At 36.3% G+C, this 72,089-nt stretch overlaps 1 protein-coding gene and 1 long non-coding RNA gene across 2 annotated transcripts; both read left to right on the top strand.

Moving 5' to 3' along the window:
• Positions 1-31,568: 31,568 nt before the first annotated feature.
• Positions 31,569-55,529, top strand: LOC143622471 (putative serine/threonine-protein kinase PBL1). The gene is made up of 3 exons (XM_077093605.1): positions 31,569-32,571; positions 54,332-54,382; positions 54,498-55,529. Exons 1-3 carry the CDS (start codon positions 32,149-32,151, stop codon positions 55,527-55,529), a joined length of 1,506 nt encoding a protein of 501 aa, XP_076949720.1. The 5' UTR covers positions 31,569-32,148.
• A 3,475-nt stretch (positions 55,530-59,004) lies between these two features.
• On the top strand, positions 59,005-61,074 carry LOC143622430 (uncharacterized). Its single transcript, XR_013151704.1, has 5 exons — positions 59,005-59,196; positions 59,402-59,756; positions 59,855-60,064; positions 60,165-60,280; positions 60,373-61,074. It is a non-coding gene; the product is annotated as an uncharacterized LOC143622430 (long non-coding RNA).
• The last annotated feature ends 11,015 nt before the right edge of the window (positions 61,075-72,089 follow it).

The raw sequence follows: 72,089 nt of genomic DNA, 5'->3' as shown, positions 1-72,089 counted from the left end.
GTAACATCTATACATCATCCATATAAATAGAATAAACCCTACACCTAAACCATTATTTAACCAGCCACCACCTCCCTTGGCCGTTTTCCACCACCTCCCTTGGCCGTTTTCCGGCGAACCGCGATTCCGGCGACATCCCGACAGCCATTTTACGGCGAGTACCACTACCTCCGACGCACGCCGCCACCACTTCCCTCCTCCCACTCGGTTCTCCTGTAACCCCCATCACCCAGCCGCAACCCAGAACCCCTCTTCCCCTCTCCTCGCGTTTTCCGGCAGCCACCCTCCTCCCCCTTCCCTCCCTGCTCCGGCAATCCTTTTCCCCGTTTTTCCGGCGACCTCCGGCCGCCGTGGCCTCTCCCCGTTGTCCTCTCTCTCGCCGGACTCCCTCTCTCTCACGGTCTCTCTCTATCTCTCTTCTCTCTCTCTGTTTTGTTTCCGTCTTCGGCTCGGTTCCTTTCTCTGTATAGAGCCACAAATCGTAAACATATAAAAGGTAAATAATTTGGTATTTGGTATTATTAGTTTTCTTATGACGATTTCCAGATTTAAATCGTTAATAACCGGTTATATATTTGGTTATATACTTTGAAACGGGTTGGATGGATAATTGGTATTTGGTTGGTTTGATTTTGGGTAAAAGACGAACAGCCGGGTAATGGATATAATTTCCTTATGGGTTTAAGTTAACAATTGTCATTTTGACTCGGTTCGTACGTTAGTTAGTAAACTAGAGGTCTCGGGTTCGGGTCTCGTCCTAGCCGGTTTTGGTAGTATCTTTTCATAATATAAAATTTATTGTTACTATTAATACTAATATCGCTACGTAAAGATTATTATTAGTATTATAACATATAACTTACTATTATATTTATTTATCATTATTATTATTATTATCATTATTCTTATAAATATTTAAGTTATTATTATTAATAAAGACCATATTATTATTATTATTTATTAAAAATCATATTTCTATCATTTATTTATTAACAATAATATTATTATACTTATTTTGTGAATTCGTTTAGAAATCGAACCAACATCAAGTATGGTATCATTATTTACTATCAATATTATTTATTATTGTTATTATTTTTATCAACAACACTTTAACTAATACCAAGACTTTTATTCTATAACTATTATTATTAGTATTATTAATAATAATTATTGTTATAATTATTATACTATATTAGTACTATTAGAAATAGTTATTGTTATTATTATTATCTTATATATCTATATATATGTATGTTATATATGCATAACATACCTTTTCAAAATTATTATTATCATTACTATCTTATCATTAATAATATTATTATAAACTTTATTACCTATTCATTTTTATAGAACCGAACTCTTAAATTAAGCCCGTCTTGTTTCTATTTTGATATTGGTTTAGTTATTTAAAAGTCCAATAAAATAATAATATTTTATTTTAAATTATCAATTAAGTACGAGTCCTTAATCATTAACAAATTAATCGGTAATCCGATTTATAACCGAACCTCATCGTGCATTATTTCCAGTATAGTTTCTTCATGGTTCCAAGTTCATTAATATATTACATTATTTATTTTTAGCTAAGGTGTTTATCGTTTCAAGTCGGATTCGTTCATTTTGTTTACAAGCTTTCTATATGTCCATCATTAATTAGTTCTCAATTCATCAATCGAGGTGAGTACTTTCATACCCCTTTTTCCATCTTCTGATTTGGGTGACATTTCATACTTACCAAACTAAATGCTTTATTTACTTGAATCTTTAAACCCACAAACGTGATTGTATACTTTACTTAAATAAATGCTCGATTTGGTGTTATATGCTTACATGATTATATGCTTATGTGTTTACCGCTTTTGGAAGGTTGATTCATAAATCCGTGAACTATTTGGTATTCTCTTATAGCACGGTGCCGTTAATGTATTATTATTAACGACTTCACGAAATACCGAGTCCATTTGGTATTCTCTTATGGAGGGTGTTGTTAATGTATTCTTATTAACGATAACTATTTTAGCATGAGGCGGGTATCCTCATGGACACTATGATCCGAGTATACTTGGTTGTTACCATTTAGAAAGGGTCCGAACTATTTATCTTTTGCATATCTAAATTGTTGCTATTATTTATTGTTTTGTATACAAGTTTTGTGGCTTTTTTATTACTATATACTTATATGCTCAAACTTATGAATTGTTCACCAACCTTTGTGTTGACAAACTTTATTTTATGAAATGTTAAAGGTTTGACTTTTGTTGACTCGAGGAATTGACGAAAACGTTACCAAGACTATTAGGATATTAGTAAAACGAACAATATAATTGCTACTTGTATTCAACTTGTTTTGTGTGGATGAGATGTGTTGTTTTTTGATTTGTTGAAATAAAATGAGTTGAATAAATATTGTCACTTTAAATAGTGTCTTGTGTATTTGTCCAATCATGTTGCACCCCGGCATGTTCCGCCGCCTTTGGTCGGGGTGTTACAGATTGGTATCAGAGCCACAAGACTATAGGATAGGTGGTTAGACGTAACGACCTAGTATAGTCTTTTCTTTAAGGTCCATATACGTGTTTACCCTACTTGATTGTTCAATACACTTGTTTATTTATATACTTATTTATTTTATCAAATCATAAATATACACATACGCACACTTTCATAGTATTTCAAGGTATCTTTACCTTAAAACGCAAAAACATTAGTCTTTATTGTGTTTCATGGATCACGAGCTTAACTTAGATCCCGTTGTTTCAAATCTCCTTAAAGATTGTCTCATATAAGATGACCACTTTAAGTAGTCGAATGCGAGCGTTCCGTTCGCCATCTTAACTTTCGGTGTTGAAACAATAGATCCACTGTGGTACGTGGACTAGTGTTTCGACATGACGTTGTATTCCGATTTATTATATTTGTTGCAATCGTTATTTGAGTCAAAAACATGAAAAAGACGCGGTGGTACGTGCACATATTTAGACTCCAGCATAGTAGTTTTGTAAAAAGGTTTTCAGTGTCGAAATATCAAGTCATGGTGGTTCATGCGCGATTTTTTTCCCACTTATAAATCTTAAAATATTATTATTATGTTTCAAAATTTAAACCATTTTACTTTCATTTTATTATAAATTCTTATCACGAGTCTTCATTTATAAATGTTATAATTTTTTCTTATTGTTAATAATTCTTTTATATCCCAATTTTATATGGTAAAGTTTTACACCAATTTTCTTATTTTGATTTCTCAAGGATTTTTATTGCAATTTCGTTCATTAAAATCTTTTAATTATAAAAAGGAAAATAAATAAATAAATATATGTGCATGTATAGATTGATCTATTCATAATGATTTTTAATGTGTCATTTATTTTCATTAAGACTATTTACAAACACAAATCTTATTATATAAATTTCATCATATTAAGAAGGTTATATAATAAATTTCACCTCAAATTTTCAAGTAAATTTTCCTTTGTATAAACTTTAAATTGTCTTTAAAGTTCTTATACAAAAGTTTATAAAAATTTCATTTTTTAACTATTTCGTTTATTTTGAACGATCCTTTCACAATATTAATTATTTAGACTTTTCACGACGTTTTGGTTATATTACATAATACCCATGGTAAAATTCTCATTACCTAAAATCTTTTTTTTACAACGACTTTCATTATGCATTTTTGCTTCATTATAAATTTTCACCAATAAAACTTGCATCTTATGATACAACTCGTTTTAAATTTCTTATGGTAGTTTCGCTTTGATTTTTCAAGAAAATTCGCAAACTTATAGTTTGTAACTTTCTTGAAATCCTCACGCAAAACTTCATAGAAATTTTATTTTAAAGACAAAAAAAAATCGTTTACTTGTGATTTCTTGATTTACAATGCCGGTCATTTTAACTTACCATGATATTCTTCATTACACGATATTAAATAACGAACTTGGTAAAAAAAGGATTTCATCTTGCAACTTTATATTTCCAAGACGACATTCATCATTTAATATTGAAACCTCATAACAAATTTTAACATTCAATTTACGTATTTTAAATTTCCTCATAAGCAATAAATAAATAAATTTATTTTAATCTTTATAAAAAAATTTTGTATGATTCACACGCTCGGATCTCAAAAAAATTCTTTTTATATAAAATATATATTCATATATATATATTAACATGTAATTTTAATTATCAAAATTTTCATGGACATTTCAAACATTATTTATAAATTATGATATTTTCAATTTAATACCTACTATTAGTCAAAATTTCCCTAAACGCAACCACAAGTTTCCAAACACCCGTATCCATCTCAAACAACCGCCTTAAATCGAACCATCCTTACACTTCAAAAGTTTTCCCGCGCACTCAAATATTTCCTCAAATATTAACGAAACCTGACACATCAAAGTTATACCCTCACCTACTCAAACCCTATGTAAGCCCAAGATATACAAAAATCAACCCAACAAAAGGCCCTAACTACCGACACATTCACGCCACGAAAACCTATCAAACTTACCATCCAAATGCTACAAAGACACGACAAACACATTCACAAAATACGTTGAACATATAATAACCAAAGTTTACCCAACTATGACTCAAATCTTTCGACCCATGCTATGTCAATTCACCAAACCATATCGCCACACCATTCCCATCTAACCATAGAGTTCGATATCAAAATAGCAAACCCAAACACTCCTTACCAAATACATGTATAAACCGAGTCTCAACCCAAACTAGTCAAGATCAAATTATCCAACTTATCAACTTAACCCGAGCTCAAATAAGCAAAACCCCACCTATTAGCCCAACCACTAGTGACACAAATCATCTAAGGCCTAACCCACTCAAAAGACCTAAACTCAACAAACCCCATCGATTCAACTCAAGAAAACTCAACTACCCAAGACGACCCAAAACACTCTCACTTACTACTAAATTTCCAAACCATTCACCATACGAAGCCTAAAACCCCTCCCTACACATGCAAGCTTCGTTTTTCCCTAAATTTTTTTATTTATATATATACAACTAGTGTATTTATAACGACCACATGTGTTCAAATAATCATTTATAGATTATAAACTCTTTCAAGATTAACGGTTTACATGTTATGTCCATATTTAATAAATTATCTTTGTGAAATGTAATTTGTCATGACAACAAAATTTGATTATGAGGATTTGATTTCAAAGATTATTAAACGATTATATGATTGATTTCAAGATTTATAAATAGTGTCACCTAAGGTGATAAATCTCATAAAGACTTCATAAATTCGAGGTTCAATTTAGAATGTTGAATGCGGAATTTATTTAGTAATAAATTACAAATTTCACCTTATTGCATAAACTCAATGACCATGGCGTTGCAAATCTTTTGGGACGCGTTTACAAATGCTTTATGTTGTACACAAAGTTTTGCTCAATAACGATTTACGCAAACTATTACTTCCTATTATCGCAAGCATTATTTCATGAATATTTTTCATCACAACCGCTTTATGTATACAATTTCCTTTAACAATTTGGCTTGCACGGCTTTCATTTGATAACGCTTTACATTTTTCTCTAACTACAAATTACCGCGATGCTTGTTATTATATACATTTTCTTGGAAACAATAAAACAATTTTACTTGAGACTTCACTTTCGATGTTATTCTTATATTTTCAAAGAGCATATAAAACACGATTTACATATTTAGTCATTAAATTCGAGTCTCACAATTTTGCGATTTTATTTTCATTTGATGAGATGTTTTGATGACAATATTTTGCACATGAGATTTCATTGTTGTGTTTTGATTTTCGTGACCGAATGCAAACTATTCAATAACAATTTGTGTAATACTTTTAAAACCTTAACTTCGCCAAAATCTCGTTTATTTTTTAAACGATATTTTCATGACTATGTTATATATATTTGAGCATTTATGTAAACAAGATTCTATACGTTATTCTATATCATTTCATCTAATTTATTAACGGCCTATGTGTGGCTGTCTACAAGTTTTGACGCTATTAGACACCGTTATTATAATGACGATTATATAAATGGTTTCACAATAGTGGCCGTATTCACGTTTTATCACATTTCATCGATTATTTTGGTTGTTAATCAATAATATTTTATTTATATTGATACACGTATGCGTCACCCCACAGAAACTCACCTCATTCTGGTGATTTCACACCATCGTAATACTAATTACTTATAACCTCAAGTTTGTACACGTATGAAACTCATTGCACGACATTATTGAAATTTTAACGTAGTTTACCCTTACCTCATGTACTCACCTTTCGGGTTTCTCACTTTCAGTTTTTGGATTCTCGTTTCCTTTATTGGATTTCTCATTTCCTTCTATCAGAGTTCTCATTGTTAAAAATTTAACTGTTTATGCACGTTTCAACTGTTCAAAATTTAAAAAAAAATATATATAAATATGTCTTTTTAAACCACACAATGGGACGAACCATGTGGACCATACGACGATCTAAATAATTATGGGTGCACACTTAATTATCGAAATCCCCGTATGAAAACCATAGTAAGTACACTTGTGTATTATAACTCAGACCCGAGAATGATAGCAAAAAAAATAATGATGGAAACGCAAATCGTGATAAAGGCATGGTGGATACGCCGCTGGTACATCCTATATATAAGTGCATTTATCATATTTCTCATTTGTAGCGTTTTTCGAGTTATCCAAAAATTTGATGTTATTCTTTTGTCAAAAGTTTTTCTTGCAAAGTATTTTACTAAAGACAATATTCGTCAATAATTACTTTTCTTTAAGTTTATTTTAATTTCGGGACAAAATTTTCAAAAAGTTGGGGATACTGTGACATTCGTCAAATTTGAGTGTCGTTTTTGTAAACTTTTATTATGTAAACCAGACTCAACATTAAAAAAAAACCTTATTTAATTATTATATAATATTATAGACATCGATCATCAATAAATCGGCGTTTTGTCATATTATAGTGTCGTTAAGAAAAACATAAGGGATTCAAACTAATTTTCGTAAACTCGTTATAAGCTTTTGAGAACTTTTAAACTCACATTAAACATTGTTTAGAAATTAAGGGGCCAAAAATGTAACATCTATACACCATCCATATAAATAGAATAAACCATAAACCTAAACCATTATTTAACCAGCCACCACCTCCCTTGGCCGTTTTCCGGCGAACCGCGATTCCGGCGACATCCCGACAGCCATTTTCCGGCGAGTACCACCATCTCCGACGCACGCCACCACCACTTCCTCCTCCCTCTCGGTTCTCCGGTAACCCCATCACCCAGCCGCAACCCAGAACCCCTCTTCCCCTCTCCTCGCGTTTTCCGGCAGCCACCCTCCTCCTTCCCTCCCTGCTCCGGGAATCCTTTTCCCCGTTTTTCCGGCGACCTCCGGCAGCCGTGGCCTCTCCTTGCCGTCCTCTCTCTCTCCGGACTCCCTCTCTCTCACGGTCTCTCTATCTCTCTGTTTTGTTTCCGTCTTCGGCTCGGTTCCTTTCTCGGTATAGAGCCACAAATCGTAAACATAGAAAAGGTAAATAATTTGGGATTTGGTATTATTAGTTTTCTTATGTCGATTTCCATATTTAAATCGTTAATAACCGGTTATATATTTGGTTATATACTTTGAAACGGGTTGGATAGATAATTGGTATTTGGTTGGTTTGATTTTGGGTAAAAGACGAACAGCCGGGTAATGGATATAATTTCCTTATGGGTTTAAGTTAACAATTGTTATTTTGGCTCGGTCGGTTTGTACGTTAGTTATTAAACTAGAGGTATCGGGTTCGGGTCTCGTCCTAGCCGGTTTTGGTAGTATCTTTTCATACTATAAAATTTGTTGTTACTATTAATACTAATATCGCTACGTAAAGATTATTATTAGTATTTTAACATATAACTTACTATTATATTTATTTATCATTATTATTATTATTATCATTATTCTTATAAATATTTACGTTATTATTAGTAATAAATACCATATTATTATTATTTATTAAAAATCATATTTCTATCATTTATTTATTAACAATAATATTATTATACTTATTTTGTGAATTCGTTTAGAAATTGAACCAACATCAAGTATGGTATCATTATTTACTATCAATATTATTTATTATTATTATTATTTTTATCAACAACACTTTAACTAATACCAAGACTTTTATTCTATAACTATTATTATTAGTATTATTAATAATAATTATTGTTATAATTATTATACTATATTAGTACTATTAGAAATAGTTATTGTTATTATTATTATCTTATATATCTATATATATATATGTATGTATATATATATGCATCACATACCTTTTTCAAAATTATTATTATCATTACTATCTTATCATTAATAATATTATTATAAACTTTATTACCTATTCATTTTTATAGAACCGAACTCTTAAATTAAGTCCGTCTTGTTTCTATTTTGATATTGGTTTAGTTATTTAAAAGTCCAATAAAATAATAATATTTTATTTTAAATTATCAATTAAGTACGAGTCCTTAATCATTAACAAATTAACCGGTAATCCGATTTATAACCGAACCTCATCGTTCATTGTTTCCAATATAGTTTCTTCATGGTTCCAAGTTCATTAATATATTACATTATTTATTTTTAGCTAAGGTGTTTATCGTTTCAAGTCGGATTCGTTCGTTTTGTTTACAAGCTTTCTATATGTCCATCATTAATTAGTTCTCAATTCATCAATCGAGGTGAGTACTTTCATACCCCTTTTTCCATCTTCCGTTTTGGGGTGACATTTCATACTTATCAAACTAAATGCTTTATTTACTCGAATCTTTAAACCCACAAACGTGATTGTATACTTTACTTAAATAAATGCTCGATTTGGTGTTATATGCTTACATGATTATATGCTTATGTGTTTACCGCTTTTGGAAGGTTGATTCATAAATCCGTGAACTATTTGGTATTCTCTTATAGCACGGTGCCGTTAATGTATTATTATTAACGACTTCACGAAATACCGAGTCCATTTGGTATTATTTTATGGAGGGTGTCGTTAATGTATTCTTATTAACGATAACTATTTTAGCATGAGGCGGGTAGCCTCATGGACACTATGATCCGAGTATACTTGGTTGTTACCATTTAGAAAGGGTCCGAACTATTTATCTTTTGCATATCTAAATTGTTGCTATTATTTATTGTTTTGTATATAAGTTTTGTGGCTTTTTTATTACAATATACTTATATGCTCAAACTTATAATTGCTCACCAACCTTTGTGTTGACAAACTTTATTTTATGAAATGTTACAGGTTTGACTATTGTTGACTCGATGTAAGGCCCCGAACCCGGTAGCCCTACTTTAGCGTCGGATTTACTCATAAACACAGTCCTTCAAATCAGAGTTTATTAAAACTTTTCGCGGAATATAAAACATCAATCATTTGCTACAAAACATTAAATCTTTTCTTTGATACCATAACACGAAACTTTATATTTAAAACATCTTTACTTCTTTCTTCAGATGCCAGCCGTTCAATCCATGCCATGCGTCATCCTCTTGCTAGCTCTGAAATCGGCTCACCTGCGTGCATACTAAAAGTCAGCTACGCTGAGTGAGTTCTAGTTAATCAGGCAACATACAATCTATTCCCATATATTACTTCCCGTATCCGAAGACACATATTACTACCTTAACCTTGTATAAATATCCATAGGAGGATCGTCACGTAATATCTATTAAAAGAACCATTACCATTACCATACTATATATAATTTCCATAGGAGGAACACTCTGTATACTTTCCACAGAAGGAACACTTTACTATCCATAGAAGGAACACTATACTTTCCATAAAAGGAACACTATACTTTCCATAAAAGGAACACTATACTTTCCATAAAAGGAACACTATCTATACGTTATTATTTAATATCCATGTAAGGAGCTAATCACTTCCCTTGACGATACGTGCAATATCCGAAGATCGTTCACGTACCGACAAGCTTTCATTCATAATGTTCATACATCATCCTTACATTACATGCAATATTAATATCTTTATTTATATCCTGACAGTACGTGCAATATCCGAAGATCATTCACGTACCGTCAGACAATCAATCGTATCTATCACATATGTCATACACGGCATACACCTCTTTTCTCGGATATTGGTATGGTTCGGTTCCCTAGTTCCCAAATATTAGTAGGGTTCGATTCCCTCTTCGTTACCATACAACCATACATCATACCTCGAGTTTTAGTAGGGCTCGGTACCCTTTTCGTAACCATACAACCATACATTATCATTTCTTTCTTCTATTATCTCCATCATGTTCATACACATAAACATACCTAACATACTTACCTTATACATAGCGTTACAACCTGACAGTACGTGCAATATCCGAAGATCGTTCACGTACCATCAAGCAATCATTCATACATTTCACATTATCCACATAAGGCATACACTTATCTCTTAGGATAAGTGTATTAACTATCACATTGAGTATGCATAAACACAGTCCTCCCCGAACCCGGTAGCCCTACTTTAGCGTCGGATTTACTCATAAACACAGTCCTTCAAATCAGAGTTTATTAAAACTTTTCGCGGAATATAAAACATCAATCATTTGCTACAAAACATTAAATCTTTTCTTTGATACCATAACACGAAACTTTATATTTAAAACATCTTTACTTCTTTCTTCAGATGCCAGCCGTTCAATCCATGCCATGCGTCATCCTCTTGCTAGTTCTGAAATCGGCCCACCTGCTTGCATACTAAAAGTCAGCTACGCTGCGTGAGTTCTAGTTAATCAGGCAACATACAATCTATTCCCATATATTACTTCCCGTATCCGAAGACACATATTACTACCTTAACCTTGTATAAATATCCATAGGAGGATCGTCACGTAATATCTATTAAAAGAACCATTACCATTACCATACTATATATAATTTCCATAGGAGGAACACTCTGTATACTTTCCATAGAAGGAACACTTTACTATCCATAGAAGGAACACTATACTTTCCATAAAAGGAACACTATACTTTCCATAAAAGGAACACTATACTTTCCATAAAAGGAACACTGTCTATACGTTATTATTTAATATCCATGTAAGGAGCTAATCACTTCCCTTGACGATACGTGCAATATCCGAAGATCATTCACGTACCGACAAGCTTTCATTCATAATGTTCATAAATCATCCTTACATTACATGCAATATTAATATCTTTATTTATATCCTGACAGTACGTGCAATATCCGAAGATCATTCACGTACCGTCAGACAATCAATCGTATCTATCACATATGTCATACACGGCATACACCTCTTTTCTCGAATATTGGTATGGTTCGGTTCCCTAGTTCCCAAATATTAGTAGGGTTCGATTCCCTCTTCGTTACCATACAACCATACATCATACCTCGAGTTTTAGTAGGGCTCGGTACCCTTTTCGTAACCATACAACCATACATTATCATTTCTTTATTCTATTATCTCCATCATGTTCATACACATAAACATACCTAACATACTTACCTTATACATAGCGTTACAACCTGACAGTACGTGCAATATCCGAAGATCGTTCACGTACCATCAAGCAATCATTCATACATTTCACATTATCCACATAAGGCATACACTTATCTCTTAGGATAAGTGTATTAACTATCACATTGAGTATGCACACAGCCCCGAATACATAACAAGGAATGGGGCTAGAAACTCACCTGAACACGGTTACGTTCACCGTTAATCGTAATCCCTTTCTTCAGTTGTGCACGGCTGACTGTATAACAAGTATACGTATCAATTAACTATCACTTCTCATAATGTATTTCTATCTTTATATGACCAACAACGAACGGGGGTCCGGGGGCAGCACCCCTGGCAGCGGGGTCTAGGGGCGGCAGCCCCTAGCAGGGTCCAAGGGGCAGAGCCCCTGGCTGGGGTCGAGCTGCCAGGTCAGCTTGGAAAAATTTTATTTCCATTAACTGTCTTAACACATTTTTCATTAGATTTTTAATTTATTTTCTAAACGAACTTGACTTTAGGCGATGTTAACCCTCGGGCGAACTTAGCTCTAGGCGAAGTTAACCTTAGGCGAACTTAGCTGTAGGCGAAGTTAAACCTCAGGCGAACTTAGCTTCAGGCGAAGCGAACTTGGCTTCAGGCGAAGTTAAACCTTAGGCGAACTTGGCTTCAGGCGAAGTTAAACCTTAGGCGAACTTGGCTTCAGGCGAAGTTATCATCAAGCGAACTTAACTTTATAGCGAAGTTGCCATCAGGCGAACTTAGCTTGCAAGCGAAGTTCATCAGGCGAACTTAGCTTGCAGGCGAAGTTCGTCGCGTTGAAGGCGAAGTTGCCCAGATGAAGGCGAAGTTGCCCAGACAGCCGCTGTTCGGTTTCTTTCCAGCATTTTGAGCGATTTTAACACCCTTTCTATGGTTCAATATCACCCACTACGCTTCCCGACCATCTTCGGTCGCTTATACACTAAAAAGCTTGGATCTTTAAACCCTAAAGGCCAAGAATCATACCTTTTTGAGCTTGTTGGATCTGGTTAACCTGCTAGCACACTAATCTCTTTCTCTCGGACCTGCCCGATTCTTCCCTTGGCTCGGCCCGGTTCCGGCGAAGTTAGTGTGTGGTGTGTGTGTTTGGAGTGTTAGGGAGTTTGGTGAAAAATGAAAGATATTTTGGGTTTAGGGGATATTTATACCCCTGAAATCCCATGGACCTAAGGCCCATTCTCATTTAACCCATCTCTATTAATCCGAGTCCATAACCCACGTCCATTACCCGACACTAGCCCGACCCATACCAACTCCCATTCTTTTATTTATTTCCTGATAATCCGAGTAAACTTTCCCTCTATTATTAAGTAATATAATTAATATTATCTTGAAATTTCGGGATGTTACAAGTCTTCCCTCCTTAAAGAGGTTTCGTCCCCGAAACCTAACTTATTCCCTATAAAAGGAAAACTTCTTATATTTACACGCTTTATTGAATCGCCTTCGTTTTCTGAGTTACCCTTCTTACTTCCGACTTTGCAGTTATCGAATGGTGGTCATGTGTATTAGCTATTTAAGGTAGCTTGTCCATGAGGCCCTCAATGTACCAAGTCTCGTTTCGATCTTTAAGAGGCTTTGTCTTAAATCATATTAATGCTAAAACCTAGGTCGACACTCTATCACAACACGTCAATTTATCATGACTAACATGCATTCAGAAAATTCGTACCATAATTAATAAACACCAGTCTAAATTTCAACATAAATCAACACGCATCGAGTCATCAATAAGTTACACATAGATTTAATACTTATGGCTAGCATCTAGCCTTCTTGAATGGCTTCTCTAAGCATACGGAGGAATCTGTTAAACCTCAAGCACTCTTTTCTCCTTCATGTCCTCCCTTTGGCTTCTTGCAATCCCTTGCTAGGTGCCCACGTCCTCCACAGTTGTGACACCTATGGTAATCATCACATTCCCAAGAGGAATGTCCTGCTCTTCCACACCTGTAGCAAACACCTAATCCCTTTCTGCACTCTCCGGGGTGTCTCTTCCCACATTTTTCACAAGCAGTGAACCCCTCTTGCCTTGCCTTCTTTTTGCGTGGATCCACCTCATTGGCTTCCTCTGGTTCTGGGGTTGGGTTCTTTTTCTTCGGTTCCATCTTCTCCCCTTCACAGTTGGCAAGGTCCTCATAAATCATCTCGGCCAATTCCACGGCCGAGTCAAATGTTGCGGGCTTACTGGACTTAACCAAAGTGCGAACATTCCGTGGAAGTCCCCTTATGTAACACTTGATCCTTTTAGCTTCGGTGTTCACCATGTCAGGTACCAACCTAGACATGCGGTTGAATTCAGTAGTATACTCCCGTTGCGTCATCCCTCCCGCTTTCAAATTCAGAAACTTCATCTCCACTCTTTCAACTTCTGTATCAGCGCAGAACCTCTTCATCACCATGTCCTTTAGGTCATTCCAGCTCATCGCCTTGATCTCTTCACGGGTCTTCCTCTGCTCCACACTCTCCCACCAATACATAGCCTCATCTTCAAAAGATTGAGTGGCATAACCGACAGCTTGGTCAGGACGGCACTCGCTAATGCGGATAACCTTATCCATGGCGGTTATCCACTGAAGAGTAGCGATTGCGTCTCCTAAACCAGTCAGCTTAGGCGGGTCACAACCTTTGAAGGACTTATAGTTGCAACCACCTCGGCCCCTCTTCTTATCATCATCTTTCACAGACCTTACCTCACTCGAGTCATCCCTTTCTCTCCCGTTATCCTTTCTATTATTACCACCTGCCCCTTCAACGGTTCGTTCACGGCTCCCAGCAGATCCTTCGGGATTCAGGTTCTTCACAGCAGCAACTACAGCTTGAACAATGGCTGCTTGAACTGCAGGGCTAAGTTGAACTTCTTCGTTGTTGTTCTGGTCTCCTCCAGCGGCGCTCCCTTCATCTTCGGTGTGGGAAGCTTCTTCTACCGAGGCTTGCCGGACAAGACGAGGCCTGCCACGACGTCCAGTGCGACCCCCAGTTCCCACAACTTCTCCAGCTCCAGCCATCGGTATTCTTAAAGGGACAACACAAACATCATCACTCAAGAAACTATTTAGTACAAGGATAGCAAGGCTAACAGGTAATAACAGTGGCCAGCTGTGACTAGCTGATCACATTGCTTTCCGTGTCCTATACACTTCCCTTTATGAGTCTATTTGTGCTGATTCTACTTAAGCAATTAGTCAAATCAACAATCAATTATTCCTATCCCTTTTGTTCACATATATTTTCTTTCTCATTAACATATATCATTTAATCATACAATTTACCTTTACTAATCTTGCTTGAGCGACACATGGCATTCTTGGACTGGCATCTTCTTTCATTTCTTACTTATATCCCATACTCTGTTCGAGTCTAAGCATGTAGGATGCTTAAATCTCTCGAACTTTGCTCTGATACCAACTTGTAAGGCCCCGAACCCGGTAGCCCTACTTTAGCGTCGGATTTACTCATAAACACAGTCCTTCAAATCAGAGTTTATTAAAACTTTTCGCGGAATATAAAACATCAATCATTTGCTACAAAACATTAAATCTTTTCTTTGATACCATAACACGAAACTTTATATTTAAAACATCTTTACTTCTTTCTTCAGATGCCAGCCGTTCAATCCATGCCATGCGTCATCCTCTTGCTAGCTCTGAAATCGGCTCACCTGGGTGCATACTAAAAGTCAGCTACGCTGAGTGAGTTCTAGTTAATCAGGCAACATACAATCTATTCCCATATATTACTTCCCGTATCCGAAGACACATATTACTACCTTAACCTTGTATAAATATCCATAGGAGGATCGTCACGTAATATCTATTAAAAGAACCATTACCATTACCATACTATATATAATTTCCATAGGAGGAACACTCTGTATACTTTCCATAGAAGGAACACTTTACTATCCATAGAAGGAACACTATACTTTCCATAAAAGGAACACTATACTTTCCATTAAAGGAACACTATACTTTCCATAAAAGGAACACTATACTTTCCATAAAAGGAACACTATCTATACGTTATTATTTAATATCCATGTAAGGAGCTAATCACTTCCCTTGACGATACGTGCAATATCCGAAGATCGTTCACGTACCGACAAGCTTTCATTCATAATGTTCATACATCATCCTTACATTACATGCAATATTAATATCTTTATTTATATCCTGACAGTACGTGCAATATCCGAAGATCATTCACGTACCGTCAGACAATCAATCGTATCTATCACATATGTCATACACGGCATACACCTCTTTTCTCGGATATTGGTATGGTTCGGTTCCTAGTTCCCAAATATTAGTAGGGTTCGATTCCCTCTTCGTTACCATACAACCATACATCATACCTCGAGTTTTAGTAGGGCTCGGTACCCTTTTCGTAACCATACAACCATACATTATCATTTCTTTCTTCTATTATCTCCATCATGTTCATACACATAAACATACCTAACATACTTACCTTATACATAGCGTTACAACCTGACAGTACGTGCAATATCCGAAGATCGTTCACGTACCATCAAGCAATCATTCATACATTTCACATTATCCACATAAGGCATACACTTATCTCTTAGGATAAGTGTATTAACTATCACATTGAGTATGCATAAACACAGTCCTCCCCGAACCCGGTAGCCCTACTTTAGCGTCGGAGTTACTCATAAACACAGTCCTTCAAATCAGAGTTTATTAAAACTTTTCGCGGAATATAAAACATCAATCATTTGCTACAAAACATTAAATCTTTTCTTTGATACCATAACACGAAACTTTATATTTAAAACATCTTTACTTCTTTCTTCAGATGCCAGCCGTTCAATCCATGCCATGCGTCATCCTCTTGCTAGCTCTGAAATCGGCTCACCTGCGTGCATACTAAAAGTCAACTACGCTGCGTGAGTTCTAGTTAATCAGGCAACATACAATCTATTCCCATATATTACTTCCCGTATCCGAAGACACATATTACTACCTTAACCTTGTATAAATATCCATAGGAGGATCGTCACGTAATATCTATTAAAAGAACCATTACCATTACCATACTATATATAATTTCCATAGGAGGAACACTCTGTATACTTTCCATAGAAGGAACACTTTACTATCCATAGAAGGAACACTATACTTTCCATAAAAGGAACACTATACTTTCCATAAAAGGAACACTATACTTTCCATAAAAGGAACACTATACTTTCCATAAAAGGAACACTATCTATACGTTATTATTTAATATCCATGTAAGGAGCTAATCACTTCCCTTGACGATACGTGCAATATCCGAAGATCGTTCACGTACCGACAAGCTTTCATTCATAATGTTCATACATCATCCTTACATTACATGCAATATTAATATCTTTATTTATATCCTGACAGTACGTGCAATATCCGAAGATCATTCACGTACCGTCAGACAATCAATCGTATCTATCACATATGTCATACACGGCATACACCTCTTTTCTCGGATATTGGTATGGTTCGGTTCCCTAGTTCCCAAATATTAGTAGGGTTCGATTCCCTCTTCGTTACCATACAACCATACATCATACCTCGAGTTTTAGTAGGGCTCGGTACCCTTTTTGTAACCATACAACCATACATTATCATTTCTTTCTTCTATTATCTCCATCATGTTCATACACATAAACATACCTAACATACTTACCTTATACATAGCGTTACAACCTGACAGTACGTGCAATATCCAAAGATCGTTCACGTACCATCAAGCAATCATTCATACATTTCACATTATCCACATAAGGCATACACTTATCTCTTAGGATAAGTGTATTAACTATCACATTGAGTATGCACACAGCCCCGAAAACATAACAAGGAATGGGGCTAGAAACTCACCTGAACACGGTTACGTTCACCGTTAATCGTAATCCCTTTCTTCAGTTGTGCACGGCTGACTGTATAACAAGTATACGTATCAATTAACTATCACTTCTCATAATGTATTGTTGGAATACCGTATGCCCGAGACACATAATTAGGTTAATGTGGCTAGCCGTGTTTGATCCAAGTCGGGTCATACCCAATAACGAGTTAGACACACACCAATTATGTATTTGTTGAGATATAATCTATAAAACAAATACAGAACACGACACATTCAGAAATCGGGTTTCTGAATAATTACTTGAAAGTGTTAAATAAATTAATTGGTTAATTTATTTATTCAAATAATTATTATTGGAATGATTATTTAGACATGTGTTCTTTTATAAAATGGTTTATAAAAGATGGGGTGTTTATATATTTTATAAAGTATAAAATATATCATTTAAACATGAGTCACACACACACTCCATACACTTGGTCAAAGTTGGTAAAGTTTTGTTGGAGATTGAATAAAGTTTACTTGACCAAAAATGAACCTAACCATATATTTGATTGAGATATGATCTCATATATATAAGAATGGTTCAACACACTTTCAAAGATATACCACTCTCTTTCCTTCTTGTTTTTGGTTCGGCCGAAGTCAAGTAAAGAAAAGGTTCGGGTCTCGGTTTCTCGTGTTCAAGCTCCCTAACATAGCTTGGTGTGTATTGGAGGCTCGGGGTACGAACCATTTGAGGTTTTCTCCTTGAAAGCTAGCCAAGAAACATCATCATTTTCTTCAACTTCAACTACACTCTTAAAGGGTTAAGAATGTAAGTGTTTATAGCTTTGATAGTTTAGTTTTTCCGTATTATTTGATCCTTGCCTCGGGTTTCTAATATATAGATTATTGGTAATCTTATGACATGAATAAACTAGGTTGTTCATGAACACATATCATATAAACTTGTAATACATATATATATATATATATATACATATGGATACATATGTTTAAGTTTGTGATTTTCACGCTTCCGCCTTAATTAATGAGTAGTTAAATGGTTAACTAAGTTTAAAATATCCATAGAAACCCAACAAATGGCATCAAGAGCCGGGATACGGGAAACTAAGCTTCGGGTTTTCGGTTTTATATTTTCCCTTTGAAAGATTTTATACAAAAAATTAACATGCATGATTTTTTGTATTTAATCTTGTTATATTTTTGGCTTTGTTCAAAAAAAAATAAATAAATAAAACCGAGCAAATGGGCCGAAGCCCAATTCGGGAGTTATTGGGCCGAAGCCCACCTCATTTGGTTAATGGGTTAACCGGTAAAGGGGAAGAAAGTTAAGTGGGCCGAAGCCCATGAGACTTTCTTTTGGGCCGAAGCCCAAGAACAAGTTATTGGGTCAAGCCCAAATGGGTTGGGCTAGGCCCGATAAGGTCAAAGGGTTTTGGAACGGGATCCTAAAACATAACGGGTTATGTTTGTTATTTATTAAAACTAGACCGAGCCGTAGACCAAAATGGATGTTTGTTTGTGGTTGATGATTGTAATTTGTAATAATTAATTAGGGGCAGTTTTGTAATTTTGTAATTATTTATTCATATGGGTATGTAATAAATAGATTATTTGTAATATCTTTATTTTATAGAATAAAAAATGTATTAGGACATTTGGTTTTGTAAAATTAAAGAAGATTGCAAAATTGGAAGTTTGGGCCTTATTGGGCCGGGTATGGTGATAATGGGCCTCACAAGCCCATTAAGGGGATTCAAGCCCAAAAGGACCTAAGCCCACCAATTGAGCCCAAATGGAAGCTTATGGAAGCTAAGGCCCAAGTTCAAGCCCAATGGATTACAACGGGGTTGAAGAAGATGCTTGACGCATTTGGATGCGGGATCAAGTGGGAGCTACAACATCCATGTGTCGTGTGTCCCTTAGGATCGGACCTAAGACACACACTTGTTTCGGCTAACAAGTGTGGTCTAACTTAGTGGCTCGTGTCTAGTATAATTGTGTATGCTTGTTAATTGATTGTTTGATTATGTGGTTGTTAGATATTAGGATATCAACTTCGTCACATAGAATTAATTAACAAAGCATAAAACGGGTTCTAACAATTATCGGTAATCACGTGACACGTAGTTTAATAAAATGGATTTATTAACTAGCCGTCTCACGCCCATAATAAAATGGTTTTATTATAAATTAGAATTTTGAAAATGGTTTCAAAATAATCATGTTACTAAATGCATGTTAGAACATGATTTAAAGTTTTACAACTAGAATTATTAAAACTAAAAATCCCTTTTAAAATTAAGGATAACAAGTTAAACACCATCCTTTTGTATAACGCTTAACATATTAGTAAGCTCTTAGTGGGAAAAAGGTCACCTAACCGCGTAGAGTAAATTAATATGTTGAGGTAATATTGGCATATAAATGGGAAAAAGGTCACCTAACCGTTTGTATGTTGATATTACAAGTTGATACAAGTAGGACGACTTAAATTAGAACCATGTGAAGAGGGTCACCCAAGCATAGGGTCTAATAGGTGTTGATGGGATAAACATGCCGACACGAAATATGATTTCGAACCGGTCCCATAAACTCTAGAAGTTGCAAAAGGGTTTGCAATTGTTATGAATAACTACCTTGATAAACCGACAATGGGAAAAAGGTCACCTAACCGGAGTCGGGTTTATCGTTGGATTCTAGATTTTAATTATTAATTATATTTGGTATATATAAAAGGGTATTAATAATTAAAATAAGTAAAACACTAAAATGAATTTAATTAAAATTCTGCAGATGGCCGCACACGTCGACGACAACATAATCCCTAACGTCCAAAATGTATCTCTCCGATCTATTCTCGCTAAAGACCGTCTTAACCACAATAACTTTTCGGATTGGTTCCGAAATTTAAGGATTGTTCTAAAACAAGAAAAATTATATCATGTTTTGGAAACACCTATCCCCAACGAACCGGAAGAGGGAAGTGAGGTCGAATACATGAATTGGGTCCAACACACGGAAGATTCCATTCAAGTGTCATGCCTCATGTTGGCGACTATGGTTCCCGAAATCCAAAAGGATTTCGAAAACCATAATGCGTACGACATGATTACTCAACTTAAGGAAATGTTCCTTAAGAAATCGAGGGTTGAAAGGTTCGAAACGGTTCGAGCCTTGCATGCATGTAGAATGGATGATAATCAACCAGTTTCAACTTATGTACTTAAGATGAAAAGTTACATTGATCGCCTCGCCAAGCTCAATTGTCCCATCTCAAAAGAGTTAGCAACGGATTTGATCCTTAACTCTTTGTCGAAAAGGTTCGACACTTTCGTGTTAAATTATAACATGAACGGGTGGGACAAAAACATTGGATAACTTCACTCAATGCTTAAAACAGCCGAGGCGAGCATGGGTAAAAGGGTTTTACCCGTGTTTGCGATCAATGAAGGTGGATCCAAGAATCGATCTCAGCCCAATCCTAAGGCTAAGGTAGCAAAAAGAAAGGGTCCTCCTGTGCATCTTAAGGGTAAGGGCAAGTCACCGGTTATGGCAAAGAAACAAAAGGTTGTGGAACCGAGGGGTCATAAGGATGATCCTTGTTTTGGTTGTGGGGAGACCGGACATTGGAAACCCAATTGCCCGGTCTACCTAAAGGAGCTAAGAGACAAGAGGAATGCGGGGCATGCCTCGGGTAATGTCTTTATGATTAATATTGAGCTAAATCTTATTTCTTCTAACACATGGGTATTGGATACCGGATGTGGAACTCACATTTGCAATTGGTTGCAGGGGTTCAAAAGGAATGAAGACTTAAAGAAGGGCGAAGTGAGTCTTTTCATGGGCAACGGTGCAAGGGTGCACGTGGTCGCTAGAGGAGACTTCACTTTATCGCTTCCAAGTGGTTTGGAAGTTGTTTTGAGGAATGTTTTGTATGCTCCTAGTTTGACTAGGAACATTATTTCCGTGCACCTTCTTAGACAATGTAATTTTGACTTTAAATTTGTAAAACCAGAAATGCATGTATCATCTAATGGTATCTTTTATTTTAAAGCTGTACCAAACAACGGTATTTATGAATTGGTTCATGATAATACCTCAAATAGCTCATTATATCAAACTTCCACCAAAAGACTCAAAAAGGATTTGAGTGATTCCTACATTTGGCATTGTCGCCTTGGACACATAAACAAGAATCGTGTAAATACTCTCTAAAAGAATGGTCTTTTGAAAACAAACGAGTTAGGTTCGTTTGATGAGTGTGAATCTTGTATTCAAGGCAAGATGACCAAAGAGCCTTTCAAAGGTACAAATGAAAGGGCTAAGGACTTGTTAGGTATCATACATACGGATGTATGCGGACCTCTCAAGCCCACTAGTAGGAATAGTGAAAGGTACTTCATTACCTTTACCGACGATTTTAGTCGATATGGGTATGTGTATCTAATGAAACACAAACATGAAGCCTTTGAAATGTTCAAGGAATTTCAAAATGAAGTACAAAATCAGCTTGACCGAACAATCAAGGTACTCCGCTCCGATAGAGGAGGCGAATACCTAAGTGATGCTTTTCAAAGTCATCTTAGAGATTGTGGAATTGTTTCACAGCTCACTCCTCCTGGTACTCCTCAACATAACGGAGTATCCGAGAGGAGGAATCGAACACTGTTGGACATGGTTCGATCAATGATGGCACGAAGCTCACTACCACCATCATTTTGGGGATATGCGCTACTTACAGCAGCTCGTATTTTGAATATGGCCCCCACCAAAAGGGTGGATCGAACACCCTATGAAGTGTGGCATGGAAAGGTTCCATCCCTTTCATATTTAAGGGTATGGGGATGCAAAGTTTATGTTAAACGTGACACCCCAAATAAGCTTGAGGCTCGATCCATCAAGTGTATCTTCATAGGATACCCAAAGGATGATAGAGGATATATATTCTATGATCCTAGTGAACAAAGAGTGTTTGTTTCACGCAAAGGATACTTCTTAGAAACTAAGTTCCTTATGGAAGGACCTAGTGAAAAGAGAGTGGAACTTGAAGAGGTTCAAGAATCACTGGATGATACACAGTTGGTCGATACTAGCTTTCAACACGAGGATGTTGAAGGTGATCAAATGGTTGATCATACTCACGTTGCTCGCAGATCTAGTAGGGTTAGTCAACCTCCCGAGAGATATGGATTTCTCGTGGATGATTGCTACTTGGTCGATTCGGATGAACCGATCTCCTACAAAGATGCTATGTCACAACCTGATTGTGAAAAATGGCTTGAAGCCATGAGCGCCGAGATGCAATCCATGCACGATAACCAAGTTTGGGAATTGGTTGATCGTCCACTTAACTCCAAACTGGTTGGATGTAAGTGGGTCTTCAAGAAGAAGACCGATATGCATGGAAATCTAGATACTTACAAAGCACGACTTGTAGCAAAAGGTTTCACACAAACTCAAGGGATTGATTATGATGAAACCTTCTCGCCGGTCGCGATGCTTAAGTCGATCAGGATATTATTTGCCATTGCAGCTCATTTTGATTATGAAATATGGCAGATGGATGTCAAGACCGCTTTTCTTAATGGATATCTTGAGGAAGATGTCCATATGGTTCAGCCTGAAGGTTTTGTCGATCCATCTAATCCTGACAAAGTATGTAAGTTAAGGAAATCAATCTACGGGTTGAAACAAGCATCACGGATGTGGAATTATCGTTTTAATGAAGAAATCAAAGCGTTTGGTTTCGTCCAAAATGGTGATGAGGCGTGTGTGTATAAATGGGCTAGTGGGAGTATAGTCATGTTCCTTATTTTGTATGTCGATGATATACTTTTATTTGGAAATGATATACCAAGTATGGAAAACGTTAAAGCGTGGTTAAGTAGTCGTTTCTCAATTAAGGATCTTGGAGAAGCGACATATATCTTGGGAATAAAGTCTATAGGGATAGACAAAGGAAATTGATCGGACTCAATCAAAGTGCGTACATTGATAAAATCCTGAAAAGGTTCAGGATGGAAAACTCTAAGAAAGGTTTGGTACCTATTCCTAGAGGAACCGTGTTAAGCTCATCCCAAAGTCCTAGCTCTAAGGAAGAGCAGGATAGGATGAAGCATGTTCCTTATGCTTCGGCAATAGGATCTATTATGTATGCAATGATGTGCACTAGACCGGACGTCTCGTATGCTTTAAGCATAACGAGTTGATACCAGCACAACCCAGGTGACAGTCATTGGATGGCTGTCAAGAATATATTAAAATACCTTAGAAGGACTAAGGATATGTTTTTAATATATGGGTCTGGTGAGGAGGAACTCGTCGTAAAGGGTTACGTGGATGCGAGTTTCCAAACTGACCGAGATGATTCTCGGTCACAGTCGGGATATGTCTTCATTTTGAATGGAGGCGCTGTCTCTTGGAAGAGTTCGAAGCAGGATGTTGTCGCGTTATCCACTACAGAATCTGAGTACATCGCCGCTTCAATGGCAGCCCAAGAGGCTGCATGGATGAAAAAGTTCATCATGGATCTATGGATTATCTCTACCATTCAGGAGCCCCTAGAGATATTCTGTGACAATGAGGGTGCTATTGCACAGATCAAGGAGCCTCGTGCTCATCAGAAAACGAGGCACATTGAGCGCAGATTCAACTACATAAGGGATGAAGTTGAAAAGGGAAAGATATGTATTCATAAAGTTCATACCGATCAAAATATTGCGGACCCACTCACGAAGCTCCTCGATAGGCCAAAGCATGAGGGTCATGTTTGTGCATTAGGACTTCGGTATTCTAGTGAGTGGATTTAATCTGTGTTTAGTGTTTGTATAAGAACGAATGTAATGGGTATCTCATGAAAATTAATTATGTTTTAATTATTCAATGAGTTATGTTCTATATTTGCATGTTTAATCCATGAATGACTTATGTTGTTCTAAACGTCCGTAGTCGATCATACTTGTGGGAACAAGTATGAAGGTAAGACTATTATGAACCCGGATTGGTTGATATTCATGTGATGAATATAGGGCATAGGTTTGCCAACAAAGTTCATAGATATTTGTGGGATACAAATATTGGACTGACCCGCTCTCAAGGATCACTGCATGGAGTTAGTGTAACTGATCATAAGTAATCCTTGAGTAAAGGCGAGTATCATTGTGTCCTTTGACCTGAGATGCATATTGGATCTGGTTTTTCATCAAGTCTGATAACTTGACTCTCTTCTTTGTTATTTCGGTAACACGATAACGTGTAAGAAAGAGCTCAGATATCATACGAGATGTCAACAAGGGTGTATGCAGTCAAGATGGGATTTGTTCCTCTTATGTGTTGAGAGTTTAGATGTCTAAGGCCTGTTAAGTTAAATCATTGAGAGAATGATCACTCTGTGTCTCTTCGATTTGACAGGACATCTAGTAATAAAGGGATGTAATGATAAGACTTACCTATATCATATCAAGTATGGAATTGAAGGGGATGATGTTATTGAATGGCACTTAGTCAAACACACTAGGGATGGTGACCTGTTGTTAGGCGGTATTCACCATTAGCATTAACTTCCCATGAGTCTCGTGCAAGTGGGAGATTGTTGGAATACCGTATGCCCGAGACACATAATTAGGTTAATGTGGCTAGCCGTGTTTGATCCAAGTCGGGTCATACCCAATAACGAGTTAGACACACACCAATTATGTATTTGTTGAGATATAATCTATAAAACAAATACAGAACACGATACATTCAGAAATCAGGTTTCTGAATAATTACTTGAAAGTGTTAAATAAATTAATTGGTTAATTTATTTATTCAAATAATTATTATTGGAATGATTATTTAGACATGTGTTCTTTTATAAAATGGTTTATAAAAGATGGGGTGTTTATATATTTTATAAAGTATAAAATATATCATTTAAACATGAGTCACACACACACTCCATACACTTGGTCAAAGTTGGTAAAGTTTTGTTGGAGATTGAGTAAAGTTTACTTGACCAAAAATGAACCTAACCATAGATTTGATTGAGATATGATCTCATATATATAAGAATGGTTCAACACACTTTCAAAGATATACCACTCTCTTTCCTTCTTGTTTTTGGTTCGGCCGAAGTCAAGAAAAGAAAAGGTTCGGGTCTCGGTTTCTCGTGTTCAAGCTCCCTAACATAGCTTGGTGTGTATTGGAGGCTCGGGGTACGAACCATTTGAGGTTTTCTCCTTGAAAGCTAGCCAAGAAACAGCATCATCTTCTTCAACTTCAACTACACTCTTAAAGGGTTAAGAATGTAAGTGTTTATAGCTTTGATAGTTTAGTTTTTCCGTATTATTTGATCCTTGCCTCGGGTTTCTAATATATAGATTATTGGTAATCTTATGACATGAATAAACTAGGTTGTTCATGAACACATATCATATAAACTTGTAATACATATATATATATATATACATATGGATACATATGTTTAAGTTTGTGATTTTCACGCTTCCGCCTTAATTAATGACTAGTTAAATGGTTAACTAAGTTTAAAATATCCATAGAAACCCAACATGTATTTCTATCTTTATATGACCAACAACGAACGGGGGTCCGGGGGCAGCGCCCCTGGCAGCGGGGTCTAGGGGCGGCAGCCCCTAGCAGGGTCCAAGGGGCAGAGCCCCTGGCTGGGGTCGAGCTGTGCACGGCTGACTGTATAACAAGTATACGTATCAAGGAATGGGGCTAGAAACTCACCTGAACACGGTTACGTTCACCGTTAATCGTAATCCCTTTCTTCAGTTGTGCACGGCTGACTGTATAACAAGTATACGTATCAATTAACTATCACTTCTCATAATGTATTTCTATCTTTATATGACCAACAACGAACGGGGGTCCGGGGGCAGCACCCCTGGCAGCGGGGTCTAGGGGCGGCAGCCCCTAGCAGGGTCCAAGGGGCAGAGCCCCTGGCTGGGGTCGAGCTGCCAGGTCAGCTTGGAAAAATTTTATTTCCATTAACTGTCTTAACACATTTTTCATTAGATTTTTAATTTATTTTCTAAACGAACTTGACTTTAGGCGATGTTAACCCTCGGGCGAACTTAGCTCTAGGCGAAGTTAACCTTAGGCGAACTTAGCTGTAGGCGAAGTTAAACCTCAGGCGAACTTAGCTTCAGGCGAAGCGAACTTGGCTTCAGGCGAAGTTAAACCTTAGGCGAACTTGGCTTCAGGCGAAGTTAAACCTTAGGCGAACTTGGCTTCAGGCGAAGTTATCATCAAGCGAACTTAACTTTATAGCGAAGTTGCCATCAGGCGAACTTAGCTTGCAGGCGAAGTTCATCAGGCGAACTTAGCTTGCAGGCGAAGTTCGTCGCGTTGAAGGCGAAGTTGCCCAGATGAAGGCGAAGTTGCCCAGACAGCCGCTGTTCGGTTTCTTTCCAGCATTTTGAGCGATTTTAACACCACCCTTGCTATGGTTCAATATCACCCACTACGCTTCCCGACCATCTTCGGTCGCTTATACACTAAAAAGCTTGGATCTTTAAACCTTAAAGGCCAAGAATCATACCTTTTTGAGCTTTTTGGATCTCGTTAACCTGCTAGCACACTAATCTCTTTCTCTCGGACCTGCCTGATTCTTCCCTTGGCTCGGCCCGGTTCCGGCGAAGTTAGTGTGTGGTGTGTGTGTGTGTGTTAGGGAGTTTGGTGAAAAATGAAAGATATTTTGGGTTTAGGGGATATTTATACCCCTGAAATCCCATGGACCTAAGGCCCATTCTCATTTAACCCATCTCTATTAATCCGAGTCCATAACCCACGTCCATTACCCGACACTAGCCCGACCCATACCAACTCCCATTCTTTTATTTATTTCCTGATAATCCGAGTAAACTTTCCCTCTATTATTAAGTAATATAATTAATATTATCTTGAAATTTCGGGATGTTACACTCGAGGACTTGACGAAAACGTTACCAAGACTATTAGGATATTAGTAAAACGAACAATATAATTGCTACTTGTATTCAACTTGTTTTGTGTGGATGAGATGTGTTGTTTATTAATTTGTTGAAATAAAATAAGTTGAATAAATATTGTCACTTTAAATAGTGTCTTGTGTATTTGTCCAATCATGTTGCACCCCGGCATGTTCCGCCGCCTTTGGTCGGGGTGTTACATTAAGTATTGGATCATATTATTTGTGGATGGTGCATGGGCAATGTCGACCACTTGAAAACGCTCTCGGGAAGCCTCCGCTTGGTTGTCGAGTCAATTGTCGTTACCAGTCTTGAGGGCAAGACTGTTTTGAAGGGAGGAGTAATGATAGGAATCATGTTCTAGTTTTAGTACTAATTGTCATTTGTCTATTTTGGGAGGGGGTTAAGTGTAACTATATTTCTATAAATAGGTATCAATAGTCAATAGGGAGAGGGGAGTATGTTTTAGGTTTAAGATGACATTGCCATGGTTCCCGTGTATGCGGTGAGAGAGGGCTAGGCCCGGGAATATCTTGTGATCTTTATTTACGTTTTTAATAATATAACCGTTCTCCCATCTTATCCCTATCATCCAATCTTCACATATATCAAACCCTATCATACTGCCTACGCGTAGGTGTTTTTGCGTGGCAAAATTGAAGGACAGCAAGTGCAGTGTTCTCGATCCACTTGCAAGCAGCCATGTTGGTCTAATAGACAGATCTGAGCCAAACTAACCGGTCAGGTAGTTCGAGTCGTGATCTATCATATACGACGATATTGATAATATTTTATTTGCGTTCCCTGTAAATTCATTGTTGCAATGTGTGGGGACTGTTTGTGGAATTGTTTTTAGGCTGTTGAAATGGTATATATTTAATACTAAAGTAAGTAAAGCTATATAAAAAAAAATTAAACTCTAAGTGTAATGCTATTTATATAACTCATTATTATGTTCTAAATAGAAAAAAAAAACACAAACCAAAAGTTCTTTGAAAAGGCTACTTAAACATTAAAAATTTCAACATAAGATTAGTGATATTTTAAGGATTAAATCATTATCAATTAATAATTTAGTTCAAGGAGAAACTATTCTTTAATTATTAGCATCTAGACCGCTGTACAAATTAGTGGCTTTCTTATGTACTGTTGAACATAGATACTGTAAACTTAATTTGTCATCACTCAAAAACACCATTATTAACTATTATCTCATTTGCATCTTCGTCTAAACAGGATTACCGCAGCTGGAAACACTGCAACAATCGTTTTCATTGATCCACCAATCTTAGAAACAGTAGAGCATGTAACCAGGTAATGTTAAAATATAATTCAAGTATGATGCTGTGCACGTGATGGGAATAAAGCCGTTTGGATTAGGTTGTATAGTAGTCCGAGTCTTTTGCTTTGTTTACGTTATTCAAGTTGTTCCATCTAATTCAATATCGTATACTTGTGCTCAAAATACCAACAAATTTGTTATCAGAGCCAACAAGTGCTTAATTGTTTGTTCAATCCTCTACAATCGAAGTTATGGCCGAAGTTACCAGTACCCTACCGACTGCTCCAACTCTAATCCCGATCTTCAAAGCTGAAGGATACGAGTATTGGAGCATAAAGATGAAGACAACTTTACGATCTTGCGATCTGTGGGAATTGGTTGAAACCAGCATTGATGCTACTGAAAAAGACCAAACTCGATTGTAGGCTGCCATAAGGAAAGATGCATATGCTATGGCAATTATTCAACAAGCAATGCACGATTAGTTGTTCTCTCGAGTGGCTGCTGCAAATACGGCAAAAGAGACCTGGGACATCTTGAAGATGGAATTTCAAGGAGACTCCCAAGTTAAGGCAATCAAGTTACAAGGCCTACGAAGAGAGTTTGAGAACCGGCTGATGAAAGAAGAAGAATCCATCGGTGAATACTTTGAAAGGGTAATGACTATTGTAAGTCACAAAGGGTCTTTTGGTGAAACAGTTTCTGATCAAACCATAGTCGAAAAAATTCTTCGTAGTCTTACTCCTAAGTTCGATTACATTGTACCCTCCATTGAAGTATCCTATGACCTATCTAAACTTACCCCTGTTAAGTTGATGGGGTCACTTCAATCTCAAGAAGAACGGATTAACAACCGTACACCTGAGAAGAAAGACAAAATTGAAAAACAAGCATTGCAGGTTTATCAAGATACTAATCGACTCCAACGAGGCAATGGTTCTGCATCTGGTCGAGGCACAGGAAGAGCCTTATTCCGTGGTAGGGGTCGAGGAAGAAACATGGAAATAAATAATCATGGGAAACCGTGCCCAATATGTAACAGGTTCAGTCATATGAAGAAAGATTGTTTGGTAGAGGCTCAAGCCAATGTTGCTGCTAATAATGAAGAACCTGAAGATGTAAAAATAAATGATGAGCAACAGTTATTTATGGCATATACAATTGATGAAAAGGCTACTTCTTTTTCTCTCATGGCTCACACCAGAGAAAATGGCAACTCAAATTGCCTTTGGTTTATAGACTCGGGTTGTTCCAACCATATGACCGGGCCAAGGGAGAGCTTTAAGACGCTTGACGAGAGCTTCAAACTGGCGGTCCACCATGGAGATAAAAAGGAGTTGCATGTTGAAGGAAAAGGCACGGTTAAAATTACTACCACCGATGGTAATTTTTGTTTGCTTGATGATGTCTATTTTGCACCAAGATTAGAATTCAGTCTGTTAAGTGTGGGACAATTAATGAAGAAGGGATACTCTCTATTGTTTGATGATAATAAATGTGTCATAAAGAACAAGGCAATAGACTCTACACAAATGATGGTGATGGTTGCTAGTAACAACATGTTCCTGCTCGATGCTTCCAAGGCAACTACAACTGACATGAGAAGAGTTAATATTGCAGTTGACGAAACTACTTGCCTATGGCACATGAGGTACGGTCATTATCATTATCTTGGTCTTAAACAGTTACACGACAAGGGAATGGTTCATGGCCTTCCCAACATCAAACCAGTTGACTCATGTGAAGGGTGTATATTAGGTAAACAAACCCGTACTCCCTTTCCATTCAAGTCCTGGAAAGCAACAAAGAAACTTGAACTTATCCATGCATATGTGTGTGGCCTTGGGGGATTGTAGGTCCCTTGACGGGATCTAACAACCCAACAACTATTATTAGTAATCTTGGATCAACCTATACACTTGTTAGCGGAAATAACTAGTTAAGACCTAGATCTCGGATCTTGTTTGTGTGTTTATTGCCTTGAATAAGACAAGAGAAGAGAGAGTTTGTAAGTAAGTAGATAAGGTTTTGCTAAAAGCTGTTATGTGTATGAGTTACACACACCTTATATAGTGTGTACTCATGCACATCTTTCATTATAAATGCCCAATGGGCTCAAATACATATGGACTTGGGCCCAAACATACATTAATCAAAAGTTTACAAGCACTACGTGAAAACCGACTTTTAGCCACACATGTGGTCTGGGTGATTTGCCACACTTCGGCTTAATGGGATAAGGCTTCCGGACGCACGTTTAGCTTCAATGGGATAAGGCTTCTAGAATGTTTAGCTTTTACTATATATTGGAGTCTTATGTAATATGTATGTGTGTGTTATGTATGGTGTAAATCACCCACCCAAGGGGAGCTCAACTTGGGTGGGATCGGTTCGTTTATTATATATTTCATCTTTCGAAACCGAAAACGGAATCGCTCACTATTAATAGTGTCATTATATTATTCTGTTTGATCATTTGATTTCACCACACCCATCTGACACTTTATCAAGAGCAAAACCGTTCGAGTGGCTGTTTTGAGACCTACAAGAGTTTATCTTGAAGTTACCATGTGAAAAATCTTATAAACCTTTTAAATTTCCAAACAATTTCTTCCGTTGACACTTGACAGGGTCATTAGTAGGCATGAAGTTAGAATTTATTTATTGAGAAAACGCAATTATTGGATCAAACAAAGTCAAGAGTTAGTAAAAGGGATCACGTGGTGTATGACTAGAAAAGTCGTTTACTTTTGGCATTTGGACACATTCAATTTTGGCTGCCATTGACCAATTCAGCTTGTTGTTCTGAAGTCTGAACCTCACAAACCCTTTGCTATTTTCCCCTTTTTTCATTTAGATTATCTTTCACTGAAATTTGAAACATTATGTCGATCCTTCAAGAGTTGGGTCACTTAAGGATCCCATTAGAAGACGTGAGAGACGCCACCAACTTTTCGGCCACAAATGTCCTCGGATATGGTGGCTACGGGTTGGTGTATAAAGGAGAGCTTTTAGGCCCAGGGGGCTTATCACGATAGCTGCAAAGCGGGTTAATCGAAAATTAAGCCATGGAGAAAATCATTTCCTAAGCGAGATCAAAGTTCTTTCTTCCTATAAACATGTAAACATTGTGTCTCTTATTGGCTTTTGTGATGAGCATGATGAGAAGATCCTTGTTCAAGGTTTTGTGACATATGGAAGCCTCGACCATTATTTGAGTAGCGCAAAACTCACATGGCTGAAGCGAGTTCAAATTTGTCTTGGTGCGCCTCGTGGCTTGAGTTATCTTCACAATGGACTGGAAGGCCAGAGCGTTATCCACCGCCTTGTGAAAAGCAGGAGCATATTATTAGACGAAACCTGGGAAGCAAAGATAGGTGGTCTAGGGCTCTCCATGATCGGATCAATGCATGCTAACATTTTTGTCAACGATGGATTTGTGAACACACCCGGTTATGCAGATCCAACGTATTTGCAAAGCGGGGTTATAACAAAGGAATCAGATGTCTACTCTTTTGGGGTGGTCTTATTTGAAGTCCTGTGTGGCCGGGAAACATTTGATAGGAACCTAAATAATAGACCTTTTCTTGGTCCATTGGCACGCGTGCATTACGAAAAGGGGATCTTAAACAAGATAGTGGATCCCTTGCTGATGAAACAAATGAGCCAAGAATCCATGAGGGAATTTTCAGCTATTGCATATCAATGCTTGGAAAAGCTTGGAACCGCACGCCCGACCATGATTGAGATTGTGCAAAAACTTGAGAATGTCTTGAGAATTCAACAAGATTTTGAGAGGGCTTTGGCTTTTCAACAAGTAAGTTATTTATGTTTAAACAACATATGGTTATTTTTTGGATCTTACCCACGCCTAAAAGTGCCATTACATTTCCGTTTTCTTGAATTTCGCCTAGAGTAGATGAAAGGAACAAAAAGAATTCCATTGTGATTAATTGATTTGGTGCGGTCAATGTACTTCCAACTTTTGTACAAAGCCACCTTATTGTACAAGGCAAACCAAGGAAAATAACCTTTAGTTCACTTAAGTATTTGAAAAATGTTATTGAAATTGTCCAGTTGCAAATAGTTAGTTATCAAGATTTGATTATGGGTTATTAAATAGGAAAATAAATCGAAATGATAAATTGAAAAGTGTTTCTAAAGGGCCTAGAGAATTCCTAATTGGAATTAGGGGGTCCTTTTTTGATTGATTCTTTTATCACATGGGGAGATTTTACATCGTTGAATGAGTCTATTCGAGAACAATTGGATGATGACAAAATTATCAAAGAAAACAAAAAGGAAATGAGATAAATTTAAATACACTAAAATACTTTATTTAATGCATAATTATGTAATCTCATGGTAATTATTTACTTCATATGTAATTATGACGCTGCCCTATACGTTAAGAGCTATTTGTATGCTAACATGTTCCTATATATATGTGTGCATTATATGTTATTTATATTATATGTATATGTCATTTGTATACGAGACGTGTGTGTGCAGCCACGAAGTTAGGAACCTAGAGATTCATAATATATATATGTTTTCTTAATAGCTGTAGAATAGACCAGCGTGCACTCTTTATATTGAAATCCATATGACCTGGGGCTTCTTTCAATTCACATGCCACTGGCTTGATTTATACTTCAGGTCATATAGATATTGTTGAGTTAGAATACACCTTTTTATTAATAGTGTTTAAAACTACCCACAATAACCGAGTGAGTACTTTTGAAAATGGGATGTGAACCATCTATACTGATTTTGACGTTTCAAGCCTCACTCACTCATGAACACCATCAATAAGGAAACCCACCAATATGTGATAAAACGCCCCCCTTAAGTTATAAATCTTAGATGTTAATTACACAATATTATTGTATGTATTTTATATTTACTATTCTTGGTGGTACTCAAGTGTAACATCTAGTCCTATATATAGGATCGTATTTTAATCAAATATTTTACAATGAATCAATAATATTACCTACGGTTTATTATGATATATCACAGCCTGGTAAACCTAGCTGCCGTTGCAGCCTCTGTGCCTAACCCTAGCTGCCATCGCAGCTTCTCTCTCTCTCTCTCTCTTTTTCTTTTTCGATCCACAACAACCACTCCCTTCAATGGCGATGATTATATGTAGGTCCCGAAACCGGATCAAACAAGAAAACAAACTAAGTACTAGTCGTTCTTGGATCAACCTCACAACTAGTTGGCGGAAACAACTAGTCGGACCAAGATCTCGGATCTTGTGTGTGTGGGTAAGGGAGGCCGAAAGTGAGAGTAGGGTTAGGGGTTAGAGAGAGTCTTGAGAGTTTGTATGTTACTTGGAAGAATGAAAATGCAAAGAGTTATCTTGTGTATTCTATACACACACTTTATATAGTGTGTGTATTATCATACACTCTTCATTGATAATGCCCAATGGGCTCCAAATACAAAATCAAGATTAATCACTGGAAATGACGAAAGGATCCAAATACGCTTCTGCTAACTCCACTTCAAAAGCGGTTGCAACAACCGTAAGCGGTGGAGCAACAGGAAGCTACCAGAGCAAATCACAAGTCAGTTACGGCGATAAGCAGAGCGGTTCGTACGGAATACAGACCACTACTGAGAAGGCGTCCGCTGGAGACTTCCACTAGAAGAATGGGACCACTGGAACCAGGAGCGCCTACACGCAAAGCTCGACTCTGAGAGTTGGTGACAGAAGTGGCTACACTGAGGTTCGTAACCAGCAGACGGTCCGTAATGTGACTTACAGTAAGAGCGGTTCCGGGAGTAAGAGATACATAGCCGATGGTTCTGGTGGCAAGGGTTGTGAGTATGCGGTTAGCGCTTGGGTTGTTCCTGATTCTGAGTAGTCGTTGCAGCAGGGTAATCAGATTGTGTTATTGGGTTTTTAATTCTAGGGTTTGAGTTTTTATTTCAATTAAAGATTATGATGCCTATCTTCTTGTATGTTGATGGCACCATATGATTATGTGTTATTTATTTTATTTCTTTTCTATGGTTATGTTGACAATTCTATGAAAGTGCTTTTATGGTTTAAAAAAAAAAAATTTTGTAAGGCCCGGTTTTGGTTATTGAGTCTTTCGTATTTGTAATTAGTTTATTTACGGTTTTAGATCATTTACGTTTATATGTATTGGGCCCGAGGCCTTTGTATTTGGAGCCCATTGGGCATTATCAATGAAGAGTGTATGATGATACACACACTATATAATGTGTGTGTATAGAATACACAAGATAACTCTTTGAAAAAAAAAATATATATTGTATTCGACTTTGGCAATTGGAATGTATGCTAGTTGATTGTATTCGAGTGAGATCAAATGTCTGCGAATGACTGATTGTATGCGACTGAAATGTAATCGAATTAGGCTATTGTATGCGAGTGGGCTGTTTGTAATCTAGTGGGGTAAAATTAATCGAGTCCACCAACCAAACTTTTGTTTCAAAAATTTTAGACCAAAACAGTAAGTCACTAACTCACCTTTTCACCACATTTTACAAATTAAACCCATTTGCATGAATAATACTATCTTTCAAGAAAACATTCACGTATACCAACACAAACATCAATTCTTTGAGATTCACAAACCACAAATAACAACTTTTTCAACCAAAACTACACATATTTGAGAATGAACACACTTGATTTTCTTGAAAACTTGAAGAACACAAGAAACCGAAAACCACTTATTTTCTCGAAAAATCCGTCTTTTCACATACAAGACCAAAATCCAAGGTTGTGACCCAAGATCTACAACTAGTCGAGCCCGAAAGCTCTGATACCAATTGTAGGTCCCGAAACCGGATCAAATAACAAAACAAACTAAGTACTAGTCGTTCTTGGATCAACCTCACAACTAGTTGGCGGAAACAACTAGTCGGACCGAGATCTCGGATCTTGTGTGTGTGGGTAAGGGAGGCCGAAAGTGAGAGTAGGGTTAGGGGTTAGAGAGAGTCTTAAGAGTTTGTATGTTACTTGGAAGAATGAAAATGCAAAGAGTTATCTTGTGTATTCTATACACACACTTTATATAGTGTGTGTATTATCATACACTCTTCATTGATAATGCCCAATGGGCTCCAAATACAAAGGCCTCGGGCCCAATACATATAAACGTAAATGATCTAAAACCGTAAATAAACTAATTACAAATACGAAAGACTCAATAACCAAAACCGGGCCTTACAATCTCCCTCTAGTCTCTTGGTATTTGTATTATTTCCTTCTCACCACTCGCATTTGGACTCATAGTCAAATACACCATCTGGATCAACTTCGAAAGGCTTCTTTTCAACAAGTAATCTAGCAAACTTGTTGAACTTTCCAACGATGGCGTCCGTGTTGTTATGACAGACATCTTCGACTGTGCAAAGAGGCGACTCCACAAGTTTCTTCAGGTCGCAGAGTCCAACTCCAGCCAATTCAAGCTCATCAAAGAACGTGAGCTCATGACTGCGAGTGCAATGTATGATAACTTCGCCGTATTCGTTGTCGAATTCCCATGTAATGAAGTCGTGAAGAAACTTCGACCTCATTCACATGCTTCCCATCCTGCTCACGCTATAGAATTTGGTTCTTTTTCTTGAGTTTCTTCGAGCAGGTGTAGCAACATGAGTGACAACATGTTTATCAACGGCTGGCTCAACATTCTCCCTAACTAGTGTATCGGGATCGGAAGAATAATTGATGCCATCATCACTTATATCCTTATTTTCATCCACGGCTTTCTCGAACAGAGGGAATGGTTCCTGCAAAAGAACAAACATTTAGTAAAAAGGCGAGCTCAGCCTCCACCGAAGCCTCTGATTCCCTCGTTTTCTCAGCCTCCTTTAACGGCTCAGCATCAGCCGTCTTACTTCCGGTAGACTCACCGCTACCAATTTCACTACCACTACCATCACCACGAGTATCATCATAGCTATCATACTCATACTCATCCTCATCTTAGTCATCTGTATTCTGACTTATCTTCATCTCCATCTTAGCACTTTTCAAGATATATTTTATCGGGTCAATACTTAACAAACAATGCAATGAGGACCTTGTTGTAAACAAAAACCCATTTTGACTAAATACTTAAAAGTTAAATTAAAATTTTAAAAATAAAATAAAATTAAAATTTTAAAATAAGTTTAAAGTAAAATAATGTTTTAAAGGTTTAAATGAAAATAGAGTGAATAGCCATTTTCGTCCCTGTGGTTTGCGATTTTCGCCACTTCAGTCCAAAGTTTGATTTTTTGTCAATTTAGTCCTAGTAGTTTTCATTTTTAGCCTGTTATATCCTCCCGTCTAACGGCATCCAAGTATGCCGTTAGTTTAAGGGTATTATTGTCTTTTTCTTTTTAGTTTTAGATTATGTTTAATTTAAATCAGTTTTCTTTTCCTTATAAGACCAAAAGCAGAACGAAGCCCTAGCTTATCAACCTAATTGTTCCATCAAAACTCTAGATCATCAATCATGGTTTTCTGCTCATGTGGTTGGCCTACTGTGATTCGTACCTCATATACGGAGAGTAACCCAGGAAGACGGTTCTTTTGTTGCAGCAAACAGGTAACTTATACAATTGTATTGAACAAACATTTGAAATTAGGTTTTTTTCCCCTAATTTTTGCCCTAATTTTTGTTAATTGCAGCCAAGGAGTTGTGGCTTTGTTGTTTGGATGGATCCTCCAATATGTCAAACATGTACTAAATTGGAATTGAAGACCAAAAGAATGAAGTTTGCATTGACTTTTGTTTTGGTTGTTTTTTTCCTTTATGTATGTTTCCACTGAATGTTGAAGTTGTCTTGCTAAGATCTCTTTGTTGTATGGTCATCGTACCACTGTATTGTCTTTTGTAGTACTAATTTTATGATATGAAAATGTATGGTCTTTGTTTGAACATATGGTTAGATTAAACAACTCAATGTTTGATTAAGTGTTTTGTAAAATGTTTGACAAGCTAATTGGTTGGTTTTGTGTAAAATGTTTGACAGGTCAATGGTACCACTGTAGTTGACTTTTGTAAAAGTCAACTATGCAGATTGTATGTTTTTGTCTGCAAAGTACCAAAATTGGTTGCTTTTGTATGTTAAGGTCAAATGACTTTTTGCAATCTATGAACATAGGTCCACCTGCTTGTTCAGATCAAACAAACAGGAAAAAAACAGACAAACAAATAAAAACCAATACAAATTACCAAAATGCCCTTTAACTACAATCAACTATGCAATTCAAACAATATACCATTAGCCATTCCAGTTGACATTTGTAAGGTCAACTAACCAATACAAAAGATTACAGGTTTTAACATAAAGTAAAAAGTACCAAAAACATCCTAATACCAAAAGATTACAAGTTTTAACATAATTAAACATAGTACCAAAATATTACAATACCAAAAGCAGTTTAACATCCTAATATTACAATACCAAAAGCAGTTTAAACCCCTGAACAGCCTGCTGCATCAGTTGCATCAACTTGTGTTCCTAAACCTCCTGCTTCTCTTATATCTCCTGTTTTCCTCTTCTTGCAAGATCTCTTGTTGTGTCCTGGTTGCTTGCAAATATCACATGTAACTGTACGACCCTTCCTTGGCAATTTCTTGGCTTTACCAACCTTTTGACTCAGTAATTCAATTTCCATAGCAGATTTCTTTCTATTCTTTTTTGGTCTACCAATCTGCACATGGTGCTTAGGAGCAGTCAATTTAGTGGGCCAAGGGGATGGTGCCCATTCTTCTTGGCCATTGATTGGATCTATGGTGTGTGCATAAACATTCTTCCATGTCTCCAACCAATACACTTTGTCAACCCATTTCTCTGGCACACCATCATCCAATCCATGTTCACCCATATCAAAAATACATGCCACTGCATGCTTGCATGGAATCCCAGTCAAGTCCCACATTCTACATGTGCAAGACCTTTGGTCAACTGTCACAACATATTGCTCTTGATTTGGACCACTAACTTGATACTTTGTAACCCCATTCCAAATGACATTACACTTAGTGGCATCCTTCTTGATTTTTTTAAATGAAACTGTAACATTGGGTGTTAATGGACCTTTACATTTTGCTATCTTCATATGCACTTTCACAATTCTTTTCATTAGGTATTCCCTAATGGAACTGTAACATTGGGTGTTAATGGAACTACCCTCTTGGGCCCCACAATTTTTTTTACATTTTCTTTTCCTTCTTGGCATGAGATTCTCTTCCACCTCATTTGTCTGGTTATCATTATTTTCACAACTACCCATATTTAAATTTCTCCCCAAACACACTACACGATACCTAATCTTGTCATTCTTCACAACATGAAGTTGTCTCCTTGAATGAATTGCATGAGTCTTCACCATTTGCTTTATCTCATCTTTACCACCAAAAGTTTGACCCAAGTAAAAATGACAATATTCTTCATCAGTTTCTTTTGAGTGTGATTTTCTCTTTTTTTTCTTGTTCATCCTAATAGCTCTTTGCAACATAGTATCATTATCAGGATCACTAAGACTATCAATATCATGTAGATCTAAATCATCTAACTCATCTCCTTTATCTTCAACATCTTCACCTTCATCAGATATATCATCCACGGCTGCTCTAAATAATTCTATATCCTGATTTGGGTCATCCATACTGTTTTCATTAAATATGAAGTCTGAATCATAATCAGAACCTTCTGCCTCACTATCACTATCAAACCCCTCTACATCTTCATCAGATTCAGGCACCCTAACATTATGTAAATCTATGTCATCTAATTCAACTACATCATCATCTGTAGGTTCATCAGATTCTAATTCATCATCTATTTCCACATTAAAACAACTTAACATTGAAGCCTCTTTTACCTTTGATATAATGTGTGAATGTTCCACATACACCTCAATTACCTTATGCACACTAATATATCCTATGAGGCTAAGAGCATCAACATCATTGGACAAGGGTCTTAAACCTGAATCTAAGTCCCCTCCGGGAATTCTAAAATAGAATTTCTGGTCAGTAAGAACTTCCTCTTCGCTGTAGCCTAATTGTTGTACCATATCATTCACAATAATCACTGAAAACAGATCAGCATTCACTCTATCAACAAAAGTAACCAAACCCCCCTTGTATGTAGTTTCTGGAGATTTCTCGAACTCTCCCCCATGGTGGAATTTAATAGTAAAATGGTCTGGAAAATTCCCTGAAACCGATTAATAGATAATAGTTAGGGGTTAGGGTTTGGAATTCAAGGGTTTCTTTGATTAATAGATAATAGTTAGGGTTAGGGTTAAGGGGTTAATACATACCGTATTCAACGTCTGGATCGAAATCATCACCAGAAGCTCTGGTATCCCACATTTCCATGTTGTTCTTCACTTAATCGCTGGTTCTTCTTCCCTAGTTCTTCACTGTGAATATCGTATCTAAGTTTTGTGTATTCAGTTAATATAATAATTAATTGTAATATCTAAAAAGACTATTCAGTCCCTGAGGTAATATCTAAAAAGACACTTCTAGCCCTCAGGTGATAAAGAACTAACGGCATACTTGGATGCCGTTAGACGGGAGGATATAACAGGCTAAAAATGAAAACTACTAGGACTAAATTGACAAAAAATCAAACTTTGGACTGAAGTGGCGAAAGTCGCAAACCACAGGGACGAAAATGGCTATTCACTCATGAAAATAAAACAGAAAATGAAACTTCTTAGACAAAAATGAAATTTATACAAAATTAATTACAAAGATGAAAACAAAAGTAAAATAACTTAAGAAATAAGAATAAAATAAGATAAAATCAAATAAGTTAGAAGTAAAGATAAAAATTAAAAATAAAAGTTGAAAGTAAATGAAAAAAGATAAAATAAAATTAAAAGAAATACAAGTTAAACTAATTTTAACATGTAAAATAAAATAAAATAAAAACTTAAAAATTAGCTAAAATTAAAAATTAAAGTAAGGAGAATATTAATATTATATTAATTATATTAATTAATTTACAAAATTTCATTAATACTTGTTTTTGGTGAGAAAGATCACAACATGGAATCATATTGTCTATAGCATCCTAGATCACACTTCTATATGGATATTATTATGCCAAGAACCCAAAGTTGATTGTAGATATATTGGTCAACTTTAAACTTAACAAGTATTTTGATTTCACCGTGACACGTTAATGTATAGTTAGGCACAATACTTGTGTGGTCCCCTGTTAATCCAACATGTTACAAACTCCATCATACCTCGGGCATACTTTGTGTTCATCAGTATCACCCCGAATTGACTCCGACCCCCTAGTGATTGATCAAAACATTTTGAGCTTCATAGACTTTTTGCAAACTTTTCTTTCAAACAATATGTAAAGGTTGAACCATGGATTTACTAGCCTTGTTGACTTATGCCTTCATATAAAGTGTTCAGGACTTATTTGTTTGCCCCACGTTACGTGGTTCTAATATACCCCTTTTTGTTTGATAAAATTATCAACATTTTTGTTGTTGATTTGTGAATACTTTTGAGTATTTTGCAGTTTTTCTGCTTTTTCAATAATTTTTTTTTGATATTTTTAATATTTGAAGCTAAAGCAATAAATAATTTTCATTGTGACCAATCACTAACGGGCTCGTGTATGACTGACTATTAGGATTTTTGCCTTCACAAATATGACTTAATTGGAGTCGGCAACCGCTTCATAAGAGTGTAACCACTAACATAGGCAGATATTTAAGTTTATATCACTATGATACTTACTCATTTGTTAAGCCTATCTACACATCAAGCAATGATCTTGTTGGCTTTTGATCTACTCTTTTCATATACTAGGATCGTTAAAGACAATTTCTTATCATTTTCCAAAGGTCGGATCGATTTCTTAAAATTTTCTTGTATTTTAATATTATCCGACTCCCTTCTTGTAATTTAATATTATCCGACTCCCTCTAAGCAGGAGCACCCTCTCAACAAGAGATTATACTATTAAGACATTTTCAGATTTTCTTAAATAAAATAAATAATTTTTTTTATTTACTTAACAAAAGTAAAATCTTTTTGGTGAGTTAAGACTCATTTTCTTCCTCTAAAATTGTGATATATTTGAAAAATATTTACAAATTTTATATACAAAAAGATAAAATAAATTTGAAATAAAATGAGATGAAAATTAAAAAGGAAAATTAATAAATAAAATAAAACAAAACTAAAGTTTAAAGTTTAAAATTTAAAATAAAGAAAAAATTAAAATAAAATAACAAATAAACTAAAAAAATTAAGTGAAACAAAAATAAAATAAAATGAAATAAAACAAGTTAAAATTTAAATAATTTTAAAATAAAAGTAAAGTAAAATTAAAAAGAATAAAAATAAAAATAAAAATAAAACTTAATTTTGTTCAAAAGAGATCATGCCAAATGACTCAACAAAAAACAAAAATCGGGCACAATCAAAAGCTTTAGTAAACAGGTCTGCATAGTTGTCATCAGAATCAACTCGTTCTATTGTGACAAGCTTTCGGTTCAGATTTGAGAGATGCTAAGCAGGTTGTGGTTTAGTTGTTCCACCAAGTTGACATCTTCAAATGTCAGGACTCCATTTGACATTTTTCCTTGTTTTGAAATATTTCCACCCATATCTCCAGCAAACGAAACGCATCCTCCATCGAACGGTTTAATGTCAAACAGCAAGGATTCGTCTCCTGTCATGTGTCAGGTACAGCCGCTGTCTAAATACCATATACTATTTAAAGAACATCTTAGCTGACCCTACACATTAGCAGTTTAATTAGATACAGGTTCCCGAGACTTAGTTGTCTCGGGAGGGCTAACCACAAGGTTGTCAAATGTCCTTTTCTCGTTGTTGTTTATGAAGTTGTGGGACATGTCAGAATCAGAAGAACAGTCTTTAGGATTCCACGCATGAGCAGGTTTCCTGTTTTTAAAAGATTTTCGAGACTGTCTCCTTCTTGGTTTTAAAACAACATCCTTAGATTTTTCAATCTTTGGATTTCTTTTCTCCTTTCTTTTTGATAAATTCTCAGACCTTTCAGTCTTTGAATTTCTTTTTGCTCTCTCCTTTTTGGTTATCCAAAAAGGAGGTTTATCATTCTTTTTATTTCTGGATCTCACATCCATTTCGCTGGCAGAACTGTCAGGTTGGTCATTTCTTGTTCTTGAGCTTGGTTTAGCTCTTGAACGGAATTGATTAAACCTATTGTTCGTTTCTCTTTTCATCTTATGCCAGCTCTTGCAATGTCTTGCAAGGTGAGACGGGTTACCACACACAAAACAAATTTTTCTTCAATCTTCCCTATAGAAACCGTCAGAATGATAATACATGGGTTGTGGCGAATAAGGATATGGTTGTACGGGAACAAACAAGTTGTCAGATCTATAACCCCGATCATCAAAAACATTTGTATAGAAAGAGTTCACATAATCTTGTGGATAATAACCATAGTAGCTATTATCAAATTGATGAGGTTGATAATATTGATTTGTGGATTGATAAAAATTGTTTCTATGAGGTGGCACATATTTACCAGATGTACTTGCCTTTTCCTTTTCAAAACGATTTTCATTAATTTTAGTCTCCTCAACTTTACAATCTTTTGACGAGCAGCTGGGTAGGTTAGTATTCATAGAAACCGTTTCATGCACAGTTCTATCAACAATGGTTTCATCAAAAATAGTTTCACAATCACTATCGAAAATAGAAACATCATTTTCATTTTCAAGAGACGTGCCAACATGAACACTCTCATCAAATACATCATTGTTCATATTGTTTTTGGAATCAATATTATTACAGACAGGGTTGACAATAGATGAATCAAAAAGTACGTTTTTATCTCCACAACCCTTGTTTGTTTCCACACACCCCTTTTCTTCTACACAACCTGCTGTAGAAGATGGACTACTATTAAGATTAACTGAAGGAACAGCTGAATCAACAGTCTTGGAAGCAGCAGGAACAAATATCTTTGAAATTGGCACATGACCAATACCATAGACCATTTCTTCCTCTGGAGGAGAGTTAAAATCAAAGTGAGGAAGGCTAGTATAGTTATTGTTAAAAGGCGGTGGTACAGCAGAACTATCATAGCCTATTCCAGTCTTTATTCCTAACTCCATTTGTGATCCAATTAGTTTATTCAGTTTTTCTGTGGCTAACTCAAAGTTTTCTATGGCAATCTTCTTTTGGGTTAACTCAATTTCTAATTTAACAATTTTAGCATTTAGTTCAACTACTTGATTTTCATGACGCTTTGCTAAATTTCTAGCAACTGAAACTTGTTCCCTAAGATCGGCCATATCATTACCATGAGTGTTAATTCTAATAGTGTAAATCTTTGCAGCCTTTTTAAGATCATCATTCTGAACTCTAATGCTCTCAATTTGTTAAAGAATTTTAGCATTATGGTTTCTATAGTGAAGAACTTTATCAATACATTCTTGAGAGCAGAGTTTGTGTACCTCGGGAATGAGACAGGCATGTGCAGGAATCCCATAAGTGGAGCTTGACGAGGTGTTTGCTTGATTACTTCCACCTGCAGCACACTAGGATGATAGGACTTGCTTGACTGCTCACACCCGCATCACTTGTCTCATCTTTATTTTCTTTGCACAAAAACTTGATGGTAGAAGTCAACTCTGAGAGTGATAAGGTATCTAGGTTCGTCGTTCTCCTGATGGTAAACACACTGATGTTTCATGTGTAAGGCAGTGAATTCAACAACTTCATGTTGATCTCAGATAACTTATTTGTGATACCGGCACTTCTCATTTCAGTGACGAGTGACTCATATATGTTAGTGATAGAGGCAACCGATTCTCCTTTAATATGGTTAAACATGTTGAATTCCTCTTTTAATATGCTCTTTCGGTTCTCTCTCATATCCAGATTTCCTTCAAGCTCAGAATTGTAATACATTTTTTATTTATTTATTTATATATTTTTTGAATTTGACTTTGAAGAATAAACCAAATCCCTTTTTTGTATCGGCCCAAAGAAAAGTCTTATCAACTTTGAAATCCGAAGTAAGTAATGCTAAATCCCGAAATAACCCGCAAGTTAGATCCGAGTCAAAACTTTTAAGAATGGCCAAATAAAATGTTTGAATGTAGTGGCTATGTGAAGACTACACAAATCCTTCAAAGTTTTGTTTTTTGTTTTTTTTAAATATATGTATTCCATGCTAAAGATGGGAACCACACAAATATATAGTAATGTTTACTGCATAAGAGAGTGGACTTCAAATAAAATTAAATTGCACTTTAATTTTTCAATGAAGTACATCTTCTTTCCATTCTTTCTTATTATTTCCAAAAATCAAACCCAACTCAACATTAAATACAGATCTTTATTCCTCCAACAACCCGACTCAAGACAAAATCAACAACACAACTCTAACAGATTTGCGAGAAAAATAAGACTTGCGAGACAGGGGAGTTCTATTCGATTGAACGATGGATTCGATTGGATTTGAAGGTGAGTTTGATGATGTAAGCGAGTATTGTTGTAAGCGACTAAGGTAATGTAATCGATTACAATTTGTGAGCGAGCTAATGTAATCGATGAAGATGTATGCGAGTTTGACAATTTGCATGCGACTAAAAGATGTATGCGAGTGTGGATGAGGGCTGAAATGTAAGCGAGTTGTATCGAATACAATTGTAATCGATTGATGTAAACGAATGGAACTCGTAACCGAGTGATGAACTTGTATTCGACTTTGGCAACTGGAATGTATGCTAGTTGATTGTATTCGAGTGAGATCAAATGTATGCGAATGACTGGAATGTAATCGAATTAGGCTATTGCATGCGAGTGGGCTGTTTGTAATCTAGTGGGGTAAAAGTAATCGAGTCCACCAACCAAACTTTTGTTTCAAAAATTTTAGACCAAAACAGTAAGTCACTAACTCACCTTTTCACCGCCTTTTACAAATTAAACCCATTTGCATGAATAATACTACCTTTCAAGAAAACATTCACGTATACCAACACAAACATCAATTCTTTGAGATTCACAAACCACAAATAACAACTTTTTCAACCAAAACTACACATATTTGAGAATGAACACACTTGATTTTCTTGAAAACTTGAAGAACACAAGAAACCGAAAACCACTTATTTTCTCGAAAAATCCGTCTTTTCACATACAAGACCAAAATCCAAGGTTGTGACCCAAGATCTACAACTAGTCGAGCCCGAAAGCTCTGATACCAATTGAAGGTCCCGAAACCAGATCAAACAACAAAACAAACTAAGTACTAGTCGTTCTTGGATCAACCTCACAACTAGTTGGCGGAAACAACTAGTCGGACCAAGATCTCGGATCTTGTGTGTGTGGGTAAGGGAGGCCGAAAGTGAGAGTAGGGTTAGGGGTTAGAGAGAGTCTTGAGAGTTTGTATGTTACTTGGAAGAACGAAAATGCAAAGAGTTATCTTGTGTATTCTATACACACACTTAATATAGTGTGTGTATTATCATACACTCTTCATTGATAATACCCAATGGGCTCCAAATACAAAGGCCTCGGGCCCAATACATATAAATGTAAATGATCTAAAACCGTAAATAAACTAATTATAAATACAAAAGACTCAATAACCAAAACCGGGCCTTACATTATAGCCTTTACCACTATAGAAAAAACTCCACATAACTCTCATAAGTTTGCTTTCAAATTGTCACCCACCAACTATGGGTTCTGGAAAGCGATGATTCATCCCTTCTTAGTCACCAACAATCTGTCAGGCTAATAGACGGTACAATTAAATGCCCACCATCGAAGACCGTTGCAACCACAAACACAGCCTCCGTTGACAACCCTCGTTATCTCCATTAGATCGTCAACGATGCCCACATAAGAATGATTGTCATCTCCACCATCTCTAAATCATCTTTTCCGCATGTTCAAGGTACCACATCTAGAGATTTATGGCTCTCGCTTGATAGGACATATGCACGGAACAACTCTTCTAGGTAATACACGTTAAAAACTCAACTGTTAAAGATTGAAATGAAAGGAGATGAAAACCCAACCTCCTACCTTAGCCGCACACAAGAGTATGTCACTACTTTAGCAAATATTGGTGAACCCTTTAAAGACAAGGACTAAGCCATGCTTGCTATTTCCGGTCTTCGTGATGAGTATAATGGTCTCAAAGCAACCCCTTGTGGCTCGATCACCACCCATCACCTTCAATGAATTGCATAGATTACTCGGTCATCACGACTGATGACCGTCATACTCCAACCACACCTCAGTTTTTCACAGCCTTCATGACTGGTCATGCACCTTATTCCAATCCTCTATCACAAACTTCTTTGACCACTTTACAAGAAATGGTGGCACAATTAGGGTATCAACTCAGCCCTATCATTTCTCAAAATACCTAGCCTCAAGCCTTTTATGCCAATCAAATCCAACAATTATCGTGGAACTCGTCGTGGAAACTCATGTGGCAATTACCACAGAAACCGTGATGACTCTCGAGGCGGGTTGTCAAAACCGCCAACAACATTTTGCTTGGGCATCTACTCAAAATATAGTGTATGGTCATTATAATCGATGTGGTATTGAGCATATTCCCGCCCAGTGTTTCAACCAGTCCAGTTCTTCTGCTCGTGAACAGTCTCAGGCATACTATACAGCCTTCTCAAATAGATCAACATTCGGTTCCACATGGTTCCTAGACACATGTCCAACAGCCATGTTACACCTGATTAAACAAGTTTGGACAATTCTGAAGCTTATTATGGTAACAACTCACTTCATTTTGGCAATGGTAATCCTCTTCCTATCTTTCACATTGGTTCCTCAAAAATCTATTCTCCTAACAAAACCTTTAATCTATCTAATGTTCTTCATGTACCCTAAATTAAAAAGAATCTCCTATCTGTTAAGCAATTCTGCATGGATAATGATGTTTTCTTTGAATTTCACTTGTCTTTCTTTGTTGTGAAGCACGAATCTACACGTGCCATCCTACTCACGGGTTCAAGTAGTCAAGGTCTACACTTGCTCTGCATTCCTCAGTTGAAGTCTCTTCCACATGTTTCTTTCACAACCACTAAAGCATCCTCAACAATTTGGCATCACCGTCTCGTACATCCACATGCTCGTGTTCTCCGGTCTATTATTTCTAGTAGTTATTTACCAACTTCATCAGAATTGTTTCCATCTTTATGTTCTTCATGTCAAACGGAAATCCTCCAAATTGTCTTTGAAACTTTAAATTTTCGTAGTAATAATATTTTGGATTTGGTTTATTGTGATGTTTGGGACCTGCTCCAATACTGTCTTTTAATGGATATAGGTTTTTTTTGTTATGTGTTGACCACCACTCACGACATATGTGGTTTTATCCGTTGGCTCAAAAATCTGATGCTTATTCAACCTTTACGTCATTTGCCATTATGGTCGAAAGACAATTTAGTACTAAACTTAAGCATGCGCAAACTGATTGGGTTGGGGGGGGGGGGTTTTGAATTTCGCAACCCTTCACCCTTTTTCTCTTCACTTGGTATCATTCATACGCTTCCATGCCCACACACAATGAACGAAATGGTATTGTCGAGCGTAGACACCGTCATGTTGTGGAAACAAGCCTTACCCTCCTTGCTCATTCCAACACCCCTTAACGTTTTTAGAATTTTGCATTCGAAACAACAGTTTACTTGATAAATCGAATGCCCTCTTGTTCTAATTCCACCAAATTACCATACAAGAATCTCTTCAAAAGAACCCCAGGTTATTCCTTTCTTCGGGTTTTTGGGTGTCAGTGTTTTCCCTATCTACGTCCGTATAAGCATCACAAAATGGATTTTCAATCCACCCTGTGTGTCTTTTTAGGATATTGTCCTATTCTTCACGGTATAATTGCTTAGATCTTAATACCAAACGCTTGTACATTGCTCATCATGTTTGTTTCAATGCACAATTCTTCCCATTCACCCCCACTCCTACACCCACAATCAATGACCATGCGCCTCCTTATTCTTCTTCCTACCCTACACCTATTTTTACAAATAAACCAATAAACCAACCCATTCCCAATATTCAAGGTGAACCCATACACCAGCCATCCTCAATGTTCCAATTAACATTCCTAACCAACCAACTACAACCCCTACCCCTATAGCTCAACCCACTATAGGCCTCACCCCTACAGCTCAACACACACCACCACAATCTCCCCCGACATCATCCACACAACATCGCCCTCGTCCATCTAAACTTTGACCCAATCCGAAGCCCATATCTCACTACAATCCCTCAGCCTATCACACCTCAACTAGCCCTTCTAATTCCTTTGAACCATCCTCCTTTACTGTCGCCAATAAGTCGCCAAGGTGGTGCCAAGCCATGGCTGAAGAGTTTGAAGCCCTTGTTAAGAACGGGACATGGTCTCTTGCACAATACTAACGTTATTAATTCCAAGTGGCTTACAGGATTAAAAAGGATGAGAATGGGAACATAAGTTGCTACAAAGCCCGGCTACTAACAACCTGGTGCTGATTTTCTTGAGACTTTTAGTCTTGTGACAAAGGCTAGTAGAATTCGGGTTATTCTATCTCTAGCCTTAAAAAACCAATGGTCTCTTCGACAACTAGATGTCCAAAATGCTTTTCTCCATGGTTAACTGAAAGAAACTGTTTATCTTTGTCAAACACCTAGCTTTGTTGACAAATCTAAACCTAATCATGTTTGTCTCCTACATGTCTTTATATGGTCTAAAACAGCCACCGAGAGCCTGGTTTGAACGTCTCTTGGCTGCTTTGCATGATCTCGGTTTTACTGGCACCAAAACTGATCCATCTTTATTCATTCTAAAGGCTCAAGACACCTTGGTGTATGCTCTTGTTTACTTGGATGATATTATTGTTACTGGTAACAACCCTACGACTATTAATGATGTCATCACCAAGTTGGGTACCACTTTTGCAGTTAAAGATCCGGGTAACTTGCATTATTTTCTTTCCCCATGGCAAAAACTTAATTCTGTAACGCAAGTATATTTCTAATTTGATCACACAGGCTCTATTATTCGAATGCAAATCGGTGCCTTCTCCAATGAGTAGCTCGGAAAACTTAAGGCTTAGTGACATCCCCTTATTGGCTGATCCTACCAAATATCGCCAAACAGTTGGAGCTCTTCAATATGCCTCTCTATCGAGACCCGATATTGCCTTTGCAGCCCATAAAGTTTGTCAATTTATGCATGCTCCAACTGAAAATAATTGGGTGGATATTAAACGGATGTTACGTTATCTCAACGGTACCTCTCACTTTGGTCTTTTTATCCGGCATGATTCTGGGTATTCTCTTCATGCTTGCACTAATGCTCATTGGTGCACTACTTTGACAGCGTATTCCGAAGCTGATTGGGCTGGGTCTTGATGACCGTCAGTCCATGTTGTTGTCAAGCATATCGTGCTCTAATAAAAACAAGTATTTATAAGCTTAAATACCGATAACTAGTACGGGTAAGTAAGGTTGTTTCCACAAGAATCAGTGGAAAGTGCAAGTTATTAAATAGTATATTAAGTGGATAAACGATGTCAAGCGGTTTAGGAGTAGTTTGTAAAACAATAATATGAAAACAGTGACCACACTTCAGGTTCGGGATATGAAATAAAATGACTGGAAATAATTTATCCTAATCGGGAAATCATAAAGACATGATTAGTGTAATATAATATATAAATGATTACTAGACACGATAGTTTGGTTATGATGATTCACATAGCTTAATCCGAAGAATTGACACAAATGAACACAGTCTACTTAATTACCGGTTCATTAATATAAAACTTAGCATCTATCAATGATTAATGGTAAACGGTTTAATGATGATAAGAACTTAATCCTAAATGTTTATGAACACAAACCAAATAATTGATGATAAAAGAAAGTCCCAAAAACACAATTGTATAATCAGTTCCAATAAACATATAGATTCAATCAACCAAAAAATGAATCAAAACTAAATCTCAATACATGTAATGCTCATAAAAATAATCAGTTCATATGCAAACCCTACGCCTGAAGTGGTCACAAGTGGTTTTGCCTTGCCTAGGCATCCCGATTGACTTGAATATGGATAGAAAGGATGAAACCATGGATAATTTGGTGATTGAGAGGTGTTAAGATGATGAAGAATTGCTCCAAAGTCGTCCTTGGTGGCTAGAGTATGAAGAATAATCGATTTAGGGTTTATCCTGGCTTAAATATGGAAGAAAACAAGCCCAAAAAGCATTCATGTTAGATCGTAGCCACGACCAGGCCACAGTACTTTGTTTCCGGTTAAGACACAAATGTTCGTACCCTCATAATATAACATCTCTCCTCTCGGTTTAATATGGACCAACATAAAATGTGCTAGTTTTCCTCTGCCCTTTATACCAAGTATAAACACAATGTAATAAGCTTTGAAGCAAGTCATATCTCCAGCCATTACCCATCGGTTGCATAGAGAATAGAACTAAGGGTTTTGTTGTGGCTTAGGTTAGGGTGTGGAAGCGGATTTATTTAGTGACTTATGGTGGATGAAACCTAATTTATTTAGCAATCAAACAAACACACTCACTATTATTTACAAATGATACTGACTTAAACATTGACTCTTTTTGAGCTATTCTTTGACTTTTCATTTTCTTATTAATAACACTAACATCACATACACAAATAACTGACATTACATAAGCAAATACTGACATGAGGCATACGTACATCGTGTATTATGCTCGCCAAATAACTCAAATACAACTCTAAACATACCGGGTTTCATCCAAATGGTTAAAATAAAAGGTCAAGGCTAACACGGCTTGTAATGTGGTTAAAAAGAATAAAGGAAAATGAAAGGAAACAATTGGCTCCTAAGGGATAATGTAGGGTAGGGATTTTTTTTATAGCCAATATAATGTGGGTTTTCTATAATCCTATTTTTCCATACAGGTGGTGGTATTAAGATATCGAAATGCATGAGACAACCAAGTTCTAGATATCATGGACATACTGGTTACTCTCTATAATGGCACTCATATGACATGTGTATATACTATATATTATAAGTGTATTATATATAAGGAAAATCTCACACACGTGCCGGAGGAATTAGGCTGCCGACATGAAACATGTGTACCCGTCCCCATGACTCGTTATCCCATCTAAACGGTCCATTTTAATTTTTCTTTTTGAAAAACATTTGCATGAAAAGACTTTCGAGAAGCTTAAAAACTAACAATGACCAAAGACCTCTACTTGGCATTAATACAAACAATTAACAAGTTACAATTCCGGCTTTTTGCGCACAATTAAGCTACTCTAAGGCAAAATTCATTTTCCCCCCACCCCCATACTTGAGGTTGACATTATCCTCAATGTTTAAAAATTAGCATTAAAAAAACATTAACGAGGGCGGAGTTAAAATTTACTGCTTATTAATTTTAAAACCGAGCTTAATGTGATGGCCATAACAATTTATACAATTACACTTTTAACAAACAAAATAGCAAATCAAAGAAAATTATGAAAATGAAATCACCTGATATAGCAATCAGTAACTCATGTGCACTCGTGCATGCTCGAAACGAACCTGTCTCCCTAACTCACTCAAACTCTCACACGTGTAGAAGCATGCTTCTCACAATATTAGAATAGGCCTTTTTAAATTGTTCGCAAAACTGTTGATTTTAATTACCAAGCTGAGTTAAATAAATTTCATAATTAAATTTGTTAAACGAGTAAATATGTTAAAATACCTAACTCACTTTCATAGGAATCACGATTGCATTTAGCATATGCAACAAGCCCTTTACCCCCCCCCCCCCCCCGTTAGCCCGGGTGAACGAGTAAGGACTCGTGAGGGTTTCTAGGAAACTACACCCACAAAGTTTTAAGTACAACAAAATATACACATACCTGAATTAACCATAGCAAAAGGAACATGAAGGCACATCAGACATCCAAAACTTCGTAACTTATAATTCTTTCACGGAAACACTATAAAACTCTGACTTTTTCGTGTGGCATTTTGCTATAGTGGTAAGCTTGAAATAAAACAGTTAAACAATTACAAAAATAAAGTAAAATACAAACTGAAAATAAAATCCGGGTTACCTCCCAGTCAGCGCTAAGTTTTTGTTAAGGTCTTCAGCCAGACCGTTACATGGTATGACGTTTACGGTGGTCTAAGCGGACACTTCCCTTCCGAATTCCCTTTAAAAGCTCGGTACTTGACACACCTCGGCTCTGCTTCTTCCTTCATGTTTAATGAACAAATACTAGCTGGTGTGAATGTACAATTACTTTCTGAGTGTTCAACATATTCCCAATAGTTAACATCTCGAATCCAAACACTCTTGCTTCTGACTGAAACACTAGGATTCAAACGAGGCCGAACTGAACATTTTCCCAGCGAGTATCCGGCGTAAGCTCGGTAGTTAAATTTTGTGCCCATACCTTGTTCTCTATGGTGGACATGTGTGTAAACCGAATACAAGGCCACTTCACCTTGTTTTGTTCAAGGTCTTCCAAACTCACCTTTGAACTTACACCATTACCCCAATCTTCATTTATATGTGTGACCAAAATGGGAGAACGATTGGGATTCACCTGGGTTACTTCAATCACCGGTTCTTTAAAGGTTTCTATGTCTTCAGTCGGGTCTAGATATTCAACTTCATGCCCCAAAAGATCCGAACTCTCTCCCTTTATATCCTCATCAGCAACCATTAGCGATCTATTCATTAGCTGTTAGGTAACTAAAGGAATTAGTGTGGTATTATTCTCCACAACCAGCTCCTCAAATTCATTTTCAGAAAGATCAAGAGCATCTTCTATCACTCCCTTATCAACCACGACACCACTATCCAACTTTTCTCGCTCTTGTTTAATTTGGGCCATCTCTTCTAATAGTTGACTCACCAGTTCTTCTCTTGGGCAACATTAGACGTTTCTTGAAGATCTAACCTTTGATTTAAAGCCTTATTTTGAGCTTCTTGATCTCTCTTCATCTCCTTCAAAAAATCCATAACGTCTTTCATAGACTCTTTTGTTTTACCCGAGGAATCTTCTTGATCTTGCTAATAATTCCTTTGATACGTACCACCATGATTATAATATTGAGGGAGTGCTTCTTCGTATATCGGTTGAGGGTCCCATCATAATAGTATTCTTCTTCATCTCGGGAACTTACAAAAGTTGGCGTCTCAAGCCATCACTATCATACTCATCTGACTCATAATAGCATTGATAATCAGGTGGAGGCGGTAAGTAATTCTGGTACCTCTTGTTGTGACCCTGTCGGTTGAAGTTCCTTTGGTTATAACTATCTTACTCATAATTCACTGAAGGTGGTTCACAATATGAATGTGGATGCACGAGTAATTTGTAAAACAATAATATGAAAACTTTGACCACACTTTAGGTTCGGGAGTGACAATAATTTATACAAATCGGGAAATCACATAGACATGATTCGTGTATTAGAAGAGATATACGATTACTAGACAATAATGTCATTATTTTTCTTCTCATTCATGACCGGTTGGGTATAACTATTAGGTTGCTCTTGGATTCAAAGGAAAACAAGAACACAAAGCTGACTCCTACAAGGTAATAAAACCCATTGTCCAATAAATATGTGTTAACTAATCATTTTCCTTCCAAATTTGTTTAAAGTGGATAAGAAATTTTAACTTCTAAATGCGACTGTTGTTTAATGATGCAGGTGAAAAATCTGAAACACATGAAAATTCCATTGGAACAGATAAAGTTAGCAACTCATGATTTTCATGATGATTTCAAAATCGGACGTGGTGGATATGGGAATGTGTACAAAGCAGATCTCTTCCACTTTGACGTACAAAAGTATTTCAAAGATAATATACATAAGAGCACATCTGTGTCAGAACTCTTGGGCTACCGAAGAAGAAAAAGCACAGTTGCTGTTAAGCGATTAGATCGTAGATATGGACAAGGAACTGCAGAGTTCTTGCAAGAAATCTCTGTGCTTCCTTACTTTAGGCACCAAAACCTTGTCACACTTGTTGGATTCTGTGATGAAGATCAGGAACGTATTCTTGTCTACGAGTATGCCTCAAACGGAAGCCTTGCTGAATATATTTCCAGCATTGATAACAGGAACAATTACTCATGGGCTCAACATCTACAAATCTGCCTTGATGCAGCACGTGATCTTGAGTTTCTCCATAACGGTGTTGGAGAGCACCATAGGATAATTCATCGTGATATAAAAAGCTCTAACATTCTGTTGGGTAAGAATTGGGTAGGCAAGATTAGTGACTTCGGGTTGTCAAGAATAGGTCCGGCAAATCTGCAAGCCACCTTTGTCATGACTGAAGTTGCTGGAGCACTAGAGTATGTTGATCCACAGTATCACAAGACAGGTATGCTGACAAAGGGGTCTGATGTGTATTCATTTGGAGTCGATTTATTCGAAGTATTGTGTGGAAGATTGGCATATTTCCAGAGGTCCAAGGATGACCAAGAATATATACCCCATAAGGCCAAGCATTGCATTGAGCAGAATAAGCTCAACGAGCTTATCAATTCCAAATTAAAGAAAGTATTTGAGAAAGAATCATTCACTTTTGATCAAGAAAATCATGATGGTAAAACCTTTCCAGATTCCGTAAGCATATTTGCAGCGATTGCATATAAATGCATACAAGAAAATCGTGATGACCGCCCCACAATGTCCCTCGTTGTGGAAGAACTTGAAAAAGCATTGAAAATTTGAAATATCAAGTAAGTCCTATTTTATGGTAATGGTGTACAATTTATGATTACATATGCCTATCTCTTTCCTTATCAGCAAACAAACTCAACACACCAAAACTTACATAATTCTATATTTATAGTAAAGCCTTAAAACAAATAAAACTAAGCAATTTTTATTTACACTCTAACTAATCTCTTTATCTTAACCTTGCATCATTATCTTCTTCCTTTTTTTGTGAATTGGTTTTCCTTTTCCCTTTGTTTTGATCCAAATTACTAACGTTGAGAACATTTCGTTTAGTTTATAAATTATTTCTCATTATATATCCTTTGAGTTTTTCTTTTATGGTGTGAAGGTAAATTATATTACTAAAGAATTAATATATCAACTTATGCAGGTAAAAGGGGTTGAAACCTTAAGAATGTCGCTTGAAGCAATTAGATTTGCTACACATAACTTTAGTGACATCATGGAGATGGGAGGGTATGGCAAGGTATACAAAGGAGAACTCTCTCATTCCAAAGGCCACAAATCTATTGTTGTAAGGAGTCTAGATCATACAATGGGTCCATATGAGAATGATTTTTATAAAGATGTTACCATTCTTTATAGCTTTAGTCACAAGAATGTCATCCCAATTATTGGATTTTGTGAAGAGGCAAGTGAGATGATTGTTGTTTTTGAACATATGGTTAATGGAAGTCTGAAAGATCATGTGAAAAACACTAGCTTACTTTCACAGTGGACGTGGACTAGCTTACTTTCACAGTGGTTCTAACGCCCAATATTCAATGCACGGAGACGTTAAAAGCAGTAGCATACTAATAAACCATGACTGGGAAGCTGTCATTTCTGATTTCATCATATCCAAAGGTGTAAGCACACTAGGCTATTACGATCCACTGTATGCGAGCACCGGCATACTTACACAGAAATCAGATGTATATTCCTTTGGTGTGGTTTTATTTGAAATCTTATTTGGGAGATTAGCGGTTGAAACCATGAAAACTGATCAGGAACAGTCACTCCCTGGTGATCATGAAGATGGCCGTGCGAGTTTTCTTTCACAACTGGCAGTAGAATGCTTCAAAAGCAAGAGACTAGAAGAATTCATCTTTCATGATATAAAGGAACAAAGTGATGCAAATTCCCTGGTTATTTTCTCGACTATCGCCTATCAATGTTTGCAAGAACAGCCAAAAGATCGTCCAACAATGGTTGAGGTCGTAAAAGAACTTGAGAAAGCCTTTGAATGTCAAGTAAGTTCTAACATATTTATAATGAAAGCAATAAAGCAATATATGATCAAAACTGGACACTAGTGCTATAAGTTTATTTACTTTATAGCAAGAAATAAATATGTATTTCTTCCAGAAACAACTACTTGTAGTTCTAATGTTTTCATGTTTCATAGGATGAGTGGGAATGGGAGAAAAAGCTGCCTAAAGATTACAAAAATATAATCTAAATGTCAAAAGTTCCATTATCCAATACAAGCAGAAAGAAGGATCTCTATTCTCTCTTCAGGAATTCTCCTTCACAATGAAAAGCTGGTGATTCAATCTCTTTAACCGTATATGATGTCTGTTTTCCTCAAATCTGCATCTATCACTACTAGAAAACAAGTCATTTTCTCACAAAACTTTCATATGAATTTCCTACGACAAGTAGTTCCAACAGATTTTCAACAAAAAAAAAATAAGCTCTAACTTTGCTACAATATTATCTAATAAACATTATGTTAAGTCAAACAATTTTTGTAGGAAAGTTGTAGGAAGTTTACAACCACATTTGTAGTAATTTTGTAAGAAAAGTTGTTGGAAAACGGTTGAAAACGATTTTCAAGCATGTGTTTTTCCAACGTAACTTTTTGTTCGACATTAAACTGTTAGAAACTGGATTTTCCAACAAATTTCCTACGAATTCAATTGTAGAAAAACATCTCTTTTTCTAGTAGTGTATCTATCTATAGCAACTGTCGACTTACATATTTTTTCAATCGAAGCTATCTTACTTAACAATGTGAACCTCACATCAAGGAAGCCTTAAATTAGTTGAAAAGCATGTTGAATGCTTCATTGATATACTAATTTTCTCTTCATATAAGTATCAATTAGGAATGCCATAGGAATTAAATAGGTTTTCATAAGTTTAAAAAAAGTAGCAGAGGGTAGGAAAGAACACAACCCGATTTTGTGTAAAATAATAAGATAAAAATAGTATTATTTAATGAAGAGTTAATTCAAACATATACACCAATAAAAATAGTTGGTAATGAACAATTATAAGTTGTAAATTATGAAATCTGGATGACTGATATGCGTATATGGAGTGAAAACACCCACGTTTATTAGTTACTACGAAACGATTACAATAAAGTGGTAGGCAAATGGGCAACAAGCTGCGTCGCAACCCCCTTTTGAATAGCAATCAAATCCTACTAAAAATGAACCTTTGTGGCCTAGGATCCGAAGAGGTTCCGTGTACGACACACTGAACCATATTCAAAAAATTCACAGTCTCTTGCCAGAAAACCAAATGTATCAAAAGCAAATGGGAGAAAGACATGTTGATTCAAACAAGCTTTCTCGTGTTTAACAACTTTGTCCGATTCAGCTTTCAACGCAGCTTGACCCACAACAAACCCATGGTCCCTAGGCCCAACAAGAGGAGACACTCTTATAAGATTCACGCATGCGTGTTTCCTCTGCCCACCCAAACATAAGAATATCAGCTCGTCGTAAAGTAGACCTCCCTTCAAGAGGATCCATGAGAAAGTTAACAGGCCCCTTTTTAGCAGAAATCTCTGCCCGTTTAAGAACATCACACATAACATCCCTAACCAAATCGTGTTTGTATTTTAAGCCAGACAATTCTTTCTAATGCACCGCATGGTCTCCAAAAGAATCCAAACAAACCTTGCGACAATTGAGTAAGGCTCATCCATCGGGAACATAAGGATCATTAACCGGTACCTAAGGATAGCCCTATACTACAAACCCGACATATGTTGGCTCAATCCTTCAATGGGGATGGCCGTTAGAAATTCTTAAGCCCGAGTAGCCCGAAGGCATTCAAACACCGCCTTTTAGCGAGGGGATAGGTCAAACTTCACTTCTAAATTCTGGACAATTCCACTAAATAAGGTACTCGCCACAACATGTTGGGATTTGGGGGGGGGAGTCCTTATTAGAGAACCCGCTAAGATCAAGATCGGGAAGTGAAGTGCGTAAACGATCAATCGCACAGGCCCATAATCAAAGTCCAACCCATAAATATCACAACCTCGAAGAATATGGTCTTGCAAACACCACGATTGTGCTCTTGAAGCCATAAAAGTATATGTAGATACATCCTCGGCCGAACATAGACCCAACCCCCCCCCCCCCCCCCCAAACGGGCTCCATTGGAGATCCCCGAAGAACGGACCCCACAAACCACGATGTCCTCAATTGACCTTCGAAGGCCATTGTCAAATATGGAGTGACTCCTCTCTTGGCATTCTCTTGCTACTCTTTTAAATAATAAATAGTCTGGAATGACTATAACTAATTTGCTACTTTAACTAATTGCCTTTTTTTGGAATAGTGGTTTTCCATTAGCAGGAATGGAGTGAGAAATGTAATGACATCAGCAAAATGTTATCTTTCGAAACTGTGAAGTGGAGATCCATAAGAAAATCAAGGTTCTTTCTTCCTCTCCCCCCCCCCCCCCTTCCTTGTAACACCACATGCTTACTTTTCTATGATAAAATTCTTTGGAGGGGTTAATTTGCCCTCAAATTTCAGTTCCCGCGTTAGAATTATATCTGTAATCACTGGTCAAAATATTTTAGTAGCAAAGGCCATCTATGAAGAACTAATGATCAAGGTTATTCAATATATGTGTAGGTTTTCAAAGGTTGCAAAGATATCTGACACCTCTAATCTCAATATCCATATCCAGTTAAAACCTCAACTTTTAACTCAAGAGATAATGTATGGAGCTTTTAAGTTTTGCAATAAAAGAAAAGTTTCTACTCGGCCATTATACGTAAATCTAAAATACAAGATGTCAGGAGAAACTTGTAATGCATATTTTGCAAAGTGGAGAACTGGAGGTGAGTGGTTAATGGTCGAATTGTTCCGAATTTGGAATACTAGTGAGATTGAGCATTATGATATTCTACTCGAGAGCTTTTCTCGTTATTATTGCGGAAATTGGGGAATTTTTGTTGAAGGAGTAGAGTTTAATGCCATAGCTAGTGTAATAGAACACATGCATCTTATTACTTGTTTACTTTGTTACTTTTTTTGTGCATGTAATAATGTATATGATTCAAGTAACGCGATTATCATATGCAGGTAGAAGATTATAAAGAGAATAACAAAGCGGATGATGAATTTAACGTCGAAAGACTCTTGAAACCTGAGTTGTCCATGGACTCAATGTGAAAAATTGCCTTAGATTATCGTGACATAATTAAGAGATCTGTAAAATATATCCAAAATGCCCCTAAAGAGGAACTCTACCACCTACTCTTCAATGGGTTTCTTATTGACAAGGGTGAAAAGGTTTGATTTCTTTCTTATGTAACTAGTTATTTACACTAGCTAGTTATATACTGAAAAGCTTGATATGTTAATGGTAAAATTGTAACTCTATGATGAGCAGATTTTTTCACTAAGCAAAGTGAACAAAAAGAAATGTCATATGCTACGAGCAAAAGCAGTTATATACGATCCTTCGTATGTGAAGTTCTACCATATTAAACCTCTTGCACGGTCAAGGTTTGCGTTTTGAACCAACTTAATTACTTAGCTTCATCTCAAGTAATTAGTCAATATATCATGAGATTATATATTTACATGAATTCATACAGGTGTATATTTGAAGATGTAATTGAGATTTTCTCCTACCATGAGTTTCGCATCAAATGCGACGTTGAAACACGGCTGCTCTCATTGGACACGACTTATGCGTGTTTCTTAGTGTTCAAGCTTACAGAAAAATGTCGTGGGCTCAAGTTTCCGGTAAAGGCACATGATCTACTACCCTGTAAAAAGCAAAGAACCAACATTATCTCATTCATTACTCCAAACACAATGAATTTAAACAATATTAAATGGATTCCTAAAGAAAGAGAAGATGGATGGATGGAGGTTATAGTGTGGGAAACTATATCTAGTAAGCATAATGAGGAGTCTATCCCCATGGATTTGAAACTAATAAGTTTTGAAGGAACTATGGCTGGTCTTATTATATCTGGTATCGAGTTTCGTCCTATGTAGAATAAATGTATGGACAAGTTATATTTCTAAATGTTTTCTTATATAAATATATCGTTGGGTACCTATAAAAATGAGAAAAATGAAACAAACTATTCACATTTTAACACGTTGTAAGGCAGTAAACGGCTAAGAAAATGATGTGATTCTACCTCTGTATAATATATAGAGATAGTGTATGTTAAATGCCGTAAATGCGTCATAAAAATGAGAAGAAAAATTGGGTTGTTGAGAATGATTCAAACTATAAGTGACTATTGGAGCTAGCTGTAAGAGATCATGGGAATTGCTTGAAGAGTCAATAATATGTCCGAGTCTTATGTATATGTTTATTTAGCACGTTTATGTTTACCAAGTCTATCTATAAGTTTGTTAGGGTTTGTTTTAGAATTTTATTTTCGTTGTATTTGTTGCCTATATAAGGTTCTTTCAGTTTAACGAATCATCCAATTAAGCATTCAATAACCGTGTTTTATATCGATCTGATCCATCAGCTTGGTATCAGAGCATCTAGGTTTTGTATTTGATCACAATCACAATTCACACTTTAACCTACAAAACCATTCCAGAGTGTTTTTTTATAGTTGATTCTCATGGCCTCGAATAACATTGGCGGTATCCCCTCTTCCCCTCTTCCAATCTTTAAATGAGAGGGTTATGAGTTTGGAAGATTCGCATAAAGACGATCATGGTCTCACAAGATCTTTGGAATTATGTGGGGACATGCTTCAATGAGGCCGATGGAGAAAGAGTAAGGCTTCATGATAATAAGAAGGATGCAAGGGCTTTATCGCTCATTCAATTGGCTCTTCATGATGAGATCTTCTCTCAAATTGTAGGAGCCACCACGTCCAAGCAAGTATGGACACTTCTGCAAAACCAATATCAAGGATTTATATTTAGTATAATAGGCTGATGGATAAAGAGGAACCAAGGATTTATATTTATTAGAATAGGCTTTGCGATTCAAAATGGGATAGTGGCGCAGCTTGTTGCTCGCTTACCCATTATCCAGATGTAGCTCGGTTTGTGTTACATATAATTGAGAAATATATGAATTTATACTATATAAAAAAATATCAAGGAGACTCAAAGGTTCAAATGGTGAAGCAGCACGGACTCCAAAGGGAGTTTGAGAACATCCAAGTGAAGGAATTAAGGGAACCAGTTGCTGATTTCTTGTCAAATGTGATGAAAATTGTGAAAAAAATGTTTGTACGGTGAAATTGTGATGGATCAAACGGTTCTTGAAAAGGTACTTAGAAGTTTACCTGCCAAATGGGATCATGTAGTGGCTGCAATTGAAGAATCAAAAGACATGAGTTGGTTGTCATATGACCAATTGATGGGCTCTTTAAAAGCCCATGAAGCAAGAGTGAACAAAGGGGTCTCATTACCTTAAGAAGAACAAGCCATTCAAGCAAGAGAAGAAAACACAAACTTGTTTGCACGAGGAAGAGGCTCTTTTTAGAGGCCGAGGCCGTGGGAGAAGCTTTGGTCAAGGAAGAAGTTAAGTTCAGTGTCATTATTGCAACAAATTTGGGCATATGAGCAAAGATTGTTGGAGTGAACCTCATGTAGGAGCGGCAGTATAAGATGAAAATGATGAAGATGAGGGTCATGTTCATATGGCCATTGTGTGTGATGATGATGGGAGTATTTTCATGGCTCAAGAAGAAGTCAGCAAAACTATCAAGGAGGTGTGGTTCCTTGATAATGGTTGTTCTAATCACATGACAGGGCAAAATGAGCTTTCTGATCACATTGATTGAACGAAGAAATTGGAAAGAAGATACAAGTGGAAGGCAAATGATATAAACTTGGCTTCAAACGATTAATAAGAACTGTGAAATCAAACAAAGATAATTACAACGGATAACCCGGGATAAAGATTCACCACCCGAATTGTAACCGAAGAGCAAAACGAACCCGTAACAAGATACAGACTCACCACCTGTCATGAGTAAGTATCCAAAGTTCACCTCTCAAGTTGCTAAGCTTGAGATAGCAATGGAATATTTAGCCTTCCAGTAGGGAAAAACCAAACTAAAATCATAATAAATCTTCTCTGCATTTCATTCATGGGGTTCGAATATATATAGAACAAAGAAAAGAAAACTAACCCACGTTCCTAGCCTTTAGGGAATTAAAACTACTAACTTCTATCCACTAGATAAAGAAACAAACTACCAACTACTTAGGAAAATAAAAGATTAAAAACTAAAATAGAAATAAAAGACTAAAATTAAATATGATAACTGATAGGCAATGAGGACGTGGGATCACAAGCTGCATGAAGTTGTGACTTTAGCCACATTTGTTTTTATATGATCCACTGCAAGCTGATCCCAGTCGTGGACCCATTTGCTGCTGACCCGGATAACCTGTCTTCAGTGATATCGGCTAGTGACCCAACGGCTCTCGAATTTGAATCTCCTATGAGGTTGCTATCAGCAAAGGCACTATGAAGCTAGATACTAGGCTGGGAAGCATAAACTCATTGCTGATCAACTAATCTACAATGTGCTCCTGGAATGGACCATAATTTATTAGCTGTATGACAATTAATGACTACATGCCATAAGTTGTTGCTTTTATGAAGGAGTGTGCACAATCACAAACAAGAATGAAAAGAAAGGGGTTTGCACTGTACTCATGTCAGGAGAAAAGTTGCATGTTGATGATGTAGGAGGTCAAGTAGATGGAAGACTGTTAAGAAGTTTGGTTAGTTACTCGGCCTGAGTTAGCTTATTCAGTTGGTGTGGTTTCAAGGTACATGCAACAGCCCTCTGCATATCACTTTGGTGTAGCCAAAAGAGTGTTAAGGTACGTGTGGTAGGAACTATTGATATGGTATATGGTATGGTAAAGGAAAGGAAATTTGATTGGAATATTACACTGATGGTGATTGGGCATGTGCCATATTAATGATTGAAAGAGTGTCTGGGCAAGTGTGCTCTCTATTGGAAGTGGTGTTGTCACTTGGATTTCCAAAATGCAGCCAATTGTAGCATTGTCGTCGACAAGCGGAATATATTGCAGCCACTAGGGCAGCATGCCAGGCAAAATGGTTAAGAAAACTCTTGGGTGAACTGGGCTATGAATAGATGAAAGCAACTAATATTTTTTGTAATATTATTTCTTCAGTGTTCTTATCCAAAAATGCACGCATTACATAGCAGAATAAGCACATTGACATCAGTATCACTATATTAAAGATCTATTGGAAGCTAAGTAAGTGAACTTGGAAACGTGTCACACTCAAGAGCAGCTTGCAGATTTGTTGATAAAGGCATTGGGAGCTGATCGATTTTGTTATTTGAGAGAAAGATTGGGAGTTAGGAGAACTGAATCACGGGAGGATGTTGAGAATGATTCAAATTATAAGTGACTGTTGGAGCTAGCCGTTAGAGATCGTGGGAATTGCTTGAAGAGCCAATAATATGTCCGAGTCTTATGCATTTGTTTATGTTTATTTAGCACGTTTATGTTTACCAAGTCTATCGATAAGTTTGTTAGGGTTTAATTGTTTCAGTAATTTATTTATGTTGTACTTGTTGCCTATATAAGGCTGTTTCAGTTTAATGAATAAAATAACTGTGTTTTAGATCTAAGTGATCCGTCATGGGCATAAATAAAACACCATGTGTAATTACTAAAACATGATTTTAAAATAATTTAAATCATTCTTTACAGAAAGAAAGTACCATATTGTGTTATTGAAATGGGTTTATTACAGGTAATAATTGTGCTTGAAGTTCTTCGAGCCTTAAACTAATTAAAATTGTATTTGTTATATAACAGTGTAATTGTGTATATATGAATGTTGGCCCATATTTTTAATATGTTTAGTATATTTTCTCGGTTTCCATTTAACAAACATTAAAGTGTATAAATTTTGTGTATAAATAAAATTCCAGATGGTTTGTTTTTATGTCAGATTAAGTCCATTCAAGTGTATGAATTTTGCATAAACATTTCATGGCCCAATATCAACCTTATTTTAGTATTTTGTTCATAGCCCATTATATTTTTCTCTTTTGGTTGCATGTGACCCGAAACCCAACCCTTATTAACCTGATCCATTTCATCTGTAACCCAAACAACCCACCTATAACCAGATCAGCATATGGGTTCATTACTATTACACCTCAGCCAGAACATGCCAAAACCTAGAGATGTTCAACGAAACCGGTTCCTGGAACCGAACTGGTGGACCCGAACCGGTTCCTACCTGTTTTTTGTAGGAACCGGACCCTATCTGATTCAACCCGATGATCCGTGACCGGTTCTTGCATTTCTGAGTGGGGGCGGGTAGGAACCGGAACCGAACCGGAACCGGTTCTGGAACCGAACCATCCGGAACCGGTTCCTAACCGGTTCTAGCCGTTGGATCGAATATAGCCGTTGGAAATCGTTTTTTTTGCCGTTTTTTGACCGTTGGGGTCAAAAATAGCCTTTTTTTGCTCCCCCAAGCACCCCACTACTAGTATAAATAGGTATTTGGTGTCATGGGTTCATCACAACACTCAAAACGCAAACCCAAACGCAGAAAAGTACAAAAAAACACTATTACAACGTTTTGAGTTCTCTAATCTCTTGTTTTCTCTTCTTCTATATTCATATTTGTTGTTATGGCTGCCTCACAATCATCGGTTGGTCAAGGTTCCAACGCCGAACCAAGTTTCGTTCGTATTGTACCTCATAATCGTAATCAAGAGATTTGGTGCAAATGGGATTTGGTTGAATTGAGTGACCATTCATTAAAGGCTCGGTGCAAGTTTTGTGGGATTTATTTAAACCCACTTTCGAATTCAAATTTGAAGAAAAACATCGAAAAACCGTATTGCAAGGCGTTGAAAAAGAACGTCGATTCGCAACAAACGCAAATGGATAGTGAAGGCGGAATATTTACATACCAAATTGATCGAGTTCAAGATCGTATGGCGAAGTTTGTGATTCAAGAAGCTTTGCCGTTTAGCCACTTCGACAACCCTCGCTTAACCGCCATGATTCGAGATACGCTTCAACCACAATACACTCACGTAAGTCGTCATACTCTTAAACGTTATTGTTTAAAATTGTGGAAGAAGGCCAAAGAGGTACTAATTGCATATTTTGAAAATATAAATACGGGAATAAACTTAACTAGTGATGTTTGGTCGGCTCCACATGGTCTACCCGAATCTTATCTTTGTGTCACCGCTCATTGGGTAGACCCGTCATCGTGGGAAATGATGAATTCGAACTCTTTGAGTATCCACATACGAGAGATAATTTGTTTGAAATTTTAGATTATGTTATAAAAACTTATAAACTAGAAAATAAAATATTTTCAATGGCATTTGATAACGCGTCGAATAATATATCGGCGGTTGATAAATTAAAATTAAAATATACGCCGATTTGCAATGGTGTATTTTTTCACTCAATGTGTATTGCACATATCATTAATTTAATCGTGCAAGACGGACTTGCTTCGGATGAGGTTACATCGGTTATAAACGATTTTAGACTAATGATACATGAAGTTTTTAAGAAAAGTAAAAAAATACAAATGGAATATAGAAAATTTTGTAAAGATACGGGAAGAAAAGCTTTGGGAGCAAAATGGGATGTACCTCATCGATGGAATTCCACTTGCATAATGTTTCAAAGTGCTTTGAAACAAAGAGAAACTTTACAAATGTTTCATTCTAGTCTTGCCGAGAATGATTTGGCAATCCCCTTTTCAAATGAGAAATGGGAAATTATCAATGACTTATCGACTTTTCTTGAAGTTTTTAAAACATCAACTACGAAACTATCGGGAACGTATTATCCGACAAGTCCCTTGGTTTTTTCGGAGTTATTTTTAATAGTTAACAATCTTAAAGAATTTGAAAATAAAAGTCCAATGTTTTCAAACATCATATTACCAATGAAGTTTAAATTAAAAAAATACTTTCTTGAATTGCCACCGGTTTTTACTTGCGCCGCCGCTTTAAACCCAATGTTAAATGTTACGGGGGTTGAATGTGTGATAGACGAAATTTTTTCAGCCTTAGATATGCATGAAGTTGACCCAAACTTTTCAACAGAGGCAAAAAATGATTTTAGCTTGAATTTTAAATTTATGTATGACTTTTATTTAAATAAATATGGGTCAAACATACGCATGCCTGTGCCGGGGGGGGGGGTCTTCATCAAGTTCAAGTGCTACTAGAGTACGAGATCCCATGATTAGCCTTATGAACACCGTTCGCAACGTAACGGCTAAAAAACAAAGGGGTAACACCCCTTCAAGCGAACTAGGAAGGTATAGTGCAAATGATTACTCTACCGGTTTATCCGAAGAGGAATATGGCACTTTTGATGTTTTGGCTTGGTGGAAGGTAAAGGAAACCGAGTTTCCGATTCTTGCCACCATGGCCCGTGATTTACTAACCGTCCAAGCTTCTACGGTAGCTTCGGAATCCGCTTTTTCTCTTAGTGGCAGGGTAATATCGGTGAGAAGAACAAGACTAAATTCGGAGTCGATGGAGATGTGCATTTGCTTAAAGGATCACTTGGACTCAATCGATCGTATTCAACACGTAACCACTCTCGAAGATGAAACACCACTTGATGTTCGAGTGCACGACGAACAAGAAGGCATTTCTACAAGTAATTCCGAGGAAGAAGTCGCCGCTCAATAATTACGACGAACAAGAAGGCTTTTCTAGAAATAATATGTCACAACTTTATATTTATAAGTTTAATGTTTTGTTAGTTTGTTTTTGAAGATTTTAAAACATGTAACCTTTTTTTTTTGAACTTCTTAAAGTAAATAAAATGAATTTTATGTTAATTGTTTTGTTTATTTTTCATGCTATACAAATACGAATCGTAGTTTAGAATCCAAATCACAAACGAAAAACGAAAAAAAAAAAAAAATTTACACTGTAACCGGTTGGAACCGGTTACGGTACAGGAACCGGGTTAGGAACCGGTAAGAACCGGTTAGATAGGTTAGGGGTCCGAGGGTGGGAGAACAGGTTCGGTTCCCTAACCGGTTCGAGCCTGGAACCGGTTTAAAAGGGGGTTTTGAATATAGGAACCGGTTAGGAACCGGTTCCGGTTCCTAGTCCCAAACCATTTTGAACATGCCTACCAAAACCTAATAAAAATATCCGAAAAACACCCTTAGTAGAAATGTAAATTAAGCTAAGATATATTATTATAAAAAAGAAGTTTATAATAAATAAAGTTATACAAGAATGAAATGGTGATCTCATTGCCGACATTACCAACTATGACCCAAAAGACAAAGTTTGTTTTTTCGACTAATAATGAAATGGTGCATTATTGTCTCCAGCTGTGCACGTGTACTTCCGGAGCTTGTCCTACTCCTTCATGTACGGCAAATAGAATTTGAATGAGTTTTAATTTAAGTTATTTGTTACATTAAAAAGGTTAATTAGGTTTTAGCACATGAAAAGACATTTGAGTATTTTTTAATACATTTGAGTATTTTTAGAAAACTTTACTTATTTTAAAATTCTCCTATATTAAACTGATCGATTTCATGTACACGACGTAATGCGTCATTAATTATTAATACCCGGCATTGTTTGGTGTCTAGAGATCATCCGACGTATTATGCCTAGAGGTGCACAAACGGGTTCCAAACCCTAAACCAGTTCTATTTAGTAAACAAAAAGTCAAAACAATTTTATGATTGGTTTCGGGTTTGGGTTGAATTCTGTCTTGGCTGGTTTCAATGAAGAGGATTATAAATCGGTCCTGAATCTACGATCACTAGCAGAAAATAGACCTTTAATGACACGCTAATTATGACACACTATGAATAAATGACAGACAAAAGTGCGTGTCATCAGAAAATTGTCATCTTTTAGATAATTTGAAGAAACTACGACGCCCTTTCCGTTTGTCATCGTTTTATTGTCATAAAATATAAAAAAGAAAAAACACGAGATGCACTTTGAATATTTGCATGTCATCTTAAAGTGTTACTTTATAATTTCAAAACAAACACGGGATACCTATCTAGGGCGTGAACTGATACGAGACAAAATCATCGAAGCTCACCGATTCACGATTCATGATTTCTATTAGACCTAGGGACGATTCCAGTTCACGATTCCTTATGGCTTTGATTCACGACTCACAGATTGTCATCGATGCTCACCTATTCACGATTTACAATGACTAAAATCATCGAAAATTGAACCCTAGGTTGTTCGTTGTAATTAATTGCTATAGATTTTGCTATTTTGTAACGATTGCTGTTGAGTTCTTATTGGTTATGACATCGTCATTGATACCCTAGGTTGTTTGTTATACTGTTATTGACAATTTTAGGTTTAGCTTAAGTTTAGAAGAATAGGCAATTAGGTATTGAAGCAAGCTTAAGTTTGATTCCGGCAATTGTTGTTCATTTAGCATTTCGATTTGAGTAATGCTCTGTCTAAATCCAATTGAGTGATTTTGGCATTTATAGGCATATGGATTATTGTTATTAGGAGGCTTTTAGGTTGAATTTGAGATGGATGTTCAGTTTATATGTTATTATTGCACTTAACTGTTATCTGAATTTTGAAGCATTTAAATGAGATAGTGAAGGCATTTGTTTTTTTATTGAATTGTAAATTGTGTATAACTCCATATTAATATTCCCTCCTTTGACAATATGATCTGTGATCTTATATGTTGAATCTCCTTCATAGGTCAAAAGAATGTAATTTGTTTGCAACATTTCTTCCACTGACATTGTAGTGGTTTTTGTAGGCCATTGCTGGAACATCATTGTGTCCTAAGGTACCATTTTATATTAGAGTTGTAAATCTTTTGTTATAGTAATTACTAATTAATATATCAGTTATTTGTGTTCCACTTTATGTGTTTTAATATGCAAACTTTTTATGTTGAGAAAGTATACGGTCCTGGAAATCAATATGTTACAGCTGCAAAAATGATTCAAGTATACCTCCCAACATGATTTTGTTTGTTGCTAACTATTCTTGTTTTGATAAAAGTCAATCTAATATTTGTTTATTATAACATAACAGTGAAGCTATGGTTTCTATAACATGCCAGCAGCTGCAGGCCCATCAAAAGTTCTTGTGATTGTAAATATGCAAAGTTTCATCTCGAGTTTTCACCTATGCAGGTTTATTACAAAATTTGTTTTTATCTTTTGTTATGAGACAGGTGTAGTAGGTTTTTATATCTAATATTTGTTTGGTTATCAGGTTTTGATAGTTGATGAAAGAGTTGAATATTATATGTTAAAGTTCGTGAAAGAGGTAGTTGATGAAGGAATTGAAAGACAATGTAAGTATAGCATCCTTTTTATTTTCATTTTTTTAACTTTTATCAATTTGTACCTCCTTTAGTTAGATGAAACTTTGACGCTCAAAATTGCATTTTGGTTTTACAAGTCTTAAAATTGAAATCTTAGCTGACATAATCAATTTAGTAAATTCATTACAGTAGGAATAAGTTATGAATCAGTTAGCTGTTAGTGTCATGGGACTTCAAAACTGTTAGATGTCAGATGTTGCAGAATTTAAGTTATAGGTAATGTGCAGATTTAAAAACCTTTGGGCTGCAGATTGTGGGTTACTGCTGTTAAAGCTGGTTCTTTCAAAGTTTTAGTGTTAACGTTGACTTTTTTAGTCAAAGCTGCAAATTAAGGCTGATTTAAGGCAAAAGATCGCAACCGGTTGAGGGCATTTAGGAACTTTTGCTTTGAAGTTTAGTGAGACTTTTCATGAGGGAAAGATGAATTTTTAGTAGTACTACAATTATGTTTTATTTAGTTCTAGTTCTAATAGCTCTCACTAATCCAAATTTTTTTTCAGGATGGGTAAGGAATGATGAATACACGGATGATGCTATTAATGGAATTTGTAAAGAATAGTTGACTTTTGTGGCATCCTTAATTTACCGGTGAAAAATTGTATCGACATTAATGAAATATTAACTATGAAATGTTGTTCGAGTTGAATGTTTTTAGTATTTTATGAAATAATATATGAAATGGATTGTTTTGCTATAAAATATTGCAATTATTTAATGTGAAAATTGAAATTCTGCAAAAAAAAAAATTAAGCATTTAAAAAACATGACACACTAATGCTGTCAAAAAAACATGTCAAGAACGTGTGTCATAAACAGATGACACGTGCGTCATCATCTTTTATATCTTTTATAACAGGGCCTTCATTGACACGCTTTGGCGTGTCATCTAACCCTTTAATGACACGCATTGTGCGTCATTAAAGACTTATTTTCTAGTAGTGGATTTATGTATGTTTCAAACCGTTTCCTATAATAATGCTTACAACCGTTTGGGTTTTATTTGGATTGTAGGTTTTCTTCGGTTAACCGGTTTCGGTGAATCCGTGTGCACCTCTAATTTACCCAAAGTGACCATAGCAAACAGTGTACAATACGTGTGACTAGTGGCGGCAGGTCGCCGTAAAAAACCATATATGTGGGACCAGAAATTGTTGTCACCGCCCGACCACACTTTATGTATATTCATGCACATCAAATTATAAATCTTCCAAAATCTTTGACTATATATTTTATATTCTTTTTTTCAGTCAACTAAATATTTGTATGTAATCAACACTGTCTCAATCTTTGTCTGCGTAGTTATGATGTACACATCAAAAACAAATAGACATATTAAATGAAAATGAAATGAATACTTTAGTGATGTGTTACTGTTTTATATCAATTTTAATTCAATATTGTAATTACTTGTTTAAAAAAGAATGAAAAATGTGTTTTAGTATTCAACATATCATTAAAATCATGATAAAAGCCAATTGCTAAGAAAAATTCATCAAATACTGAAAATTAAATACAACAGTTTTCATTGGCATTTACATGTAACATTTTTTTCCATCATGAGAAGAGAAGAAGTTAGTCTAGTAGTAAGAGGTTTGTTCTCTTTTAGGCTATGCGTAATGGAGGGGCTACAAATTTGGGCGAATTGCGACACGTGGCACTCAGTCAGCAAGGGGTGAGAATTTATTTTTTGAGGTGTAATGGTGTAGAGGCTACAAACTGGGCTCATAGTGTCTTTTTTTATTATTTTCTTTTTATGATTAAACTAAACAAATAAAAACCAAGAAAATTAAATAATAAAACAAAAATGTATTAAAATTAAAAAGAAATACAAAAAAATACAAAACTAAAAATAAATACACAACTAAAAATTAAAAAAAAAAACACATAACTAAAAATTAAAAAAAATACATAACTAAAAGAAAAGAAACTAATATCCGTAATATTCGCGCATTTTTTCACGTCGTTG

Source organism: Bidens hawaiensis, unplaced genomic scaffold (genome assembly GCF_021521415.1).
Source record: "Bidens hawaiensis isolate Kalapana, Puna unplaced genomic scaffold, B.hawaiensis_p1.1 tig00003141_1, whole genome shotgun sequence".
Lineage (NCBI taxonomy): Eukaryota > Viridiplantae > Streptophyta > Magnoliopsida > Asterales > Asteraceae > Bidens > Bidens hawaiensis.
Note: the sequence above shows the minus strand (reverse complement) of the source record. Positions and strands in the feature narration are given on the sequence as shown.

What these genes read in the sequence shown, in the direction of transcription:
- LOC143622471 (XM_077093605.1), top strand. Translation starts at nt 32,149, where the DNA reads ATGATCGGATCAATGCATGCTAACATTTTTGTCAACGATGGATTTGTG. An exon ending in GGGCTTTGGCTTTTCAACAA is followed by an intron (nt 32,572 to 54,331) that starts GTAAGTTATTTA and finishes TATAACTATTAG; the next exon opens with GTTGCTCTTGGATTCAAAGG. An exon ending in ACAAAGCTGACTCCTACAAG is followed by an intron (nt 54,383 to 54,497) that starts GTAATAAAACCC and finishes TTAATGATGCAG; the next exon opens with GTGAAAAATCTGAAACACAT.